Source organism: Pleurodeles waltl, chromosome 11, assembly GCF_031143425.1.
Source record: "Pleurodeles waltl isolate 20211129_DDA chromosome 11, aPleWal1.hap1.20221129, whole genome shotgun sequence".
Classification (NCBI taxonomy): Eukaryota; Metazoa; Chordata; class Amphibia; order Caudata; family Salamandridae; genus Pleurodeles; species Pleurodeles waltl.
The window spans coordinates 719,027,480-719,099,568 of record NC_090450.1 but is presented as its reverse complement, the minus strand read 5'-3'; positions in this window follow the sequence as shown (position 1 = coordinate 719,099,568).

Genomic DNA, 72,089 nt, shown 5'->3' with positions numbered 1-72,089 from the left:
TAGGGGTCTGAGTGTGAGTGTTTAGAGGGGGTGTGGGAGTGCGTGTATGTATGCAGGGGGTGTGAAGTATGTCGGGGGTATGTATTGTGTATGTATGTGTGCATGTGTGCATGTATGTGCGTGTGTATGTGTGTGAGTGGTGAGTGCGTGCATGGTTGGGGGAGGTGGAGGGTATTTCTGGGGGGGCCCATGGAGGTCGGGGTGGGGGAGGGGGCCCTACCACCTTTGGGGGGCAGTAGGTGGGTCGTGGTTATTGGGAGAGGACTCTGGGAAGGGGGAGGGGGAGGGGGGCAGATGAGACCCCTATCAGTGCCAGGGAATTCAGTACCTAACACCATGGTTTTCATGGTGGTTCAAAAACCACGAAAACCATGCAGGGTCATTATCCCGCAGGCCGACTAGTGACGCCGCCAGGCTGGAGACTGTTGTCTCCAGCCTGGCGGTCGGTACCGCCGGTGCTACCACCAACATAACACCGTCCACCAGGGTTGTAATGAGGGCCATAATGTTTTACTAATTAGAATCTTTACAAGAAAAATAGGGTATTATTGTCTCTATCCTACAAAATAAGAGGAAGATGGTGTAAGGAAATGCATCTTTTTGCATGTTCACCCCCACATTTGTGGACTGATGCTGCTGGTTTTTCGACTCTGACACTTAAAAACTGGACCTCAGTGCCAGTGTTTTGACCCCATACAAAGTACATATTGAATTGGATACACCCAATTACCAAGGCCTCACTTATAAGTCCCTATTATATGGTACCCAGGGTACCCTGGGCATGTAAAAGTGTCTACTCAAGGTTGCAGCACTGTTTGCTCCACCCTTCTTGTGACAAGGTACCAAATGGCTCCCAGGCTAACACTGCAGATTGGAAGGAAAGTGTTTTTCACTGCCAGTTCGACTTTGCCATTCAAACTAATGGCAAAGCCACCTTATCCCTTAACATTATATATGTCTCCCGTAAGGAAGGGGTAGGGAGTCCTATGGGAGGAAGCTGTATTTTGTTAAGTAAGATATATGTTTTTCGATATATCTTAACAGCAACACTTCCAATTTTTTTTTTTTGCTGTGGGTAACCTTGCTAGTACTACTGGCTAACAAAGGGTTACCGGATGGCATCCCAACCCAACTAACTTTTGATTGGGATCACCAAACTGAATCATGTAAGGTACCAAATTGATCATGGCATTAAATGCGACCTGTTGGCCAGGTCAAAATTAATGTCACTATTAAAAGTAGACAACTTTTAGAAAGTTGCCACTATGTGCTCTGCTCATCCAGTAGCCTAACAAAGGCACACGCACACAGACAACTTTCTCGCAGCCTGGGGAGACATTTGAATGACTCCCAGGCTCAGGAACAAAGGCAGTGCTGCAGCAGCGAGATGTCACCTCCCCTGCCAGAATGGTCATTCGGGGGATTAGACTAAGGGCGAGCTTCAAAGGGGAAGCCACCTTTGATGGGCCGCCTGAATCAACAACTATTAGCAGGATGCCTTTTGATCCTTTAGACAGCATGGAGACAGGGCTAGAGAGGGGAAACTCGCCCCAAACTTGTATTACTGTGAGTGTGTAGCCCTCAGGTAGCCACACCTCTACGGTGGACTACCAAGCTCCTGATGACCGATGAAGGGTTGTGTCATCTTGAAAGGGGCAAGAATGTAGCATTCTGGGATAACCACAGGCCACACATCACCGGAACTTCATCACTAGGTAGGAGGGGACACAGTAGCCCATTGGCTAGTGACAGCGTGGTCGTCTTAGGGCACTTTCCTGGGATAAATATGACAACCCTGGCATCCTGATCCTCAGATCATGCTGTAATCAGGGAGCAGACAGACTAAGGACTGCCCAGCTGCCCTTGGACCCACATAAAAAGAGACTGCAAGCTCAAAGGGACTGCACCTGCTGCACTATGAAGTAGCAAAGATTGGACTGTGCTTGTGGCTCCTGGCTCTGGGAAAAGTTAATTCTCAACATCAAACAACAGCAGTGATTCTAAGGATCTGTCAGCTGATCTCCTGGAACCAGCCCCAGGGACACAGGAGCGGAAGTTGCCCAAGTCACAAGTTTATAGCCATTGCAGAAGGTTTGCTGCTACCAGTCACCAGGCACCCAAAGGACAAATCCAAGATAGCCAAAACCTGCACCCATGTCTGCTGACCCAGGGAGTGCTATCCAGGACCAGACTTTTCATACCTCAGGGACACTGGCCTCCACAAATGGATTTTGCCATAACATCGGTGGTTGGCCGGCTACTGCAACATAGAGGATTTAAAGGGACCCTGGCCTCTCTGGCCAAGTTCACCCCACTTCACCTGTGGACAGAGGAATCACCACAAAGGCACTCCTGTCGACCAGACCACAACCATAGCATCCATTGAGCATCTTTCTGCCTGCATCCCTCAACATCAGGACTACACCAATGATGTCTATGGCGGTCATCCTATAAAGTTTGGATCCTGCCTTAAAAACACTCTGGTGGCCAGGTAACTGTCCACAGTAACCTTTCTGCCCCCTCTAGACCTCTGTCCTGCCAGATTTGGTAGTCCTACTCAGGCCAACCTTTTGAAAGTTTCCAAACTTTTGTTGGCCAACGCTTTTTTGTGTTGATATAAAAGTTATTTATTACTTCTAAAATCTGTATCTTCAGGACCCTCCCTGTTAGGGAGTGAAAGGAATTTTACATCACTAAAGAGGCCTGAAGGCCTAGAGTCCCAGCTTAGTCTCTTTGAGATAGAGGAGAGGAAACTGGCCCTAGAAGAAAAGAGATTGGCCCTGTAGGAGGGAAGGATCAAGCTAGGGATGAGACCCCAGGAGATTGGTGGTACCAACAGACTGACAGAGGTAACTGGAGAAGGTGCCTATGATCCCAGTTGTCCAAAGGGATTGTGCCTAAATACACTGAGGGAGCAACTTAGACAAATGGCTGGCGTCCTATGGGAGGGCTCTTAGAATGAGATGGGTGGGTCCACAGCATTGGGGCTCCTTATTTTGGGAGCTCATTTCAACTGTAGGGAGAGGTAGATTGCTGACACTAGAGGTGGCAGAATCTTCCACTCACATGAAAGGTGCACTCATTAAGCTCTTTGGTCTAAACCTTGAAGAGTACAAACAAAAGTTTAGAAGCACACAAAAGGGAGCAATATAATCATGGGATGATTTTGTAGATGCCTCTAAGAAGTCACTGAATGGGTGGACTATAGATAACAAGGTTGGTACCAATGAGGGCTTATACAATTTAGTGGTTAAAAAATACAGTTTGACAAGTTTTCCTCAGCTTAGTTACACCAGCATCTGGTAGACTCTAAGCTATCTAGCCCTGGAGAACTGGGGAACATAGCTGATTCGTGGGTATGCACAAGGGTATCCAAAAAGTCCTCAGGCGGTGAACACAAAAAGGGAGGACAGCCCCCCTTCAGACGAAAGATGGGGGAAGTTTAAACAGTCTGAGAAGCCCAGACAGTCTCCAAAAGAAGCCCAAGGATAGATCCCAGAGCCACATGCCAAACTAAGGGGAGGGGGCATCACAGAAACAATTTTGACCCTTCAAAGGCTGGGGTGTGCTTTGACTGTAGACAGCCAGGGGTGATGCAGCAGGCACCAAAACATCACCCACTGGTGATAAACCCCAAGGGGATTGACAGTCTAAGGATTGGGTGGAAGCTGTCCCTGGAGATTATAAGGGGGATACTGACGCCACATTACTTCCCCTGCATGATGAGGAACTTAAACCTTTGGCACACAGGCCTGCCAGTATGGTAAAGTACAGGCAGTGGCCCAAAATCAATGGGGTGGAAGTTCAGACCTTGTCATATACAGGTGCCAGCATACCCATGGTTGTAGCCAACTTGGTTTCGCCAAGCCAGATCTTACCAGATGAGGTGCATGAAACTGTCAACTCTGACAATGTTACAAAGTCACATGCCTTAGCTGTGGTAGACTTTGAGTGGAGAGGGTTTACTGGCCCTAAGAAAGTAGCTGTGGCCCTTCCCATCCCATTGGAGTGTCTTTTGGGCAATGACCTTGAAATATCTGCCTGGGCAGAGGTGGAGAGGAGGACTCATGCAGGAATGCTGGATCTCTCCGAGTGGGTTTGTGTTTCCACTAAAGCATAGAAGGCCTTAAGGGAATGAAAAGGGACTCTAGATGCTGAAACAGTGGGCCCAATCCCCACTGACAAGAGAAAGGGCAGGAAGCCTAAGATGGTAACCGCCATGGTCAGAATACATGAAAAAAGACCGCCAGCCTGTTGGCGGTCTTACCGCCGCTTCACCGCCGACCGCCAGGGTCAGAATGACCCCCTTAGTGTTGGGTTGCCTAGGGCCAAAGACTGGATGATAGCCTGTCGACAGGAGCAGATTTCCAGTTCATTCCATTTGCTCCGAAGCAAAAATCTACGCTCCTTTAGTAAAGCTGGGCACAGGCAAACCACATAATCAATGGTTTTGTCCTCGTTACTACAGCCTCTACATGTCACACCGTCCCCAGGGGATAGCTGCCATTGGGGCAGATGTTTTTAAAAAAAACAATCGCCCATCCTTACGGCCATAAAGGACTTTTTCAACCAAAACCCATAAGGGCAAGAGAAAAAACTAGAAGACGTACCTGGCTTAAAGGATTCAATTACTGCCCAGGCATGCTTCCGTTGAACGAGGAGGGAACAGTCTGAATGATACGAATACAGTTGAATAAGCCTTTTAACATCTAGTTTCAACAGAGAATAGGGGGGATTACTTGCCCAAAGATCACCAGTATCTGGTCACTGTTTACATTCAACCAAGAAATGAGAATAAGTACACTTTGATTTTGACTCACTAATTTCTTGCCACAAGACTGCCTCCAGGTGACCGTCCGTGGACTGATGCAATTTATGACAAAGCTTCAGAAAAGCACCAGTACCAGCTGCCACCAAATCTGGAAGCCCAAATTCCAACCGTACCTGCGTGGGTGAAGCCAGGCGCGGGACATGAAAGACTCTTTAGTAGATTTTATTGACCAGCCTATTTAATAGGCAAGAGCCTTTGCCCAACAAAATGTCTTGCCCATAGGCCAGAGATGGATACTCTTCGCTCTCATAACTTCCATTAGGGGAAGAAGGGTCGGCCCCTTTAAAACTTTAGATAATTTAGAGAAAGCCACCTGCAATGCCATAGCTTTGAGTTCAATTTACTTCTTATGTTTAATAAAACTGCCCCTGGAATTGAAATGTACCCCTAAATATTTATAAAACTGGTCAAAAACAAGTTTACAGCTTTTATAATACCAACTAAAGCCCAAGTGTTTTTTCCTCCCAAAGGAGACCACTTTTGTTTTAAGCAAATTAACTTCCAATCGATTCGCGGAAGTATAAGATGCAATTTGGTTAAGCAGCCGTTGGAGGCTAATCTTAGTGCAACTAAATAGTGCAAGATCATCGGCATAGAGCAGATGACTAAGCCTAAAGCCACCAATCTTGGGGGGATGAGAGTTAACGGCGTCAAGAGACGTTGACATGTCTGCAATGAACAGATTAAAAAGAAGGGGAGCAAGTACACAACCCTGTTTCACACCACAGGTGGTGGGAATTTTCCTACAGAGGGAGCATCCATCATCAAGCTTAATACGGATCCAGGTGTTTGTATGGAGTTCTATGATAGCACCCAGGAATACTGGAAGGATGCCCCAGTTTTGTAGTTTGGCCCACAGGTCACTCCGGGGATCTGATTGAATGCTGCCTTAAAATCCACAAAACAACAATTCAGCATCAGACCTGACACAATCGCCCTGTCGATAAGAATAGAAAGTGCTAATAAATTAGTTGAAGTGCCTGAGACAGCAGAAAACCCTGTTTGGACAATGGGAATTAAAGCCTTTGATTCAGCCCAAGCACAGAGATCTTGCAACAAAATACCTGCATAGAACTTAGCCTCATTGTCCAGCAGGGCTACCATCCTAAAATTGGCGGGTCTGACCTTGAACCACTTTTATATAGAGGATGAAGGATGGCACCACGCCAGGACTCAGGTATTGTTGAAGTCAAGAGGCACTGCTCGAACAAATGTGTAAAATGGTTAACCCAAAAGAGAGGATCCTGTTTGAATAGTGCCTGTGGAAGGCCGTTGGGACCGGGGGCTCCAAATTGCTTAGCCCTCGAGATGATATGGGGAAGACGTAATTGAAAGAACTTCCTCACTCCCTGCGAGGAAATTAAAGACCCTGTAAACAAGGGACATGTATTAAACAAAGCAAGAGTAGATCTATGGGACCCCCCCTCACCCAGCAGTTTCCCGTCCTTCTTGCTAGCGGATAAGTGGGTAGTCAAGTAAGACTTCCAAGCTCCTTCTGAAATATCGACAACGCCAGTGCCCCTTTGGTTGCTATTTAAATTGTTAATAAGGGACCAAAATTTCATGGAATTTGGATCTTTGCTTGCGCTTAAAAGTTTAGCCCAAAACTGACTAAGATAGGTCTTGTAGTCATCATAAACAGCCTTCCTATATCCTTTCCTCAGTTGTTTGTATTCAATGAATAAACACTCAGAATCGGGGCTTTTTCTAATTGCCCTTGCTAACCTATTACGCGCTTTCTTTAGATTCCTGGTTTCCCTAGAGACGACAAAGGGCCGAGATGGAGTGCAATTATGTGCAGATTGGTGGAACTTTTACCATAAAAGGCAAGAAAGTTTAACCCATAACTTAATTGGGGTCACACAGCCTGATACCTCCGAGTCAAAAAAAATTATACATTCAGTCAATATTATGTCGCCAATAGAAGCATTCCATTTTATGCGCTTTAGTGACTTGAAACAAACACCACCACCCACTGCCCGCATGACATTGTGTACAGGAAATCTAGAATTGATAGATACAATTTGTGGACAATGATCGCTCTCACTCCGGGAAGAAATCAGAAACCTTTCAATGAGAGGAAACAATTCAATATTGCAAATGGTATGGTCTAAATAGGAGCAGGATCGACCATCTGATCTTGTCCACCGGGGAGAGCATCGTCACGTAAACGGCCATTCAAGACTATAAAGCCCATGCTGTTAAGGTCCATTACTGTGTACTCTCCCAAAGGGCAATGCAGATAACCCTGGGGCCTTAATTGTTCGGGAATTAACTGATGGTTACCACAAGCAGGACCCTCAAGAGCCTCCACTGTATCCTGAAACAGGTTCGTGTTTAAGATAATTAGCACATGGGTATTCCCCAACTAAGTTGCCCACAATCTGCATCAGTCGAGACAGCCTGCCCCTTTTTTCCTTTGTTCTGGGAGCAATGTAAACATTAATTACTATGAGGGTCTGCTGAGCAGTCCCGTTAATTATGACAATCCCCTGGATCCAGTTATCATCCCAAACCAGTGGCAATATACTCCCATTTAATTTAACAGTTACATAGACGGCCAATCCTCCCTTGGTACGGCCATTCATGCTTGTTCTATGGGCGGGTTTCCATATTTCTAAATACCCTGGCAACGGACAGCTGTGCTCGGCCCAGGTTTCCTGAAGGGTGATTGCATCGTAAATGTTCAAACATTTTAAAAGGTCAGCTGAGACAAACTTATGCGCAACCCCATTGATGTTCCATGAACATAAGTACAGATATCTAAGTGTTTGAACAGAACCACCCACCCGTGGGGGTCAATAGGGACATCCATGCAAGAGGGTAGATGGCAGCCAATCCCAATTAGAGGACCCCTGGGAACCAGAGCCGGTACGAGAAGTGCCATTAAAAGTAGAGGTGCCACCTAGGGCACATTTCAAGATTGAAAAGGGATTCAATACTATGGGAGCCGTTGAAGTTTGGGATTCTGACAGTAACACAGGATAACCAGGCTCCTTATAGGGAGTCATTGTGATGCCCCATGAGAAAAATAAATCTCTCTTAGAGAGAATAGACTGAGCTATTGCGGCAGAAATTAAGAAAACCAAGGTGGAGTCCCTTGGATAGGGCCCCCTAGAGTCCAAGAATTCAATGAACACAATGCCCTTGGAACCAATGTAGCTAAGATCCGGGATGGCATTAAAGAGTCTTAAAATATTCCCCCTATTCGGTATGTCATGAGGGCCCCTGAAGTGATATTCTGGGGTAAACACAAGTTTAAGAGTTGAGTGTTCTGATGGAGTCGTGGAGGGACACAGGGGGAATGGAGGCTGAAACTGTTCCTCCACATTGAACGGGCCCGCAGGGCCCCCCAAGGCCAGAATATCGGCAGAGACAGACTGGAGACCTGGTGGCAAAATTACAGGAAGGCTGCTTGAATTATCAGGCAGCAATTTAAAGAAATTGGAAGAACCAAAGTCCAAAACATCACCATCAGTATTCCCATGAACAGTTTTTGATACAAACAGTGTGGCGGCAGGGCAAGCAGGCACTCCACTACCCCAATGTGGGGCTACCGAAACCAACACACTGCCTAAGTTGCCTTTCTCAGCTGAGATCAAATGGTCCTGCAGAGTAGTGCCAACCGAAGGGTCCTTAACAGGCTCAATCTGGAAGGGAAGGCTAATGGGTGAGGTCAACAAAGGACTGGATGGTGAAATCACCCTAGGGGCACCCTGCAACTGCAAGAGTTGCTGCGCCTCAGGACGAACCGACAGTTGAACATTTGTTGAAAATCCTTGCAAGGGTTGGCTCCGCCTATTGTTCCATTGTTTACAGAGTCTTTTTTTCCCTTTTGCTCAAGGGAAGTTGAGCCACGGGATCGGCTCCTGAGGGCGTTGGTTGAACTAAAGCAGGTTGTGCAGGAATGCAGGGAAAATGGGAAGAGACAGGCACCGTGGACTCAAGTTCATGTAAGGGAGAAGATGTGGAAGCACTGTTGGCCGCAATGACATGCTCCGGGACTCCAGTAGCAACTATCCGAGGAAGACTGATGGAGGTTACACTCTTGGCTGGAAGAAAATAATCATCCAATGTTTTTGGTGGAGTGGGCCCCCGAGCCAAATCAGAGAGGGAGCTTAGATTCAGCGGGGGCACCAGGGGCACAGGAGCAGAAGATAGCCTCTTGATTTCACATACAACCAAACTTAAAAAGGTGGGTAAAGATGAAAGGCTTTCAGTGATTGGAGAACAACAACATGTTGGTTGCACAAAATTGGAGCTTGTCTGTGCTCTAGCCATTAGCTGGTTGAAGTTTTAAATTTGTTGATCAATACCAGCTACATAAGAGGCCAGTGTGCTCAGCAGATCAACTTGGACGTCCAGTTTGTTGGAATGATAGTTCAAAGCCAGCACAGTGGATTGGAGAGTTTGCAAAAGCTGAGGCCAGGCAGAGCCAATTACTGTGATCATAGGAGAGGGCACAGGGTTGAATTCCCTGTCAGCACCGCTCAAGGAATCAGATTGAAGACAAGAAAGGTCAAGAAGCGATTGGTCATTGAGCTCGCCTTTAATGAACTCAGTTTGCGGCCTCAGAACAGCCCCACTGGAAGACCTTATTGGTAACATTGGATGAATGCTGCCAGTTGAACTCCGGGTCCATTGGGCTGCTGGAGGGCTAGATGGCAGGGGGATGCTGTGATCCTGCAGGGAGTCATGGCAGCCTACAGTCAGCCCTTCCTGCCCGGCCAACCGATGGGGAACTGCTGGAGAGGCCGCTAAAGAAGGCACCCACTCCCCTGCGTTTAAAGAATGGTCACTGGAGATAATAATTGGTGAAAGTTCGTGTTTTTGCAAAAATGCAGACGGCTGGTCCTCATGAGGCGGTGAGTGTCTCACTTCACTCTGAGATGCTAACTGGGGGGAAAGGGGTGAAACTGGATAGTGGACTTGTGCCGCTGTTGTGAAATAACCACAAGCAATGGGTCAAGGATCGGTAACTGCCGGCTCCATAGGAACACTCCGGCCTGACTCTGGCTTAATCTCCACCCCATTTGCCAAAAGTCCCAGTTCGCGGAGCTTCGAGGGGCCTGGATGTGGCGTATGGACAACAGAAAATTGAGACTTCAAAATTGCTGAACTAGGCGGATCAGTAGCCGGTGGAAGAAGTGCTGCTGTAATTGCAGTGGGTGAAGGGGGATAATACCACTGTTCAGAGGCTGATGGTAAATGCGAAGTGGCATTGCCCACATCGACACCACAGCGGCATTTCTTGCGCTTTTGAGGATTTGGGTGCTCCTTCCTTACTTTACCAGACCTTATAGTGGGACAGGCTCCAAGCACGTCCTTCAAATCTGGGGAAGCTGAGAGAAGGAAATATGTCGCTCAGCGTAGAGGAATAAATCCATAAAGAAGTGATTTGTGGCACTTGTTGTGAGATATCTGTGCTCCAATTGAAGACTTGCAGACTTGAAATAATGAAGGAATGAAGTAGACCCATATAGGTTAAAGGGCAGAAGGAAGCAGGAGGGCAGGAGGAGCAAGGCAACACGGTCCAGACAAGCCACTCTGGCTTAATGCCAGCCGCCTCTGTCAAAAACCGGTTACCTACAGCCTATGCTACAGTTTTGTGCACTCTCCGACACCTTCACTTAGCCCCTCTCGTGCGGGGGTCCTCGGTCTTCGTGCGGGGTTGTGCAGGGGTCCTTATTGCCTCGCAGCCATTCACAGCGGGGCACCGTTCGCAGAGGGGCACCGGCTTCAGTGGCTCCGGCTTCTCCGGCAGCACGCAGCGAGCTCCAAGCTCCACCTCCCACCTCCTAGCGCCTCGGATGATGCGAATGATGTGATGAGCGTCTCTCGCGTCTCCGCGTCTCTCACTGCATCTCTCACTGATCTGGAAAGTCTCTCAGAGACTCTGGGAGTGTAATGAGGTCTGCTAACCAAACTTCAGTGTCAGTGTTTTAACCCCATACATACTAAATGCTGAATTGGATACACCCAATTGGCAAGGCTAACGTATGTATAAGTCCCTAGTATATAGTACCCAGGGTACTTGGGACATGTAAGACAGAGGGTCTCATTAAGAACTTGGCAGAGGAGAATACTCCATCACAAACGTGATGGATATCCCGTTCACCATATTACAATCCCATTATATTCTATGGAGATTGTAATATGGTGGACGGGATATCTGTCACATTTGAAACAGTGTATTCCATCTGAGATCTAAATCAGGCCCAGAGTGTCCACTCAGGGCAAGCACTGTTTGCGTCACCCTTGGTGTTACAAGGTACAAAATGGCTCCCAGCCTGCCACTGGACTGGAAGGACAATGTGTTTCACTGCCAGTGCAACTTTGCCATTCAAACCAATGGCAATGCCACCTTATCCCTTAACATTATTTATAAGTCCCTAAGGAAGGCCTATGGAGTGCTATGGCAGGGAGCTGTATTTTGTTAAGTAAGACATGTGTTTTCTGACATGTCTTAACCGCAACACTTCCATATTGTCTTTTTGCTGTGGGTAAAGTTGGTAGCCCCATTGGCTAACACAGGGTTACCAAGTGGCGTCCCAACCCAGCCAACTTTTGAATGGGGCTACCAAACTGGGTCACGTAAGGTATCAAATTAATTGTGGCATTAAATGTGACCTGATGATCAGGTTGAAAATTAATGTCACTATTAAAGATAGGTAACTTTTAGAAAGTTGCCACTCGGTGCTTTTCTCGTCCAGTACCCTTACAAAGGCACAGACACACAGGCAGTTTACTGACCACCAGGGGAGATGTGTAAATGATTTCCAGGCTCAAGAACAAAGGCAGTGCCACAGCAAAAATGTGACACCTCCTCTGCCAGGATGGCCACTTGGGGGCTAGACCCAGAGACCAGCTACAAAGGAGAAGCCACCTTTGATATGTCTCCCTGCCCAACATCCATGAACAGGATGCCTTTTGTTGCTGTAGACAGAATGGAGACAGGGCCAAAGAGGGGAAACTCGCCCACAAACCGATTTTATTGTGGGCATGTAGCTCTCAGGTAGCCACACCTCTAGGATGGTCTTCCAAGCTCTTGACAACTGAGGAAAGGTCACATCATCTTGAAAGGGGCAAGAATGAGGCATTCTGGGATCATCAGATGCCATACATCACAGGAACTTGATCACTAAGCAGGGAGAGACTCAGCAACCAATTGGCTAGTGCCACAAAGTCACCCGAGAACACTTTCCTGGGATAGATATGGCACTCCTGGCACCATGACCTTCAGATCACGCTGGAATCAGAGAGAGTTCAGAAGAAGGACTGCCCAGCTTTCTCTGGACCTGCACAAAGAGAGGCTGCATGGTCAGAAGGACTGCACCTTCTGCACTCTGGTCTACCAAAGATTGAACTGTGCCTACAGCTCCTGGCTTGAGGGGGAAAAGTTGATTCCAGACATCCAACAACAGCAATCAGTCTTCTGATATCCTGGAACCAACTGCAGGGACACAAGAGATGAAGTTATCCAAGTTGCAAAATTGGCAGCCATTGCAGATGTTTTGCCTCTACCAGTTACCTGGCACCCAAAAGGACAAATCTGAGATAGCCAAAACATGCACCCCCTGTCTGGTGATCCCAGGAGTGCTATCCAGGACTGGACTTGTCATCCCAAGGGACACTAGCCCCCACCAACTGATTGTGCCCCAACTGCTGTGCAGACTTACCAGTAGCCCAGCATTGGCTGGCCAGCTATTATAACGTAGAGGATTTAAAGGAACCCCGAACTCTGAGGCCAAGTTCGCCCCACTTCACCCGCAGACTGAGGAATCACCACAAAGCCAGCCAACTTGACCGCACCACAACTGAAGCATCCTTTGAGCATCTTTCTGCCTGCATCCCTCAGAATCAAGACCACTCCTTTGATGTCTATGGCGGTCATCCTGTAAAGTTTGGATCTTGCCTTAAAAATGCTCTGGTGGCCAGGTAACAGTTCAAAGTATCCTTTATTGCCTCCTAGACTTCTGTCCTGCCAGACTAAGGGGCATAGTGCCACCTTAGCGTCATTATTTTGACGCTAAGGCGGCACTAACGTGGCTTTTTCCATGCACCATATTTACAAAGCGGCACAATGTATGCATTGCATCACTTTGTAAACCCTTACACCACACTATGCATGGGCCAGGCATAATATAGGCAAGGGGGCATTCTGGCGCTAGGAGACTCACAAAAATAACACAGTGAAATTTAATAGATTTCACAGAGCCATTTTTGGCATCATTTTTAACACCTGCTCAGAGCAGGTGTTAAAATGATCCTCCCATAGAAACCTATGGGCTTCCTTGCACTTTGCTACACTAGCGTCAAAATTGTTGACGCTAGTGTAGCAAACACCACAATAGCAAAAAAAATAGTTGACGCAATGGTGTGCTATATTATAAATACAAAGCAACCTTCATGTTGTTAGTTGTCACACTAACTTTACAAACTTTTCAAAAGTTTTCAAACTTTTTTGTTGGCAAGTGCTTGTTCACATTTGATATAAAAGCTATTTATTATTTGTAAAATCTGTGTCTCTGGAATCCTCTGGTGGATTTTGATCCTTAAGGTATCTAAAAAATCATAAAAAGTTAATCTATTTTTATAAATTGGTGTCTTGTTATGACTTTCTTATTTGGTTGTTTGGAGCTGTTAAATGCTTTGCACCTTGTCCCTTTGCCAAGCCTTTCTGCTCACAGCCACAGCTACCCAGGGTTGAGTTTAAGATTAAGTAAATGTACCTGACTGGAACCAGGAAGGAACTTGCGAGTGTACTACATGATAAGGTCTCCAGCCATATAATTTAGTACGCCCAAATCCTCTCACCTGGTAAATCTTCTTTACATTCCTTAATGAATATGGTGATTTGATTTTGTATCGGGTCCTCTTTTACAGTGCTAATGAATTTTTTAAAGACTTTATTAGAATATACACAAGTAATGTTATTGTAAAATTGAAACAAGTTCCTTAAAAAACTGTACTAATTAAAACCTTAAGAAACTGATAATAGTATTAGAACGTTGGTGTGAGTTTCTTAAAAAGCACTTGGGAGAGTTGGGGGGCTTGGCAGAGTTGCAACATATTCTGTGAGTGCGATAATGTTCTAGAGCTTCCTTACATTGTTAGCCAAAAAGATCTGTTTGACGAGAGATTGCCACTCACACATAACCAGGGGCAACAGCACAGAAGGAGCAATATTGATCTCCTTTTGTAGTCAAACAATCTGCATGTGGGATTTGTAAATTGATGGTTGATCCAGGATTACCTGAATTCTCCCACTCGGAAGAGCAAGAACTACATGCACAAAACTGATAATCTCACTTGCTTACATATTGAATCTGTTAAATAGCACTGGTTGGGCATACTTTTGTATAACTCCAGAAGGGAATTCAAGCGCTTAAGTTTTTGCCAGATCTAACATGGTGGCTGTAAGACTAAGAAATAAGGTTGCTGTTTTATAGCATATTTAAATGCTGATAGAGTGATATTATTTTCCCAGATTGCCTTGGTGTCCAGGTCACTGATTGCGCTTGAATGAGCAAAAAAAATGCCTTTACATTTTTTTTAATGTCCTCATATTAAGTCAATTCAAGCTAGAAAGACAGCAGATTTGAAGCTCAGAAGAAACCTCAACCAGGAAGGCATAGCTCCTATGTTCCTCAACTGATCTATCAGCCGTACCAGCTAAGGCAAACTCCACTGGCTCCCATCCAGGCAGATTTATAAGGACACATAATCATAGGACTATTTCTAAACAGTATTCACATTACCCCTAGTCCAAGCTGATTTGTTTTCCTCCCAGAGTGACCAGAACTTATTTATTTTACTCTGAATACCACTCTTTTCTAAGTGGTATAAGTTATTCACTGATCCAATCCACTCATGTATAGTTGGTATCTGGGGAAGAACCCACTTTATCCATGTTTCCCGTCATGCCAGTAGAATTAACATAAACAACATATGGTTTTGATGTCTGTTCAAATTCTGATCTTGTTCTTTCTCCTAAGTCACCCCGCTTATTACCAACGGAAGGCTTACCTTAACTTCTGAGTTAATCACACCCACGAGTACCTTATTCACATCCATCCAAAACTGCCCCAGCCTAGGGCACTTCCAAAACAAGTGGACATCATCTGCCCTATTGTTGTTACAGCGCAGACAACATTTCTTCACCTTCCCCAAGGCTGTAATCTTCGCTTGCGACCAGTATGCCCTATGTACTGTAAAAAAATGATTTTTTCTTTAAAGGGGCAGATTTTACTGTAACCCAGAGCGTAGCCATAGATACCTGCCAGAGATTTATGATACCCAATGACACCAAATCCTTATCCAACTTCTTTACTGCCAGAAGGAAAGATTCTTCTTCTGCTTCCATTAGCATCCAATACCATAAGGCAACCTCTTTACAATAAGTATAATCCTGACATACCTTTTTCTCCCATATATTTTCCTCTTTCTCTACCTTCGAAAGCATATTTACCCAACTTGCCAGCTGGTAATATTTAAATTTGGAAACAGTCCCCTTCGCTAGCTCCATAAAGCTGGACCAGAATATTAAAGAATAACCTTCTATAATTTTTCCCCATTTCAACACCCCACTTTCTCGTAATTGAATGGATAGCTTATCTTGCAAACACTCTGCGGTGCCCGGTGATTCCCATAGAGGTGCCAATGCGCTGTAATATGGTATCCGTAGAACTTGTCGTATTTGATACCACACCTTACAGGCTGCTCTAAGGGTTTTAAGTTGAACTTTCTTAAAGTATTTTGGATGGCCAAATTTAAATAAAAAAGTGATGATCCCCTGCTTCTGGGAGATGCTTAGTCATAGCCCTGAAATCGGAATAAAATTAATATTGCCGTTTAGTAAACTTCTTTTATATTTTAACTGGAAAGCTTGATATATTTATAGATGTCTGGTGCTACTATTCCACCTTGTTCTTTTTTTTCACATAATTTCCTCCAAGCAATACGAACTCCCTTAGATGCCCAAACAAAAGAGGTAAAATCTTCCTGTATACTTTGGAACCACATTGGTTTAAAGTCTAACAGGATTGTATTAAAAAGGAAGGTAAACTTAGGAAGTATAATCCTTTTCAAAATGTTCGTCTTCCTATAAGAGAGAGTGGAAGTACAGCCCGTGTTTGAAACAACTTCTTTGTCTCTGCTCAAATTCTATTAAAATTAACCCGGGCTACTTTATCCAGACTAGCTACAATCTGTAGCCGCCGGTATCTTATCTCCTGTTTGACTAATGGAGTATCAAAGGAGGTATTCCACTGCATAATCTCAGTCTTCTGTTAATTAAGCAAATAGCCCGACACACTGCCTAACTCCTCCAAAGATTGCATAATACTAGAAAGAGACCCCACCAGGTCACTGGTATTTAATATAAGGTCGTCTGCACATAATGCCACTTTTTTCTCCCAACCTCTTGATATAAAGGGCACTATTTTTGGATTAGCTCTGATCTTTATTGCCAAGGGCTCTTTTTATAGATCAAATAGAAGAGGAGAAAGTGGACATCCCTGGCGGGTCCTTCGTCCACTTCTAAAGTTTATGGACAGGCTATCATTGATCAATATCCTAGCCTCCGGATTCTCATATAGGGCCTGAATCACTCTAGAACAGACATTCCCAGAATTATAACCCTCCATAACCCTCTGTAGAAAGGACTGACTGACCCGATCAAATGATTTTGCAGCATCAATGGTAATAATCACTAAGGGGGAATCATCTTGTAATGCCAGGTCTGTTGCACCCACCAACCCATGTGTTAATTCAGAGAGTTGCCTACCCTTAATAAAACCTTTTTAATCCTCATGAACTAATTTGCCAATCACTCCTCCAAGCCTTTTTGATCAAATATGAGTATAAATGTTATAATCTGAGTTAAGTAGCTAGATAGGTCTATAGGACTCGCATTGTGATGGATTCTTATTTGGTTTTAAAATAAAACTAATAGTGGCTTCATTCCAAGTCCTTGGTATCGGTCGACCTTCACAAAATATCTTGTTAACTAATTCCAACATGACTGGGGCTAGTTCACTCATGAAAGAATTATATAATTCATTAGGTAGGCCATCCGGGCCAGGCGATTTCCCTCCTTTTAGAGACTTTATAGATTCTTGAATCTCCTCCATACTTATCCTTGCTTCCATCTTCTGTCTTAATGTTTCCTCTAACTTAGGGAAAGGACTATCCCCTAAGTACCCCCTCATCTATTCCTCCGTAAACTCGGACTGCTCCGTATAGAGTTTCCTAAAAAAGGAAACAAAAGCCTCTTCTATCTCTGCTTCTTCAGTAACTATACAGCCCATGTCTGCCTTCCTAATTCATGTGATATTTTTTCTTGTCTTCTCTACTTTTGTTTTCCAGGCCAAAAGCTTACTGCACCCTTCCCCCTATTCATAGTGCGCCACCCTACTACTTTTCCATCTTTGTCTACTTTTGGCTTCTAGAAACCCCTCTAATTCTGCCTTAGCCCTCTTTATCTGACTATCCAATGTAGATCCCTGAGACTCATCTTCGGCTGAAGCCGGTGAACTGAGCTGTAATTCCAAAAAACAGACTGCAGCTTCCTTACCTGATTTTTTTCTTCTTTACATCTATAAGCGGCTACACTAATTAGCTTCCCTCTTATGTAGGCATTATAGGTATCCAAAACTACCTGTGGCATGGCAGTTCCATGGCTTGTAATGAAAAAGTCTTTAGTATCTTGTTTCAGTCCATCCACAATCTGTTCATCAGTAAGCAAGGCTCTATTTACCATCCGCCTGTGGCAGGTAGCTGATTCTTCAAGATAAAAATATAGTTTCACAGCCGAGTGCTCGGATAGATGACTTGGAGCATGCCCAACGTATCTAACCTTCCCACACAAACGTCTGTCTATAAAAAAAAATCAATCCTGGATCTGTGACCATATTTCTTGTTATGAAAGGTAAATCTTGAGCCTCCACTAGCCTTCAGATGCCAAATATCTACCAAACCCAGATCTTCCATTGTTTGTTTCACCCAAGATCTAGTTTTGGGTGAATTCACCGTTCCTCTAGGAGTGGATTTGTCTGAGACAGGATCCAACAAGATATTAAAGTCACCTCCTAACACCACTGGATCCTTGGCAGTTAGTAATTGATTATATAGGTTTTGCAAGGATACCGGATCATCGGTGTAGGTAACATAATAGCCTGCTATTGTTAGCCAGATTCCACACACTTTAACCTCTTCAGTCAGCCATCGCCCGTTGGGGTCAACCACAACCTCACCCAGTATTGCTTTCATAGATTTTTTAACTACAATGGCAATACCCTTAACCACTGCAATTTGGGTGGTTCGCACACAATGTTCTACCCATCTGGCTTGCTTCAGGATATCCCACCACTCCTCCTTTAGTAGATGCATTTCCTGGAGAATAATTATCTCTTCATCTGCTTCTCTCAAGAATTCAAGAATCTTCCGTCTTCTTCCTTTTACCCTGAGGCCATTAACGTTCCAAGATAGGACCTTCAGATGAACACCGTTACTTCTAGACATCAAGGGAGAAAATTAGCCTATCATCTAAGCCTTCCGTGAACGTGATCTGTGCTTCCATATTGGATTCCATGAGGACTAATTTGTTTTTATTTTTTCCCATATGCTCCCACACCTTGTGTTTTAAACAATAACCTAAATGTTAGTGATGTCCCCCTTTGCTCTCTCCTCCCTGAGGAACCCTCCCTACTTTCATTAGGGGAAGAAAATATCCCCAATTGAGCTCTCCTGGGCTATTAGTTAATTCACTAAGCTTAGCCTGACACCTTCATCTGTTCCAAAAATACCCCACTTGTTTCGGTTCTCTCATATTATACATTTTATTTCGCCACATAATTCTCAGTACTGCTGGAAATCACATCTGGACAGTTGCTCCTAGGGATCTAAGTTCTTGAGTATACTTACCCAGCTCCCATTGCCTATCCTGCGTCGCCCTGGAGATATCCGATCTAATATGGAAGGACCAATCTCCCTTAAAAAACCCGTTAACTTTTGCTTCTGCCAGAATGTTTTCCTTAATAGTGTAGGATCTAAAGTTAACCAAAATTTTCCTGGGATTTTTCGTAGCTGGGTTTCTCTTGAAGGGATCTCTGTGCACTCTCTGAATGTTTCCTCAAAGTTAAAATGCCCTACTGTGGGGATGCACTCTCTGATTAACGATATCACATAAGCTTTTATATCACCTACTTTCATTTCCCCCAGGACATTTAGCAACCTTATGTTATTCCTTCTCATGTTGTTTTCCAGAGATTCTAGTTTGTCTTGCACCATCCTCTCACCCAACTTTAATTGCTGGATCTCTTGTCTGTTCAGAGATACCTGCCTATCCAACTCCGCAACCGCAGCTTCAATCGGGCCCATTTCTTCCATCAACACACCTATTTTACTTTCCATGGCTTCACACATCTCTTTGATTTTCCCTTGATTGTCCTCAGAAATTGAAATGTTTACTTTAATTTCTTCTGTCAATGTAATTAAGAGGGTGGGCACATCCGTCTGAGCTCCTGGGCTCAAAGACTGTGATGTCATAGACTTCACTGTTTGAATCAAAGAGGGGCTTTGGGGGCTACTCTTATGTTTGTCATGGTCTGCTATCTCCTGACAGCCTGCCTCAAATACCTCAGGCTTCTCCTGACATTTTTCTAGCATGTGTATCTTGCTGTCTGTGTCCCTTATAGATGAGAAAGGCCCAGCATTCCCTTCTAAAGTCCCGTCCCCTTTCAGCAGTACTTTAGAAAATGAGTTGTAGGAAAATACCCTCTTTTTGCCATGGTTACGCCCATTTTCTGCCTGATGTCAGTGTGCTTGACTCTGTTTAATGGGATCCTGCTAACCAGGACCCCGGTGATTATGCTCTTCCTCCTCTAAATATTGTCACTGTATACTGGTAATCCAGTATTTCACCCAAAATTGGCATACTGGTGACCCCTTATAAGTCCCTGGAATATGGTACCTAGGTACCCAGGGCACTGGGGTTCCAGGGGATCCCTATGGACTGCAGCAATTTTTTTGCCACCCATAGGAAGCCCATGCAAAGGCTCCTGCAGGACTGCCATTGCAGCCTGTGTGAAAAGGTGCATACACCCTTTCACTGCCATTTACACTCTACCAGGTCACTTATACGTCACCCCCATAGCAGGCCCTTCAGCCCTGAGGGCAGGGTGCAGAGTACCTGTGTGTGAGGGCACCCTGCACTAGCAGAGGTGTCCCCACGACCTCCAGGACCATTTTCCCGGACTTTGTGAGTGCGGGTGTAAGGAAATGCCTCCTTGGCATGGTTACCCCCTGACTTTTTGCCTTTGCTGATGCCAAGTTAAGATTTGAAAGTGTGCTGAGGCCTGCTAACCAGGCCCCAGCACCAGTGTTCTTTCCCTAACCTGTTACTTTGTTTCCATAATTGGCACACCCTGGCATCCAGGTAAGTCCCTTGTAACTGGTACCTCTGGTACCAAGGGCCCTGATGCCAGGGAAGGTCTCTAAGGGCTGCATCATGTCTTATGCCACTCTGGGGACACCTCACTCAGCACAGACACACTGCTTGCCAGCTTGTGTGTGCTATTGGGGATAAAAAGACTAAGTCGACATGGCACTCCCTTCAGGGTGCCATGCCAACCTCACGGTGCCTACAGGTATAGATAAGTCACCCCTCTAGCAGGCCTTACAGCCCTAAGGCAGGGTGCACTATACCATAGGTGAGGGCATAAGTGCATGAGCACTATTCCCCTACAGTCTCTAAGCAAAACCTTAGACATTGTAAGTGCAGGGTAGCCATAAGAGTATATGGTCTGGGAGTCTGTCATGCACGAACTCCACAGCACCATAATGGCTACACTGAAAACTGGGAAGTTTGGTATCAAACTTCTCAGCACAATAAATGCACACTGATGCCAGTGTACATTTTATTGTAACATACACCCCAGAGGGCACCTTAGAGGTGCCCCCTGAAACCTTAACCGACTACCAGTGTAGGCTGACTAGTTTTAGCAGCCTGCCACACAACAGACATGTTGCTGGCCACATGGGGAGAGTGCCTTTGTCACTCTGTGGCTAGTAACAAAGCCTGTACTGGGTGGAGGTGCTTCTCACCTCCCCCCGCAGGAACTGTAACACCTGGCGGTGAGCCTCAAAGGCTCACCCCCTTTGTTACAGCGCCCCAGGGCATTCCAGCTAGTGGAGTTGCCCGCCCCCTCCGGCCACGGCCCCACTTTTGGCGACAAGGCCAGAGGAGATAATGAGAAAAACAAGGAGGAGTCACTGGCCAGTCAGGACAGCCGCTATGGTGCCCTGAGCTGAGGTGACTCTGACTTTTAGAAATCCTCCATCTTGCAGATGGAGGATTCCCCCAATAGGGATAGGAATGTGTCCCCCTCCCCTAAGGGAGGAGGCACAAAGAGGGTGTAGCTACCCTCAGGGCTAGTAGCCATTGGCTACTAACCCCCAGACCTAAACACACCCCTAAATCGAGTATTTAGGGGCTCCCAGAACACAGCAAGATAGATTCCTGCAACCTAAGACGAAGAAGGACTGCTGAGCTGAAAAAACCCTGCAGAGAAGACGGAGACACCAACTGCTTTGGCCCCAGCTCTACCGGCCTATCTCCCCACTTCTAAAGGCACTGCTCCAGCGACGCGTGTAGGAGGCTGGACTGGCTTGTAGTGAGTACCAAGGGGTACTTGCACCTTGCACCAGGCCCAGTTATCCCTTATTAGTGTATAGGGTGTCTAGCAGCTTAGGCTGATAGATAATGGTAGCTTAGCAGAGCAGCTTAGGCTGAACTAGGAGACATGTGAAGCTACTACAGTACCACTTAGTGTCATATGCACAATATCATAAGAAAACACAATACACAGTTATACTAAAAATAAAGGTACTTTATTTTTATGACAATATGCCAAAGTATCTTAGAGTGTACCCTCAGTGTGAGGATAGGAAATATACACAAGATATATATACACAATAGCAAAAATATGCAGTATAGTCTTAGAAAACAGTGCAAACAATGTATAGTTACAATAGGATGCAATGGGGAAACATAGGGATAGGGGCAACACAAACCATATACTCCAAAAGTGGAATGCGAACCACGAATGGACCCCAAACCTATGTGACCTTGTAGAGGGTCGTTGGGACTATTAGAAAATAGTGAGAGTTAGAAAAATAACCCTCCCCAAGACCCTGAAAAGTGAGTGCAAAGTGCACTAAAGTTCCCCTAAGGACAAAAGAGTCGTGTTAGAGGAATAATGCAGGAAAGACACAAACCAGCAATGCAACAACTGTGGATTTCCAATCTAGGGTACCTGTGGAACAAGGGGACCAAGTCCAAAAGTCACAAGCAAGTCGGAGATGGGCAGATGCCCAGGAAATGCCAGCTGCGGGTGCAAAGAAGCTTCGACTGGACAGAAGAAGCTGAGGTTTCTGCAGGAACGAAAAGGGCTAGAGACTTCCCCTTTGGTGGACGGATCCCTCTCGCCTTGGAGAGTCGTGCAGAAGTGTTTTCCCGCCGGAAGGACGCAACAAGCCTTGCTACACGCAAATCGTGCGTTTGGCGTTTTTGGACGCTGCTGGGGCCCAGGAGGGACCAGGAGGTCGCAAATTGGACCTGCAGAGAGAGGGGACGTCGAGCAAGACAAAGAGCCCTCACTGAAGCAGGTAGCACCCGGAGAAGTGCCAGAAACAGGCACTACGAGGATGCGTGAAACGGTGCTCGCCGAAGTTGCACAAAGGAGTCCCACGTCGCCGGAGACCAACTTAGAAAGTCGTGCAATGCAGGTTAGAGTGCCGTGGACCCAGGCTTGGCTGTGCACGAAGGATTTCCGCCGGAAGTGCACAGGGGCCGGAGTAGCTGCAAAGTCGCGGTTCCCAGCAATGCAGCCCAGCGAGGTGAGGCAAGGACTTACCTCCACCAAACTTGGGCTGAAGAGTCACTGGACTGTGGGGGTCACTTGGACAGAGTCGCTGGATTCGAGGGACCTCGCTCGTCGTGCTGAGAGGAGACCCAAGGGACCGGTGATGCAGCTTTTTGGTGCCTGCGGTTGCAGGGGGAAGATTCCGTCGACCCACGGGAGATTTCTTCGGAGCTTCTGGTGCAGAGAGGAGGCAGGCTACCCCCACAGCATGCAAAAGCAGGAAAACAGTCGAGAAGGCGGCAGGATCAGCGTTACAGAGTTGCAGTAGTCGTCTTTGCTACTATGTTGCAGGTTTGCAGGCTTCCAGCGCGGTCAGCGGTCGTTTCCTTATCAGAAGGTGAAGAGAGAGATGCAGAGGAACTCGGCTGAGCTCATGCATTCGTTATCTAAAATTTCCCCAGAGACAGAGACCCTAAATAGCCAGAAAAGAGGGTTTGGCTACCTAGGAGAGAGGAAAGGCTACTAACACCTGAAGGAGCCTATCAGCAGGAGTCTCTGACGTCACCTGGTGGCACTGGCCACTCAGAGCAGTCCAGTGTGCCAGCAGCACCTCTGTTTCCAAGATGGCAGAGGTCTGGAGCACACTGGAGGAGCTCTGGACACCTCCCAGGGGAGGTGCAGGTCAGGGGAGTGGTCACTCCCCTTTCCTTTGTCCAGTTTCGCGCCAGAGCAGGGGCTAAGGGGTCCCTGAACCGGTGTAGACTGGCTTATGCAGAATTGGGCACCTCTGGGCCCAACAAAGCATTTCCAGAGGCTGGGGGAGGCTACTCCTCCCCTGCCTTCACACCATTTTCCAAAGGGAGAGGGTGTCACACCCTCTCTCAGAGGAAGTTCTTTGTTCTGCCATCCTGGGCCAGGCCTGGCTGGACCCCAGGAGGGCAGCTGCCTGTCTGAGGGGTTGGCAGCAGCAGCAGCTGCAGTGAAACCCCAGGAAGGGCAGTTTGGCAGTACCAGGGTCTGTGCTACAGACCACTGGGATCATGGGATTGTGCCAACTATGCCAGGATGGCATAGAGGGGGCAATTCCATGATCATAGACATGTTACATGGCCATATTCGGAGTTACCATTGTGAAGCTACATATAGGTAGTGACCTATATGTAGTGCACGCGTGTAATGGTGTCCCCGCACTCACAAAGTTCAGTGAATTGGCTCTGAACAATGTGGGGGCACCTTGGCTAGTGCCAGGGTGCCCACACACTAAGTAACTTTGCACCTAACCTTTACCAGGTAAAGGTTAGACATATAGGTGACTTATAAGTTACTTAAGTGCAGTGTAAAATGGCTGTGAAATAACGTGGACGTTATTTCACTCAGGCTGCAGTGGCAGGCCTGTGTAAGAATTGTCAGAGCTCCCTATGGGTGGCAAAAGAAATGCTGCAGCCCATAGGGATCTCCTGGAACCCCAATACCCTGGGTACCTCAGTACCATATACTAGGGAATTATAAGGGTGTTCCAGTAAGCCAATGTAAATTGGTAAAAATTGGTCACTAGCCTGTTAGTGACAATTTAAAAGTAATGAGAGAGCATAACCACTGAGGTTCTGGTTAGCAGAGCCTCAGTGAGACAGTTAGGCACCACACAGGGAACATACACATGCACACCTATGAGCACTGGGGCCCTGTGTGACAGGGTCCCAGTGACACATACATATAGGCCACAAACCTATGAGCACTGGGGTCCTGACCAGCAGGATCCCAGTGACACATAACAACCATACTGAAAACATGGTGTTTTCACTATGAGCACTGAGGCCTGGCTATCAGGATCTCAGTGAGACAGTGAAAACAGTGACAAACACCCTGACATACACTCACAAACAGGCCAAAAGTGGGGGTAACAAGGCTAGAAAGAGGCTACCTTCTCACACAACCCCCCCCCCAAACGAAGGACAATAAGGCTAACCTTGGCCAGCTGAGACTTTATTGTCTAAGTGGTGATAAGTAGAGAGTAGCTCTGCAATAGACTGGTTACTCCCTTTATCATCCACTATATGGTTACTTCCCTGTGGGGATGTAAACCACCCTGTTTGAAGTTTTTTAGCTAACCAACAATGTGAAGATGTATTTTCAGAGTTTCTATCAGTAAGTTTTAGTTTAGAGCAGTGGGAATTATCCACTGAACCTATTTGTAATGATGGAAATGCCAGACAGGGATGCTGTCTCAGTAAAGCCATAGCTGGGCAAAAACTTTGTCCATTTGGCTGGAAGAGAGAACAGGGATGCTTTTTCTCTTGAGTTGGAGCAGGGCAGGGATGCTGTCCTATGAGCTCCACACTAGGGCAGGGATGCTGTCCTAAGTGTTGTGAGGCAGTACAGGGTTTCTGCACTAAAGTTTCTCTGGGAGGGTTGGAGGGATGCTCCATGTTAACTAAAATGGTGCTCTTTTTGTCACCAATGTTAGTTATCCCACAGAGAGGTACTTCTACCTCAGGGAGTCCAGCTATGCCAGCTGATGATTCCCTTGGAACAGGTGCCACCCCAGGAGAGGTTTCTCCCACCACAGGAATGGTATCCTGAATGGTAGGGTGGTTAGGGGATACTGTGATACCCTTTTTACCTGTTGATGGAGAGGGATCCTGAGTTTTCAGGCCTTCTCTCCTTTGCTTTTTCATTTCAGTAGAAATGAGAGGGAACAATTCCTCAGGGATGCCCAGCATGGCTGCATGGGCATAAAACTCTACATCAGCCCAACCTGAGGCCTCTAGGTCATTACCTAAGAGACAGTCTACAGGTAAGCTAGGTGATACCACCACCTGCTTAGGGCCAGTAACTCCACCCCAACTAAACTGAATTATAGCTAAGGGAAGAAACTTAGTGGAGTTATGGACATCAATAATCTTATACTGTTGTCCAATGATGTGTTGTTCAGGAGGCACTAGGTTTTCAGTCACCAAAGTGAAACTGGCACCTGTGTCCCTGTAGGCCAAGGCCTCACCACCATTTATTGAAACTGTCTGCCTGTACTTATCCATTGTAAGGGGACAAGCAGCCAGTGTGGCAAGGCCAATGCCACTAGGTGTGACAGAAACTGTCTTGGGACTGATTACATCAGTTTCCACTATGGACCCATAAGTGAACCCAACTACACCCTTTGCTTGACTGTTGCCAGCAGTCCCACCACTAGTACCACTACTGCTAGGGGCACTAGAGCTTGATGTATTAGTGGTGGTAGGCTCAGGGGGTTTACCTGGACAGGACTTATCCCCTGGCCTATGGCCTCTGTTTTTACACACAAAGCACCAAGGCTTTTTAATGTGTGCAGGTTGGGAAGAAGAGGAAGAATTTGTTTTATCCCCACCCTCTGAAGAGTGTTTAAGATTTGAAGTGGGATCTTTGGTTTTACCCTTATCCCCATGCTTATCTTGAGATTTTTCACCATCTTTCTTCTTATTGCCATCTTTGTCACCCCCTGTATGAACTTTTCTGTTCACCCTTGTTCTGACCCATTTGTCTGCCTTCTTTCCCAATTCTTGGGGAGAGGTCAGATCAGAGTCTACCAGGTACTGGTGCAACAAATCAGACACACAATTATTAAGTATATGCTCTCTCAGGATTGTGTTATACAGGCTTTCATAATCAGTAACTTTACTGCCATGTAACCACCCCTCCAAGGCCTTCACTGAATGGTCAATAAAATCAACCCAGTCTTGTGAAGACTCCTTTTTGGTCTCTCTGAACTTTATCCTGTACTGTTCAGTGGTTAAGCCATAACCATCCAGGAGTGCATTCTTAAGAACTGTAAAATTATTGGCATCATTTTCTTTCACAGTAAGGAGCCTATCCCTACCTTTTCCACTAAATGATAGCCATAGGATAGCAGCCCACTGCCTTTGAGGGACATATTGTACAACACAGGCCCTCTCAAGTGCAGCAAACCACTTGTTAATGTCATCCCCCTCCTTGTAAGGGGGAACTATCTTGTGCAGATTCCTGGAATCATGCTCTTTTGCAGGATGACTATGGGGAATACTGCTGCTGCCACCATGGGTATCTAAACCCAACTTCTGTCTTTCCTTCTCTAATTCTAAAGACTGTCTATCCAAATCCAGCTGTTGCTTCTTGAGCTTCAGTCTGGTTTGTTCCACTCTCAATCTATTGAGCTCCCTTTCTAACAATCTGTCATCAGGGTGGGTGGGAGGGACATTTCTAGATACAGAGGTATGATGGGAATGAACAGAAGGAGACCTGTCCCTTACAGAGGGCACCCTAACAGCATGGCTAACAGTATAATGTGAGAGCACACCATCAGTATGGTGTGATTCAACCTCTGTACCAACTATGCTAGACTGTCTAGTAATGGGCAGGCTGAGAAGTTTCTTTCCTGAACCTTTTCCTGGGGGAGTCCCTGGATCAGATTGAGAACCATTAGCTACTTTTTCTACAGATTGGGCACTTATGGCCTTATCCTGTACTCTAAGCATGTTAATTAACAGTTCTAAGGAAGGATTCTTCCCTACACTCAAACCTCTCTCTATGCAGAGACTCCTTGCTCCTTTCCAGCTAAGGTGATCATATGCAAGTTTGGACAGTTCAACATTTTTTCCTGTGCCAGACATTTTTTAGAGAGAGTTAAAGTGATAGAAAAAGAGAAAAAAGTTTTCAGAACTTTTTGGAAAGACAGAAAAAACTTTTTAAACTTTTAAGAACTTTTTGAAAGTTTTAGAAGTACTTTTCAGCACTTAGAAAAGAGTGAAAAGAGGAAATGCAAAACTTTTTGGCTATGTGTATATACACTGACCTTGTTTTGTATATTTTTCTCTTATGAAAAGTACAATGACAAGAGTGGTAAGTAGTCTCAAGCACTTATCCCACCACTGCACAACCAATGTAGGAGGCTGGACTGGCTTGTAGTGAGTACCAAGGGGTACTTGCACCTTGCACCAGGCCCAGTTATCCCTTATTAGTGTATAGGGTGTCTAGCAGCTTAGGCTGATAGATAATGGTAGCTTAGCAGAGCAGCTTAGGCTGAACTAGGAGACGTGTGAAGCTACTACAGTACCACTTAGTGTCATATGCACAATATCATAAGAAAACACAATACACAGTTATACTAAAAATAAAGGTACTTTATTTTTATGACAATATGCCAAAGTATCTTAGAGTGTACCCTCAGTGTGAGGATAGGAAATATACACAAGATATATATACACAATAGCAAAAATATGCAGTATAGTCTTAGAAAACAGTGCAAACAATGTATAGTTACAATAGGATGCAATGGGGAAACATAGGGATAGGGGCAACACAAACCATATACTCCAAAAGTGGAATGCGAACCACGAAAGGACCCCAAACCTATGTGACCTTGTAGAGGGTCGCTGGGACTATTAGAAAATAGTGAGAGTTAGAAAAATAACCCTCCCCAAGACCCTGAAAAGTGAGTGCAAAGTGCACTAAAGTTCCCCTAAGGACAAAAGAGTCGTGTTAGAGGAATAATGCAGGAAAGACACAAACCAGCAATGCAACAACTGTGGATTTCCAATCTAGGGTACCTGTGGAACAAGGGGACCAAGTCCAAAAGTCACAAGCAAGTCGGAGATGGGCAGATGCCCAGGAAATGCCAGCTGCGGGTGCAAAGAAGCTTCGACTGGACAGAAGAAGCTGAGGTTTCTGCAGGAACGAAAAGGGCTAGAGACTTCCCCTTTGGTGGACGGATCCGACTCGCCTTGGAGAGTCGTGCAGAAGTGTTTTCTCGCCGGAAGGACGCCAACAAGCCTTGCTACACGCAAATCGTGCGTTTGGCGTTTTTGGACGCTGCTGGGGCCCAGGAGGGACCAGGAGGTCGCAAATTGGACCTGCAGAGAGAGGGGACGTCGAGCAAGACAAAAAGCCCTCACTAAAGCAGGTAGCACCCGGAGAAGTGCCAGAAACAGGCACTACAAGGATGCGTGAAACGGTGCTCGCCGAAGTTGCACAAAGGAGTCCCACGTCGCCGGAGACCAACTTAGAAAGTCGTGCAATGCAGGTTAGAGTGCCGTGGACCCAGGCTTGGCTGTGCACGAAGGATTTCCGCCGGAAGTTCACAGGGGCCGGAGTAGCTGCAAAGTCGCGGTTCCCAGCAATGCAGCCCAGCGAGGTGAGGCAAGGACTTACCTCCACCAAACTTGGGCTGAAGAGTCACTGGACTGTGGGGGTCACTTGGACAGAGTCGCTGGATTCGAGGGACCTCGCTCGTCGTGCTGAGAGGAGACCCCAGGGACCGGTGATGCAGCTTTTTGGTGCCTGCGGTTGCAGGGGGAAGATTCCGTCGACCCACGGGAGATTTCTTCGGAGCTTCTGGTGCAGAGAGGAGGCAGGCTACCCCCACAGCATGCAAAAGCAGGAAAACAGTCGAGAAGGCGGCAGGATCAGCGTTACAGAGTTGCAGTAGTCGTCTTTGCTACTATGTTGCAGGTTTGCAGGCTTCCAGCGCGGTCAGCGGTCGTTTCCTTATCAGAAGGTGAAGAGAGAGATGCAGAGGAACTCGGCTGAGCTCATGCATTCGTTATCTAAAATTTCCCCAGAGACAGAGACCCTAAATAGCCAGAAAAGAGGGTTTGGCTACCTAGGAGAGAGGAAAGGCTACTAACACCTGAAGGAGCCTATCAGCAGGAGTCTCTGACGTCACCTGGTGGCACTGGCCACTCAGAGCAGTCCAGTGTGCCAGCAGCACCTCTGTTTCCAAGATGGCAGAGGTCTGGAGCACACTGGAGGAGCTCTGGACACCTCCCAGGGGAGGTGCAGGTCAGGGGAGTGGTCACTCCCCTTTCCTTTGTCCAGTTTCACGCCAGAGCAGGGGCTAAGGGGTCCCTGAACCGGTGTAGACTGGCTTATGCAGAATTGGGCACCTCTGTGCCCAACAAAGCATTTCCAGAGGCTGGGGGAGGCTACTCCTCCCCTGCCTTCACACCATTTTCCAAAGGGAGAGGGTGTCACACCCTCTCTCAGAGGAAGTTCTTTGTTCTGCCATCCTGGGCCAGGCCTGGCTGGACCCCAGGAGGGCAGCTGCCTGTCTGAGGGGTTGGCAGCAGCAGCAGCTGCAGTGAAACCCCAGGAAGGGCAGTTTGGCAGTACCAGGGTCTGTGCTACAGACCACTGGGATCATGGGATTGTGCCAACTATGCCAGGATGGCATAGAGGGGGCAATTCCATGATCATAGACATGTTACATGGCCATATTCGGAGTTACCATTGTGAAGCTACATATAGGTAGTGACCTATATGTAGTGCACGCGTGTAATGGTGTCCCCGCACTCACAAAGTTCAGTGAATTGGCTCTGAACAATGTGGGGGCACCTTGGCTAGTGCCAGGGTGCCCACACACTAAGTAACTTTGCACCTAACCTTTACCAGGTAAAGGTTAGACATATAGGTGACTTATAAGTTACTTAAGTGCAGTGTAAAATGGCTGTGAAATAACGTGGACGTTATTTCACTCAGGCTGCAGTGGCAGGCCTGTGTAAGAATTGTCAGAGCTCCCTATGGGTGGCAAAAGAAATGCTGCAGCCCATAGGGATCTCCTGGAACCCCAATACCCTGGGTACCTCAGTACCATATACTAGGGAATTATAAGGGTGTTCCAGTAAGCCAATGTAAATTGGTAAAAATTGGTCACTAGCCTGTTAGTGACAATTTAAAAGTAATGAGAGAGCATAACCACTGAGGTTCTGGTTAGCAGAGCCTCAGTGAGACAGTTAGGCACCACACAGGGAACATACACATGCACACCTATGAGCACTGGGGCCCTGTGTGACAGGGTCCCAGTGACACATACATATAGGCCACAAACCTATGAGCACTGGGGTCCTGACCAGCAGGATCCCAGTGACACATAACAACCATACTGAAAACATGGTGTTTTCACTATGAGCACTGAGGCCTGGCTATCAGGATCTCAGTGATACAGTGAAAACAGTGACAAACACCCTGACATACACTCACAAACAGGCCAAAAGTGGGGGTAACAAGGCTAGAAAGAGGCTACCTTCTCACAACGCGTTCCACAGGGACCAACGACCTCTGAAGCCTCAGAGGACTGCCCTGCATCTAGAAGGACCAAGAACTCCCGAGGACAGCGGCTCTGTTCCACAAAGACTGCAACTTTGCAACAAAGAAACAACTTTGAAACAACACACGTTTCCCGCCGGAAGCTTGAGACTTTGCACTCTGCACCCGACGCCCCCGGTTCGACTTGTGGAGAACAAACACCACAGGGAGGACTCCCCGGCGACTATGAGACCGTGAGTAGCCAGACTTGACCCCCCTGAGCCCCACAGCGACGCCTGCAGAGGGAATCCCGATGCTCCCCCTGACCGTGACTGCCTGCTTCAAAGACCCAACACCTGGTAAAGACTCTTCATCCGCAGCCCCCAGGACCTGAAGGATCCGACCTCCAGTGCAGGAGCGACCCCCAGGTGGCCCTCTCCCTTGCCCAGGTGGTGGCTACCCCGAGGAGCCCCCCCCTTGCCTGCCTGCATCGCTGAAGAGACCCCTTGGTCTCCCATTGAAACCTATTGCGAACCCAACGCTTGTTTGCACACTGCACCCGGCCGCCCCCGTGCCGCTGAGGGTGTACTTTTTGTGCTGACTGGTGTCCCCCCCGGTGCCCTACAAAACTCCCCTGGTCTGCCCTCCGAAGACGCGGGTACTTACCTGCTGGCAGACTGGAACCGGGGCACCCCCTTCTCCATTGAAGCCTATGAGTTTTGGGCACCACTTTGATGTCTGCACCTGACCGGCCCTGAGCTGCTGGTGTGGTAACTTTGGGGTTGCGCTGAACCCCCAACGGTGGGCTACCTTGGACCCAACTTTGAACCCCGTAGCTGGCTTACTTACCTGCAAAACTAACAAACACTTACCTCCCCCAGGAACTGTTGAAAATTGCAGTGTCTAGTTTTAAAATAGCTAGATGTCATTTGTGTGAAAACTGTATATGCTATTTTGCTAATTCAAAGTTCCTAAAGTTCCTAAGTGAAGTACCTTTCATTTAAAGTATTACTTGTAAATCTTGAACCTGTGGTTCTTAAAATAAACTAAGAAAATATATTTTTCTATACAAAAACCTATATGCCTGGAATTGTCTCTGAGTGTGTGTTCCTCATTTATTGCCTGTGCGTGTACAACAAATGCTTAACACTACCCTCTGATAAGCCTACTGCTCGACCACACTACCACAAAATAGAGCATTAGAATTATCTCTTTTTGCCACTATCTTACCTCTAAGGGGAACCCCTGGACTCTGTGCATACTATTCCTTACTTTGAAATAGTGCATACAGAGCCAACTTCCTACAGCGGGGATGCCATTTTATGCATGTACTGGAGATAGGTCACTACCTACGTCCAGCCACATAATGGTAACTCCGAACATAGGCATGTTTGGTATCAAAAATGTTGGAATCATACCCCAAGGCTTTTGTAAACATTGGTTGTATGATTCCATGCACTCTGGGGGCTCCTTAGCGGACCCCCAGTATTGCCATTCCAGCTTCTGAGGTTTTCCAGGCAGCCCCAGCTGCTGCCACGTCTCAGAGAGGTCTCTCCTGTTGCTTGAGCAGCTCAAGCCCAGGAAGGCAGAACAAAGGATTTCCTTTGGGAGAGGGGTGTTCCACCCTCTCCCTTTGGAAAAAGGTGTTACAGGCTTGGGAAGTTTAGCCTCCCCAAGCCTCTGGAAATGCTTTGAAGGGAACAGATGGTGCCCTCCTTGCATAATCCAGTCTACACTGGTTCAGGGACCCCCAGTCCCTGCTCTGTGCAAAACTGGACAAAGGAAAGGGGAGTGACCACTCCACTATCCATCACCACTCCAGGGTACTCAGAGTTCCTCCAGAGGGTCCCTGTGTTTTGCCATCTTGGATTCCAAGTTGGCAGGGTACTCTGGGAGCATCTGAGTGGCCAGTGCCAGCAGGCGACGTCAAAGCCCTCCCCTGATAGGTGCTTACCTGTTTAGCTGACCAATCCCCCTTTCAGGGCTATTTAGGGTCTCTCTTTTGGATAGTTCTTCAGATTCGGATTGCAAGACTCCAGCAGTAATCCTCTGCATCCTTTACTTCATCTTCTTACCGAAGAAACTGCATCTGGAAACTCCAGGCACTCTACAAACTGCAACAAAGAAGCAACATTGTATTCTTAGCTCCTGCCAGCAACTGCAACTGTTTCCCGGTTGTGCATCCTCAGAGAACATCCTGTCTGCAGCCTGCACAAGAAGAACAAAGGAATCTCCCTTTGGAATGAAAGAGTCACTCCCCTGCTTCAGCAGGCGCCTCTCTGCAACTACGACCAGTTGTGTGGGACCCCTCTCCTGATGAGCTGCGTGGATCCTTTATCACGGGTAGTGGGCTAAAGTGGTTCCGATGGTCCTGACGTCCAACTGTCCAACTTTGGTGGAGGTAAGAGCTTGCCTCCCAGCAAAGACAGTACCCCGTGCATCACGTGTTTTGCAGTTGCCAAGGCTTGTTGGCATTCTTCCACGAAGTTCTGCATGCATAGTGCACCTCTGGCCCCCAGCACTCCTTCCTGCGATGCACAGCTTTCTTCATGGTTCTCCAGTGGTGTGGGTACCATTTGTGTAGTGCTGCGTGGGCCTCCTTTTGCACCTTCTCTGCCCCTGTGCTGTTGGACTCCTGTGCATGCTGACAGGTCTTCTGTGGGCTCTTTGGGTTGCTGAGAGCCCCCTCTCAGTCCCCCTCCTGGGTAGAGTCCAACAGGTCCCTCCTGGTCCCGGGCAGCGCCATTTACTGCTAAGCACGAGCTTTGCATGTGGCAAGGCTTGTTGGCAGAATCCAGCGATGTAAACCAGACTGCAATCATCCATCCGGCGTGGAAAATCATCTGCACCAACCAGTAACCTCCATCCATCTTCTTGGGTGCAGTACTGACTGTTGTTCTTCACCGGTGGTTCTTCTTTTGCACCTTCATCCAGGTTAGCAGGGGCTCCTGTTCTCCCTGGACTCTTCAGTGCTCCTAGGAATTGGTCCCCTTCTTCCACAGGTCTTCAGGTCCAGGAATCCATTGTTGGTGTCTTGCAGTCTCTTCTGGTTCTTGCATAACGTCTTTCTCGTGTTCTTGTGAGTTCTAGGAAAGTTACTGTGATTTACTCCTGATTTCCTGTGCTCTGGGGAGGGTTCTATTACTTACCTCTGGTGTTCTCTTACACTCCCAGCACCCCACTACACTCTACACTTGCCTAGGTGGTAAACCAACATTTGCATTCCACTTTCTTAGTATATGGTTTGTGTTCCCCCAGGCCCATTTCTAACTATTGTGATTTTCACTATTTGCACTGTTTTTACAGCTATTTCTGCATACTAGTGTATATAATTTGTGTATTACTTACATCCCAAGGGAGTATAGTCTCTGGTATTTTTGTCATTTATTTTTGTAATACAGTATTTTCTTTCATGTGTGTAAGTACTGTGTGACTACAGTGGTATTGCATGAGCTTTGCATGTCTCCTAGTTAAGCCTTGGCTGCTCATCCACACTACCCCTAGAGAGCCTGGCTTCTAGACACAGTCTACATTTCACTAATAAGGGATAACAGGACCTGGCATAAGGTGTAAGTATCTTAGGTGCCCATTACAAACCAGGCCAGCCTCCTACACGAGTGCAGTGATGAAACCACTTTTGGGCTATCTCAGGGGGTAATCCTTAACTGTGCTGGTGAAGATTCTTTACTGGTCTCATTTATATCAGCATCTAAGAAAACCTACTGATTTCCAGGACCAGAACTGTCAATGCCTGTCTTTTTATCACTGTTTTTCTCGTCTTCACCTTACTCCCTCCTTTTTTTTGGGGGGGGAGGTCCTTGATTTTTTCCAGACCCCCTTGACTCCATTGAGGCTCCCCCTTTACTGCTGCCACCGAGTATTTGTGGAAAACCACCTTACCTTTAATTAATCTCCGAGTATGAGTATAAGAAGATAAATTCGCGGGGGGGGGGGGTGAGGGGGGGTCAACTGCCGCCACTGCCCTTGCTTAGGTACGATTTGGCGTCATAAGCCAAAATTCCTCTAGCACTCCTCTCCCGGTGATTTTTTACCCCCAGGGCACTGCAACACTCCTCCAAGAACGGGAGAGAAACCTTTCGCAGCACCTCCAGTGCTGCTTTTTCTTTTAACATGGAGATTTGTGTTTACATTTTTATCTAGTATTGAAATTTAGAAAATTTTGTAAAGTGAACTATCTGATAATGTTACCATTTACAGGGAGTGTGAAAGAAAGGCTTCAGGATGTCTGTTTTATCTAACACAACAACATTTAAATACCTATAAATTAACTGTACACATACCTCAAAATATATCAGCAGTTACGAATAAACGGAGCACATTTCCGTTTGTAGTTCTGAAGTGTGATGGAAGCCAAGATTTTAATAGAATCAAAACAAAGGTTGACACTTTACCTAGTGGTGTGCAAATGATAAATATTTGCTAAAGCCTGATTTCTGAACTACATTATTTGAGCAATATCTGATTTTACAAGTAAAACTGCATGCCAGTGCTAATTTTGTGAGCATTTCAAAGGAAAATGAGCTGCCTGTAAATGACATGGAGCTTCCACACCACATTTTAGTAACAGATTTGCAACAGTGAACTCTAAAGTGAAACACGAGCTACAAACCACAGCATTACCACTCTCCTGCTAAATGTTCGTGGCTCATTTACTACACTTGTTCTTTGTGTGACGTGTGGATTTTTCACCATTTCTATTACTCCAGTTACTCTTCATTCTTTGCATGTCATAGCGCGAACTGGTGTCACTGAGGGCCTGATTACAACTTTGGAGGAGGTGGTAATCCGTCCCAAAAGTGACGGTAAAGTGACCGATATACCACCAGCCGTATTACGAGTCCATTATATCCTATGGAACTCGTAATATGGCTGGTGGAATATCCGTCACATTAGCGACGGATTAACACCTCCTCCAAAGTTGTAATCAGGCCCTGAGTGCCTTACAAATCTCCGTTTTAAGAAAATAGCATTTCCTTGAAAACGGGAGCTATGTTCCTTTACATTCAGGCTTTCGAGGAGTTCGTGGGTACCCGATAGTCGATCTTGGATAGAAAATAAGCCAGGATACTAAAAAAAAAGTGCAACACATTTGCAACTGGCAACATACTCCCTGAGTTTGTACTCGGCAATGTGTGTTCGGAAACTGGGGAGAGTGCACAGCCAGCACAGGATCTCCCTTTCTGAGGCTCCGCTGGGGCTGTGTGGGATCCCAGTGCTGCTCTAGGTGGTTAAAACAGTGGACGACCTAGTGATTGCCCCCCGACCTCTTGGGCACGCACGGTATCAAGAGCCACTGGAAAAGATCTTCCTCCCTGTAGGAAAGTAGCCTCTTTCTAGCCTTGTTACCCCCACTTTTGGCCTGTTTGTGAGTATATGTCAGGGTGTTTTCACTGTCTCACTGGAATCCTGCTAGCCAGGGCCCAGTGCTCATAGTGAAGACCCTATGTTGTAAGTGTGTTTGTTACGTGTCACTGGGATCCTGCTAGCCAGGACCCCAGTGCTCATAAGTTTGTGGCCTGTATGTGTTCCCTGTGTGATGCCTAACTGTCTCACTGAGGCTCTGCTAACCAGAACCTCAGTGGTTATGCTCTCTCTGCTTTCCAAATTTGTCACTAACAGGCTAGTGACAAAATTTACCAATTCACATTGGCATATTGGTACACCAATATAATTCCCTAGTATATGGTACTGAGGTACCCAGGGAATTGGGGTTCCAGGAGATCCCTATGGGCTGCAGCATTTCTTTTGCCACCCATAGGGAGCTCTGACTACTCTTACACAGGCCTGCCAGTGCAGCCTGAGTGAAATAACGTCCACGTTATTTCACAGCCATTTACCACTGCACTTAAGTAACTTATAAGTCACCTATATGTCTAACCTTCACCTGGTGAAGGTTGGGTGCAAAGTTACTTAGTGTGTGGGCACCCTGGCACTAGCCAAGGTGCCCCCACATTGTTCAGGACAAATTCCCCGGACTTTGTGAGTGCGGGGACACCATTACACGCGTGCACTATACATAGGTCACTACCTATGTATAGCGTCACAATGGTAACTCCGAACATAGCCATGTAACATGTCTAAGATCATGGAATTGTCACCCTAATACCATTCTGGTATTGGGGGGACAATTCCATGACCCCCGGGTCTCTAGCACAGTACCCGGGTACTGCCAAACTGCCTTTCCGGGGTCTCCACTGCAGCTGCTGCTGCTGCCAACCCCTCAGACAGGTTTCTGCCCTCCTGGGGTTCAGGCAACCCTGGCCCAGGAAGGCGGAACAAAGGATTTCCTCTGAGAGAGGGTGTTACAACCTCTCCCTTAGGAAATAGGTGTGAAGGCTGAGGAGGAGTAGCCTCCCCCAGCCTCTGGAAATGCTTTCATGGGCACAGATGGTGCTCATCTCTGCATAAGCCAGTCTACACCGGTTCAGAGATCTCCCAGCCCTGCTCTGGCGCAAAACTGGACAAAGGAAAGGGGAGTGACCACTCCCCTGACCTGCACCTCCCAGGGGAGGTGCCCAAAGCTCCTCCAGTGTGTCCCAGACCACTGCCGTCTTGGAAACAGAGGTGTTGGGGGCACACTGGACTGCTCTGAGTAGGCAGTGCCAGCAGGTGATGTCAGAGGCTCCTTCTGATAGGCTCTTACCTCCCTTGGTAGCCAAACCTCCTTTTCTGGCTATTTAGGGTCTCTGCTTTGGGGAATTCTTCAGATAACGAATGCAAGAGCTCACCAGAGTTCCTCTGCATCTCCCTCTTCACCTTCTACCAAAGGATCGACTGCTGACTGCTCAGGACGCCTGCAAAACCACAACAAAGTAGCCAGATGACTACTAGCAACATTGTAGCGCCTCATCCTGACGGCTTTCTCGACTGTTTCCAGGTGGTGCATGCTCTGGGGGTAGCCTGCCTTCACCCTGCACCAGAAGCTCTAAAGAAATCTCCTGTGGGTCGACGGAATCTTCCCCCTGTTAACGCAGGCACCAAGAGACTGCATCACTGGTCCTCTGGGTCCCCTCTCATCCTGACGAGCGTGATCCCTGGAACTCAGCAACTCCCCATTGCATCCTATTGTAACTATACATTGTTTGCACTGTTTTCTAAGAGTATACTGCATATTTTTGCTATTGTGTATATATATCTTGTGTATATTTGCTATCCTCTCACTGAGGGTACACTCTAAGATACTTTGGCATATTGTCATAAAAATAAAGTACCTTTATTTTTAGTATAACTGTGTATTGTGTTTTCTTATGATATTGTGCATATGACACTGAGTGGTACTGTAGTAGCTTCACACGTCTCCTAGTTCAGCCTAAGCTGCTCTGCTAAGCTACCATTATCTATCAGCCTAAGCTGCTAGACACCCTATACACTAATAAGGGATAACTGGGCCTGGTGCAAGGTGCAAGTACCCCTAGGTACTCACTACAAGCCAGTCCAGCCTCCGACAATAAGTCATCTTTGTGGCTCTGGACTGGGCACAGAAAGTCTGGTATCCCACGAACATCAGCATCAATCCTCGGATCAGGCTGCTTTTTGGGAGGATCTTTTGTTGTAGGGGAGGGTCCTCCGCCCGAACCTGTCAACTCTCCACCTTCTTGTGTGAAGATTGAGAGGTGACAGTTGACAGCTTTTAACCTTCCTCCTGAAGTCTCCAATGTTATTCTGGCAGCCAGGCATCCCTCCACCAAGACGATATTTGCCTGCTGATGGATAATATTTGTATAATACTGTACGGAAAAGTCTATTGACCCGCTTTCTCCTTCTTTTGCTGATGTTCTTTTTAGTCGTACCCTTCCCTAGCAGCGCTCTACTTTGGTTACTCTGAAGGGTCTTTCAGTCCTGTCTGCCTTCTTCCAGCTGCCTGACCAACCCTCTTTATTTAAATCTGCCATTGTAAATAGATCTCTGAGGGGTCTTGATTATATGCTTCCCCCTTCTCCTTTTATTATGCCTCAGTGGGACCTTAATTTGGTCCTCACATTCTTGATGTGTGCTCCTTCCCAACTTCTTCATAATTGTCCCCTTCGGCTGCTTACGATCAAAGTAGCATTTCTTGTGGCAATTACATCTGCAAGGAGGGTGAGTGAGCAGAATGCTTTGTCATCCAAGCCTCCTTTTGTGTCTGTTTTTCCAGACAAGCTGGTGCTTCACACTAAGGCCTCTTTCCTGTCCAAAGTGTTGACACCATTTCATGTGAGCCAATCTATCACTTGCCCACTTTCTACGCTTCACCACATCCCTCTAAAGAAAAGGTGCAACGCCACCCTCTGGATCCAAAAGCAGCAGTGTCATTCTACCTTGCCCGCACATGAACGTTCCGGTTGGATAACCAACCCTTTGTGGGGTATGTAGGGCAGTTCAAAAACAGACCATCTCTCGATGGATCATTTGCTGCATCAAAATGTGCTACTCACTGCAAAGAAGCAGCCTTCTGTGGCCTTACGGGCTTATTTCACCAGAGCAAAAGCTGTGACCACTGTGTTTGCACGTGGAGTCCCAGTCCTGGACATCTGCCAGCCAACAACATGGCTTCCCTGCACACACTTACCAAACACTACTGCCTGGACAGTCAGGACTACAGGGATGGACATTTCGCCTGTTCAGTCCAGCAGGACTTCCTAGTTTACATTTTTCTGTAGTCCCTCCACTGGGGATGGTATTGCTTGGGTATCTATTGAAAGGTAAGGAATCTGCGGCTAGAAGTCTATATCAGATGAACAATTTAATTACCTTCAGTATCGCCTTATCTGGTAGAGACAATGTCTAGCTGCAGATTCATTAGAGACCCACCCATCCTCCCTGCTCTGTGGACAGAATTTTATGGTGAGTTTGGACACACCAATGTCAGTGCACCTCATCGCCCCATGCTCCTGGCATGGAAAGTGGTGAAAAGTAATTGATGTCAGCGCTCTGAGGTGGTGCCTATATAAGTGATGTGAACGTCACTTCTGGTGCCCAGCGACACCAATTGGGGCCGATCAATGCCACCTTCCAGCGCACAAGGGTACTGCTCACAAAACAATCTTCCCGATCCAATCTGAAGCCTGGGAAATTCAAAGGTAAGGAATCTGAGGCTTGATATTGTCTCTTCCACACAAGGCGTTACAGAAGGTAAGTAACTTGTTCATTTGCAGGACGCTCTCTAAAAGTACCTAAATGGTTAAAACAACCACACCTATGGCATGACATTTTGCCATCCCTGTCGCTGGTTTTGATGTGTTCACTTCTCCTTCCTTTCAACCTTAGTTTGAATAATACTGCCATCAGCAATCTTGCTCCTAATTTCGTTCTGTATGCAATATCACTCAAACTCAAATCAGAGCATACCCCCTAACCGTGCTTGTTTTTTTTTTTTTTTGTGCCACGTAAGTATTGGAGCCCCTAAATACTTACTCATAATTGATGTTCTCAAAGTCACAATTGCAAAATACTTTTCTACAGATTTGTTTTCTTACTGGTTTGTTGATCACAATTTGTATAATTCAATAACATTTATATTCCTTCCATATGGTAACCCCAATTTTTTGTTTTAAGACATAGTCAAAACCATCAAGTTCTCAACTTGTTATAGGATTAAAAAAGGATACACTTTTAAATTATTTGAACTCCACAGCGCTCAAACAATGCTTTTGGAAGGCTCATTTTCTGGTAGCAGATCAGTGGTCTCTTTCGAGGACCTCTACGTAGACCATAAACACCCCTTACCAATACTCCTTTGGCAGTTCTCCAGCATGCTGCAGGAAAAAAATTATGGTAATGCAGCAGAAGCCTTAATAACACACGACTAAGGAAAAATGTATACCACAAATAAAATAATGTGGTCAACATTGTCTGGAAGAGCTCCATTCCTGCAAGCTTCCCAACATCATTATCATAAGCGAAATGCTGAATATCTTCAGTTCATTTTTAAGCACTATTCCAGTCACAAATTAGTGGCACATTTTTACCAGATGAAACTCCTTGTGCTTTGTATAAGTCACAAGAAAGTGGCCATTGAGTACGTGATGGAGGTTTCTAAAGGCACTGGAGCATGTTTGATCCACCACGTAGCTGTAAGTGTTCCATGATAATAACAATATGGCTTTAACATACATGACGTAGGTTTCAAGGACAGTGAAGCTTATCACAGCCACCGCATGACTATTTTGATAAGTGGTTGGCCTTGTGCTGCATGAGCGACCATTGGCGGAATGCCATATGCTTTTCACGTCTTGCTCCACCAACCAAAGCCAAAACTGCACCAGAATAATAGGACTCCATCATGAATCAGGTTGTTACAGCTTCCTCCTGACTGGTAATCTGCTGTTTTACTCTTGATATTACAGGGATCTGGAATTAGCCTTCTTCAATACTGGAACAACCTTTCTTCCTGGTCTACCCGATATCGCATCAAGTAGGCATAGTTGAAATTATAGTTTAAAGAGATAACTTCAACCAAAGAAGAACGCCAGCTCAGCTCCTCTCCCTTCCCTCTCAACCACACTCGCATCAAACTCTCTCATCCATTCCGTATTACACCCCCACCATTCAACACATCACACACAACCAATCCATGCATCACACACCATCAGTTCACTCCTCGCAACCACAGGTATACCTGCTGGCATCCATTCTATCCTAGAAAAGAAGGAAAAAGAAGGAATAACAGACAGCCACTGAAAAAAACAAATCCTCTCATTGAATCTACAGCAAGGGAAATATATCAGGGCAGACCATTCTTGGCCCCATCCGCATTGGCCGAGCTGTAAAATCTTTTTTAATGCTCACTTCCAGCTGTGTTGATCTGTAAGCTCCTCCCTCATTCTATACCCTAACCTACGATGCTATAAGGAGGCATGATATCGCTTAGAGAGCAACATTTTTTAATAGGCTGCATCTCTTGTTTCCTCAGTTATGCTGAGAGACTCAGGTCTAGGAATAGGTGAACTCTGACCAGAGAACAGGGGTATCAGACCTTCTAGCTGTTTTTCTCATAATTAAATGATTTATAGTTCCACTAAGAGCATTGCCAACTCAGGCTCACTTTCTGAAACGCCATTTGTAGGAAGCTTTGTGACATTTTATGTGCCTCAGTCTGGCTGCTGACAGGCCTTGGTACTTCATCCAGAAAAAAGTAGTGTATCAGGTCATAAATGTTCTCAGCCTCGTAAATAAAGGGGCACCCAATATGCTTTAAGCTTGTACTTTGGGCAGCATTTGTCTACCATCCCATCTCGTTTTCCAGATTAAAAATTGACTCTTTGCTACATTGTTGAAAACCTCTCAGTTGAGTTTTCACTTTGCCTTCAACCACTCCTGTTCCTTCCTATAGGCGCAACTAACTCGTCAAAATTGAAGGTGTTTTACATTGCTCTCATATTTCACCATCAGGGTTTTAATTTCCTCCAGGATCCTCTCTACTGTCTTTACCCGTGGAAGTTCAGAGCTTCAAGTACATCCTTTGAACTCAAGGTCTTAGGGTTGAAGACATCTCATTTCTCTGTTGTCCTCTCATGTTTGATATCCTTGAACACCATTTAACCTCCTCTGGGCAGCACCACTGAAGACGCAGGGAGTGAAACACCTCCTCCAGAAGGTGAAAGGGGGATCTGAACTAAGGCTGCCACTCATACCCGAACTACTTCACTGTCTACCATAATGCTGCAAGAAAACCCACCAATCATGTAACATACCTGTAACATATCTGTCTGTAATGGTACAGTCTAGCTAAAAACAATAGACAAGCCCCAGTATTTCATCTTGTACAAATGAAGGTATTATGTCCTAAATGTATTTTAGGATGGTTACCAGTCAAGATGCACCTCTGATGAGTCCCAGTAGGGTTTAAACGTATGTGGGATGCTTGTTATCCCAGACAGAGGGGACCTGGTCCAGGAGTTCATCCTGGGCTGTGTCTTACAGGGGTAGTCCCAAATCTGATGACATATTGCTGTTTCCTGTTTGAAATAGCACAAATAAGATCGAAAAAAACAACGGACTGGGATGCAGCCCACAGGGATTACGACAACTTTTTATCCTACCTACAAATCAAAGTGGCGATCCCTTTCTCCTCCACAGCAGGTCACTCCCCAACTCTTCACTTTGACCCACTTCATCTGGAATCAGGGAGATCCTCGGACCTGGCTCTTTGACACTGCTCTTTTGCCGTATCACTCACATACCCAGACACACTTATGTTCACAAGGTTTTATTTCGTCCAGTCCTTGCTTCTGGGGAGTGTAGGAGGCTGGCCTGGCTTGTAGTGGGTACCAGAGGTACTTACACCTTGTGCCAGGTCCAATTATACCTTATTAGTGTAGAAGAGGTGTTTCTAGCAGCTTAGGCTGATAGAAGATAGCTATGGCAAAGCAGCTTAGGCTGAACTAGGAGACATGCAAAGCTCCTACTATACCACTGGTGTCATTTGCACAATATCATAAGAAAACACAATACACAGAGTTACTAAAGGTACTTTATTTTTCTGACAATATGTCAAAAGTATCTCAGTGAGTACCCTCAGTATGAGGATAAGATATATACACAAGATATATGTACACAAACCAAATTTAGGTAAGTAATAGCAAGAAAAGTAATGCAAACAGTGTAGAATTACAATAGATTGCAATAGGAGCAACACAAACAATATACTCCAAAAGTGGAATGCGAACCACGAATGGACCCCAAACCTATGTGAGCTTGTAGAGGGTCGCTGGGACTATTAGAAAATAGTGAGAGTTAGAAAAATAACCCTCCCCAAGACCCTGAAAAGTGAGTGCAAAGTGCACTAAAGTTCCCCTAAGGACCAAGAAGTCGTGTTAGAGGAATAATGCAGGAAAGACACAAACCAGCAATGCAACAACTGTGGATTTCCAATCTAGTGTACCTGTGGAACAAGGGGACCAAGTCCAAAAGTCACAAGCAAGTCGGAGATGGGCAAATGCCCAGGAAATGCCAGCTGCGGGTGCAAAGAAGCTTCTACTGGACAGAAGAAGCTGAGGTTTCTGCAGGAACGAAAAGGGCTAGAGACTTCCCCTTTGGTGGACGGATCCCTCTTACCGTGGAGAGTTGTGCAGAAGTGTTTTCCCGCCGAAAGAATGCCAACAAGCCTTGCTAGCTGCAAATCGTGCGGTTAGCGTTTTTGGACGCTGCTGAGGCCCAGGAGGGACCAGGAGGTCGCAAATTGGACCAGCAGAGAGAGGGGACGTCGAGCAAGACAAAGAGCCCTCTCTGAAGCCGGTAGCACCCGGAGAAGTGCCAGAAACAGGCACTACAAGGATGCGTGAAACGGTGCTCGCCGAAGTTGCACAAAGGAGTCCCACGTCGCCGGAGACCAACTTAGAAAGTCGTGCAATGCAGGTTAGAGTGCCGTGGACCCAGGCTTGGCTGTGCACAAAGGATTTCCGCCGGAAGTGCACAGGGGCCGGAGTAGCTGCAAAAGTCGCAGTTCCCAGCAATGCAGCCCAGCGAGGTGAGGCAAGGACTTACCTCCACCAAACTTGGACTGAAGAGTCACTGGACTGTGGGGGTCACTTGGACAGAGTCGCTGGATTTGAGGGACCTCGCTCGTTGTGCTGAGAGGAGACCCAAGGGACCGGTAATGCAGCTTTTTGGTGCCTGCGGTTGCAGGGGGAAGATTCCGTCGACCCACGGGAGATTTCTTCGGAGCTTCTGGTGCAGAGAGGAGGCAGACTACCCCCACAACATGCATAAGCAGGAAAACAGTTGAGAAGGTGGCAGGATCAGCGTTACAGAGTTGCAGTAGTCGTCTTTGCTACTATGTTGCAGGTTTGCAGGCTTCCAGCGCGGTCAGCAGTCAATTCCTTGGCAGGAGGTGAAGAGAGAGATGCAGAGGAACTCGGATGAGCTCTTGCATTCGTTATCTGAAGTTTCCCCAGAGACAGAGACCCTAAATAGCCAGAACAGAGGGTTTGGCTACCTAGGAGAGAGGATAGGCTACTAACACCTGAAGGAGCCTATCAGCAGGAGTCTCTGACGTCACCTGGTGGCACTGGCCACTCAGAGCAGTCCAGTGTGCCAGCAGCACCTCTGTTTCCAAGATGGCAGAGGTCTGGAGCACACTGGAGGAGCTCTGGACACCTCTCAGGGGAGGTGCAGGTCAGGGGAGTGGTCACTCCCCTTTCCTTTGTCCAGTTTCGCGCCAGAGCAGGGCTAAGGGGTCCCCTGAACCGGTGTAGACTGGCTTATGCAGAATTGGGCACCTCTGTGCCCAACAAAGCATTTCCAGAGGCTGGGGGAGGCTACTCCTCCCCTGCCTTCACACCATTTTCCAAAGGGAGAGGGTGTCACACCCTCTCTCAGAGGAAGTTCTTTGTTCTGCCATCCTGGGCCAGGCCTGGCTGGACCCCAGGAGGGCAGATGCCTGTCTGAGGGGTTGGCAGCAGCAGCAGCTGCAGTGAAACCCCAGGAAGGGCAGTTTGGCAGTACCAGGGTCTTTGCTACACACCACTGGGATCATGGGATTGTGCCAACTATGCCAGGATGGCATAGAGGGGGCAATTCCATGATCATAGACATGTTACATGGCCATATTCGGAGTTACCATTGTGAAGCTACATATAGGTAGTGACCTATATGTAGTGCACGCGTGTAATGGTGTCCCCGCACTCACAAAGTTCAGGGAATTGGCTCTGAACAATGTGGGGGCACCTTGGCTAGTGCCAGGGTGCCCTCACACTAAGTAACTTTGCACCTAACCTTTACCAGGTAAAGGTTAGACATATAGGTGACTTATAAGTTACTTAAGTGCAGTGTAAAATGGCTGTGAAATAACATGGACGTTATTTCACTCAGGCTGCAGTGGCAGGCCTGTGTAAGAATTGTCAGAGCTCCCTATGGGTGGCAAAAGAAATGCTGCAGCCCATAGGGATCTCCTGGAACCCCAATACCCTGGGTACCTCAGTACCATATACTAGGGAATTATAAGGGTGTTCCAGTAAGCCAATGTAAATTGGTAAAAATGGTCACTAGCCTGTTAGTGACAATTTGGAAAGAAATGAGAGAGCATAACCACTGAGGTTCTGGTTAGCAGAGCCTCAGTGAGACAGTTAGGCACCACACAGGGAACACATACATATAGGCCACAACTTATGAGCACTGGGGTCCTGACTAGCAGGGTCCCAGTGACACATAACAAACATACTGAAAACATAGGGTTTTCACTATGAGCACTGGGCCCTGGCTAGCAGGATCCTAGTGAGACAGTGAAAACACCCTGACATACACTCACAAACAGGCCAAAAGTGGGGGTAACAAGGCTAGAAAGAGGCTACTTTCTCACACTTATGCTGGTCATCCTGATCTTCTTTTTTTTCAAATTAGTCTTTTTATTTGATTTTCAACAGGTGCATACAAGATCCAGAAAAAATATACAGGACAATAATTCACAACAGCACTGGAATAATAAAGAGGAACAGCAATCTCCCCCCCAAACCACCCACATACACATAAACACATCATCTTGTATGTCAACACTTGGGCCCTCATTACAACCCTGGTGGTCGGTGTTAAAGTGGCAGTAACACCGTCAACAGCCCGGCGGTTAAAAAAATGGGATCACGACCACGGCGGAAACCGCCAACATAGAAAGACACTTTAATACTCCGACCGCCACGGCGGTAGCAACAAACACCGCGGCAGTCATGCCAACAGACAGGCGGAAGACAATGTACCGCCCACCCTATTATGAGAGGCCAATCAGCCAGATTTTCCGGGGCGGTACCAATGACATCAAAACCATGGTGGAAACAGTACATCGAAGGGGAACCACTCACCTTACGACACTCCACGAAGAACCAGGACACCATGGAGCCCAAATTGCAGATCCTCCCCATGTTGGTGTATCTTTTCATACACCACGAAGTAGAAAGAAGGTGGCGGCTGCAACAACGGTGAGTACTGCACCTAGCACACAGGGGAGGAGGGCAGGGAAAAGAGAGTGACACACACACACGCGGCACGCAACACTCCCACCCTCCATCCTCACCCACAACAACATACACACTAACATATCCAACAACATTACTGATACACCCCGTCACCCCCTGGAAGAACGCAAGGACAAAAGGAAATCAGTCTAACCAGTGTTATATTAGAAAATTCAGATATAGCAGTAGAATTGTAAATAAACAGTATATACAAACTTTTACATTAACTACACAAGGCCGTACACTGTCCCTTGTAAATGTCCGTGGACCAGTGGTCCCAAAAATCATGGGCGAAACCCACACATGACACCTGCCTCAAAACGGAGAGAACACTGCAGGGGCATCAGGTTGAAAAAACACAGGCAACTCAGGGGGAAGGGGAGGGGGGGCACCTCAGCCGGAAGATGGTACGACTCCACTGCTCCTCGAGGGGGCTCCATGCCCCCTGCCTGGTCCTGGGGAGTGCAAAGCCACAGTCTCTCAGGTGGGTGGTTTGCCCACTGCTTGGTCCTGGGGAGTGAAAAGCCACAGTCTCTCAAGTGGGTATTTGCCCACTGCTTGGCCCTGGGGAGTGCAAAGCCACAGTCTCTCAGGTGGGTGGTTTGCCCACTGCTTGGTCCTGGGAAGTGCAAAGCCACAGTCTCTCAGGTGGGTGGTTTGCCCACTGCTTGGTCCTGGGGAGTGAAAAGCCACAGTCTCTCAAGTGGGTATTTGCCCACTGCTTGGTCCTGGGGAGTGCAATGCCACAGTCTCTCATGTGGGTGGTTTCTCCACTGCTTGGTCCTGGGGAGTGCAAAGCCACAGTCTCTCAGGTGGGTGGTTTGCCCACTGCTTGGTCCTGGGGAGTGAAAAGCCACAGTCTCTCAAGTGGGTATTTGCCCACTGCTTGGTCCTGAAGAGTGCAATGCCACAGTCTCTCAGGTGGGTGGTTTGTCCACTGCTTGGTCCTGGGGAGTGCAAAGCCACAGTCTCTCAAGCGGGCATTTGCCCACTGCTTGGTCCTGGGGAGTGAAAAGCCACAGTCTCTCAAGTGGATGGCGTCTTCCACTGGTTCTGCAGGGGGCTTTGTGCCCAGCGTGCTTCATCCTGCCAAGGATAGGGGGAGTGGATGCCTTTCTCCACTGTTCCTGGAGGCTTTTTGCCCAGAGTGCTTCATCCTGCCAAGGATAGGGGGAGTGGATGCATTTCTCCACTAGTTCTGGAGGGAGCTTTGTGCCCAGAGTGCTTCATCCTGCCAAGGATAAGGGGAGTGGATGCCTTTCTCCACTGGTTCTGGAGGGGACTTTGGCGGTGATTCTAACCGCGGCGGGCGGCGGTCGCCGCCCGCCATGCGGTTACCGCCAAATGACCGCACCGCGGTCACAAGACCGCGGCGGCCATTCTGGCTTTCCCGCTGTGCTGGCGGGCGACCGCCAAAAGGCCGCCAGCCAGCACAGCGGGAAAGACCCAGCAACGATGAAGCCGGCTCCGAATGGAGCCGGCGGAGTTGCTGGAGTGCGACGGGTGCAGTAGCACCCGTCGCGAATTTCAGTGTCTGCTAGGCAGACACTGAAATTCTTTTTGGGGCCCTCTTACGGGGGCCCCTGCAGTGCCCATGCCATTGGCATGGGCACTGCAGGGGCCCCCAGGGGCCCCGCGGCACCCCCTACCGCCATCCTGTTCCTGGCGGGAGACCCGCCAGGAACAGGATGGCGCTCCGCCGCCATGGAGGATTCTGTAGGGCAGCGGAAAACCGGCGGGAGACGGCCGGTTTTCCTAGTCTGACCGCGGCCGAACCGCCGCGGTCAGAATGCCCTGCGGGGCACCGCCGGTCTGTCGGCGGTGCTCCCGCCGACCCTGGCCCCCTTTGTGCCCAGAGTGCTTCATCCTGCCAAGGATAGGGGGAGTGGGTGCCTTTCTCCACTGGTTCTGGAGGGGGCTTTGTGCCCAGAGTTCTTCATCCTGCCAAGGATAGGGGGAGTGGATGCCTATCTCCACTGGTTCTGGAGGGGGCTTTGTGCCCAGTGATGCTGTACCTGGGGTGTGGCAGTGAACATCCTCTCACTTGGTTGTCTGAGCCATGAGATGTACATGGAACAGGTAGCATGATACTCCATGGAGGCAGAGGCCTACTCCATCCTGCGGTGACTCATGCTGCAAACTGCTGGTAGTGCCAGTGCTGGTGGTGGTGCCTCAAGTGGCGTGTCCAGGGTCCACGACGTCACCTGCAGCCTTGGACGGCTGCCCACTGGGGATGCTGCTGTAGTCCGATATTGTGGCACCGGCTGGGCACGTGGTGGTGCAGATGGCGGTGCAGGTGTCGGTGGCTGCGGCGGAGATGCTGCTGGTGCTGCCCGTGGTGCAGGTGTCGGTAGTGGTGGATGGAGACACCAGACCGTCTCTGGCAGCCTCCGATGGCTGATCCTTGGGGAGGATGCTGCAGACTGATGTTGTGGCAGCGGCGGTGCAGGTGGCAGTGCAGGTGGTGGTCATTGCGGCGGTTGTGACCGTGGTACAGGTCGCTGGCATCTCTGAGGAAATGGTGGACACCAGCACCTCACCAGGAGGCATTGTGCCCTGAGGTGACTTGCCCTTTGTTTTTTGTCCCTTCCCCACCTTGGCAGTCACTGCTGGGACCTTGACACTGTCCTCTTTGTGTTTGGATGAGGCCTTGCTGGGTGGGTGGTGCGACTTTGCCCTGCTGGATGCCGGCCCCTTCTTGACCTTGGCAGGTGTCGGAATCGGGTGGTCCTTCACATCTGTAGGTGACACACTGGCAGCTCTGACGGGTGCCCCCTTTGATCCACCTGGACTTGCAGGGACCACAGCAGTCGCAGGTTTGGTGGCTGAGGTGCTGGGCTGGGATTTAGACATCCTGGCCCTACGGGAAGGACCGGGGGGGGAGGAGTAGGGAAGAAGTCAAAGTTAGCTAGGAAACGTTTTTTAGACACTCTGGGAGGGGAAGATGGAGGGGGTGTGGGAGTGGAGGAAGAGGTAGTGGTTGTAGGAGGTGTACGTCTGCTGAGTTTGGGTGAAGGTGCATGGGCTGGAGGCTGTTGTGAGGTGGATGGCTGTTGAGTGGGTGTGTGCCTGTGTTTGTGTACTTTGGGAGGAGGGCTCACAGACACACTGGGAGAGGACACAGGGGATGTGTGAATGGTTGTGGGGGTGGTGATTGCTCGTGAGCGGTGTGTTGTGATGGGTGTGCTGGTGATGGAGGCAGTGGCTGATGATGTAGTGCATGCAGTTGTGAGTGGAGATGAGACTGGGAGGGAGGTGGAAGACGTGGAGGAGGGGGACACAGTGGAGGAAGTGGATGTTGGTATGTGTGCATGTGTATGGTGCTTGTGTGAGTACCTGTGTGATGATGTGTGGTGCTTATGTTTTCCTGAGCCACTTTTGTGTGTTGATGTGTGTGCATGCTGGTCTGAAGGTGTGCTTGGGATAGGCTGAGGTAGAGGAGATTGGGTCTGGGTATTGGAAGTTGGAGGGGGGAGGCTGGACACAGGGACAATGGCTGCCATCAGTGCTGAGGCCAGAGCCTGAAATGCTCTCTGTTGGGCCGCCACGCCAGAATGAATGCCCTCCAGGTATGCATTTGTTTGCTGCAAATGTCTCTCGACACCCTGGATGGCATACAGAATGGTTGACTGCCCAACAGTGAGGGATCTCAGGAGGTCAATAGACTCCTCACTGAGGGCAGCATGGCTGACTGGGGCAGGGCCTGAGGTGCCTGGGGCGAAGGAGATGCCCACCCTCCTGGGTGAGCGGGCACTGGAAACACGCTGAGGAGCTGCTGGGAGGGTGGTGCTGGTAAGGGGGGTGGCGGCTGTACCTGTTGTTGGGGTGGGCATAGAGGTGTCCCCCACTGCCAGGGAGCTTCCATCAGAGGAGGAGTCGCAGTCGCTGGTATCCCCTCCTGTCCCCGTCATGGAGCTCCCCTCTCCCTCCGTCCCATTGGTGCCTTCACCCTCCGTGGATTCACCCTCATGGGCCATGTGGAATGCAGCTCCCTCGAATGCCGGTGCCTCAGCTCCTCCGCCAGATGATGCTAATGAACACAAGGACAGGGTGACAAAACAAGAAGGGGGTTGAAAGACAGACGACATACATGGTCAATGCCAGCAACACCACTACCATTGGCGGACACAACACACACTGAGCTGCCCTATGCACTAGGCCTTGCCCAACCACTCACTATGGTAGTCACCAGTCCATGGGGTACAATGCCTAACGCCAGCATCTGCTCACCTGACACCCACAGGACCCTGCACACTAGTAGCTTCCCAATTGTACCATTGGGGTAAAGGTGCTTCAGAGCCTGCAAACAAGGGACATACCCTGGCATGATCGCCCTGGCCTAGGGGCACCCACAGCCCACACCCCCCACCCAGCTAGTTCCTAAACCACGCAGAGTCAGCTTTCTGATACTGTACTCACCCTCTTGTGGCTGCTGTGATGCCCTCAAGCGCCCATCCAGCTTCGGATAGGCCACCGCCAGAATGCAGAACATCAGGGGGGTCATGGTGCGACGGGCACCCCTTCCACATTGGGAGGCCAGCCCCAGCTGGGCCTCCGCCGTTTTCTTGCTCCAGCGGCACAGGTCCTCCCATCTTTTGCAGCAGTGGGTGCTCCGCCTGAGATAGACCCCAGGGTCCGCACCTCCTTGGCGATGGCACACCAAATACCCTTCTTCTGGTGGGCGCTGACCTTAGAGGGTAAAAACTTTATTTACTCACCCGTCCAGACCATCATACTCATTGCCCACCAGTTCCCACCCATGCCCTGATGCACATACACTGATAACCTTACATGCAGCACTCAGGGAACCACCCCAACATGTGGCTTACATCCACACCACTCCAAACAGACATTGCCCACGCATCATGCTCACAGTGTACTCACCTGTTTGTCTGGAGGACCGTAGAGTAGCGTGTAATGGGGGAGGGCTCCATCCACCAGTTTGTCCAACTCCTCCGCTGTGAAGGCAGGGGCCCTTTCCCCAGACACTGTAGCCATTGTCGCTTCCAGACTCAGGTCACAGCAGCACTTGCAGTGTAGGTCCTCTTCTGTTGATGTTCAGGTATCAAGTGAGTGAAGAGAGAGAAAATGGCGGTGACGTCCGCAGCGGTGTGGCCCAATGATAACCAATGCGGAGTTGCGCGGCGGTCTTCGACCGCCTACCGCGATGCTGCACAACGCCAGCGCAGTTACCTCATTTCCCCTTGCCCCTCCTCACAAGTCAGGAAGCCGCCATTTCAGGGGAGCACATGGCCTAGCACCCAACTGCATTACAGCACATATTGGCACATATATGGACTCAGGATTTCACACACGGACTCTGTAACATTAATTCTGACACAGTTGTGCTATCTATGTGGTAAATGACTTTCTGCTCACCGTTCTCCTCCATAGGCTACACCCGCTGAGGCAGCATATGAGATGGCGGCATCCTCCGGTATACAGACCCCTCGTGGACCTGTTGACAATGGAAGACAGACACATCATAATCACATACAAACTTGATCGTGCCACAACCCAAGAACTGTGTGCCCAATTGAAGCCAGACCTGATGTCAGCTATCCGCCATCCCACAGGTATACCCCCTCTTGTCCAGGTCATGTCAGTGCTCCATTTCCTGGCAAGTGGCTCCTTCCAAACTACAGTGGCCATGGCATCTGGGAGGTCTCAGCCAATGTTCTCAAACGTGTTGAGCAGGGTGTTGCTGCCCTGCTGAAACACATGCGCAGCTACATCGTGTTCCTCCAGGTGGAGGATTTGGCCACAGTGAAAGCTGACTTCTATGCCCTGGGACATATCCCCAACATCATTGGTGCCATTGATGGGACCCATATGGCATTTGTCGCCCCCACAGAAATGAACAAGTGTACAGAAACAGAAAAAGCTACCATTCAATGAATGTGCAAATGGTGTGTTTGGCGGACTAGTACATCTCCCATGTGAATGCCATGTGAATGCCAAGTATCCTGGCTCTGTGCATGACGCCTATATCTTGAGGAATTGCAGCATCCCTTATGTGATGGGCCAACTCCAGAGGCACTGGGTGTGGCTAATAGGTGAGCCCAAGGTCCCAACACAGTATGGGTAGGTGTCTTGGTATGGGGTAGTCCCTAAGGGTGAGTGTGTGTCTAACAGATATCCCTCGAAATTTGCAGGTGACTCAGGTTACCCCAACCTCTCATGGCTACTGACTCCAGTGAGGAATGCCAGGACAAGGGCAGAGGAACTTTACAATGAGGATCATGTGCGAACTAGGCTTATTATTGAGAGGACTTTCGGTCTCCTGAAGGCCAGATTCCATTGCATCCATCTGACAGGTGGCTCCCTGTACTACTCACCCAAGAAGGTGTGCCAGATCATTGTGGCTTGCTGTATGTTGCACAACCTGGCATTGAGATGCCAGGTGCCTTTTCTGCTGGAGGATGAGCCTGGTGATGGTCTTGTGGCGGCGGTGGAGCCTATGGACAGTGAGGAAGAGGAGGCAGAGGAAGAAGATATTGAAAACAGAAAACACACATAATCCTGCAGTACTTCCAGTGACACACAGGTAAGGGACTGTAACTTCTCTTCACATATCAGTTAACTTTAGGACATTGTACATGGCAGCCTCTTATACTCACCCCATTCTGGCTTCTGCTATGTGTACTGCTGCCCAACAACTGTCATACAATGGTATGAGTAAATGGACATATACCTTGCAATTCTTTGCTCAAGTTGTAGTAATACATTTTTGAATCATCAGACTGACTCCGGATTGGTATTTGTTTAAAGGGTGTTTATTTAAGTGCTAATGGGTATAGGGGTATGTGCAATGGGCTGGGGTGTTGGTAGAGGAATGTCCAGTTAGAGTCCAGTCTCTTGGTGTCACAGGTGCATTGTCCAATAGGGCATAGGAAGGGGAGCAATGGCAGTTCAAGGTGGACAGGGTAAAAGAGTGGGACAGAGTGACAATCAGGAGAGTCTTATTTCCTGGCGGGGGTCTTGGCAATGTTCTTTGTCTTCCGCCTGGATCGTAAGGACCGTTTGCGGGCCGGTTCTCCTTCTGTAGGGGGTGGGGTGCTGGTGGCCTGTTGGTCCTGTGGCGGGGCATCCTGTCCACTAGCGCCGGTGGAGGTGGAAGGCTGTTTATCGGTTTGGCTAGTGTCAAGGGCCCTTTGCTGAGCCACTGCCTCCCTCATGGTCTTGCCCATATCAGCCAGCACCCCTGCTATGGTGACCAGGATGGTGTAGATTTTGGTGAGGTCATCCCTGACCCCCATGTAGTGCCTCTCCTGGAGCCGCTGGGTCTCCTGAAACTTGGCCAGTGCCATGCCCATGGTATGCTCCCGTGTTGTGGAGAGTGGGTTCCCTGTGCCCGTCCTCCCCCTGTCACACAGCAGTCCTCCCAGCTTCCCTCTTGTCCTGTGCCTCTGTCCCCTCTTGTCCTGTGCCTCTGTCCCCTGAACCGTGTGCCCACTGCCACTGACCACAGGTCCCTGCTCATCCTGTGTTAGTGGAGTTGCCTGGGGTCCCTGTAGTGGTGGACACACTGCTGATTGACGTGTCCTGGGGACAGTGGCATGGGCCCGTTGGGTGGGTGCTGTGCTGGTGTTTCCTGAGGGGGGAGGCTCTGTGGTGGGTTCGGGCTGTGGCAGTGGAACCGACTGTCCAGATGGGCCAGGCTGGCCATCCTGATCCAGGCATGCAGAGCTGCTGTCATCACTGTGGGCCTCTTCTGTGGGGGGACTGGATGCAGCTGGCACCTCCTGTCCGGTGACGTTGGGTGTGGGTCCTGTTGGGATGCAAATGCAGTGTTATTGTATCTGCGTGTGCCATCTTGTGCATAGATATGTTTCCCTCTATGGTTGTTATTAGCAAGGCACCTTTGGGTTGTGTGAGATGTTATTGGTATGGCTAAGTGATTGTCACTAGTGTGCATGCTGTGCTGATGGGTGTCCATGCAGGTTTGTGATGGGGTCCATGCATAGGTGTTGCATGCAGGGCTTGGTATTGGGATGGGTGGGTTCTGATGGTGGGGTATATGTGAGGTGGTGGGGTGATGGGTGTGAGGGTAGGGGTGGCGTTATGTGATGGCATGCAGGTAGGGTGGGAGATATAGTAGTAAAGATTTGCCTTACCAGAGTCCAGTCCTCCTGCTACTCCTGCGAGGCACTCAGGATGCATGATCGCCAAGACTTGCTCCTCTCATGTTGTTAGTTGTGGGGGAGGAGGCGGGGTCCACTGCCAGTCCTCTGTATTGCAATCTGGTGTCTTGATACCACGGAATGCACCTTCCCCCGTAGGTCATTCCACCTCTTCCTGATGTCATCCCTGGTTCTTGGATGCTGTCCCACGGCGTTGACCCTGTCCACGATTGTCTGCCATAGCTCCATCTTCCTTGCAATGGATGTCTGCTGCACCTGTGATCCGAATAGCTGTGGCTCTACTCGTATGATTTCCTCCACCATAACCCTTAGCTCCTCCTCTGAAAACCTGGGGTGTCTTTGGGGTGCCATGGATGTGGTGTGAGTGATATGTGTGAGGATGTGTGAGGTGATGTGTGGGGTGATGTGTTGGGGTGTATGCTGTGATGTGCGTGGATGGTGTATAGGTGATGGTGTTCTGTGCCTCTGAGTGAGTGTGTGCTCTTTGCTTGTCTCTCTGTGCTTGCTATCTTTTTTTTCCGTGGTAAGGGGTTGTGGGCAATGTGGGTGTGTGTTTTATAGTGGTCTGAGTGTGAGGGTGTGGTGTGTGTATGTGTGCCAGGTGTGTGTATTTTGAATTGTCCAACGTGGTGTAGTTTTGTAAGTGTGTGTGTTTTTTTAGCGCGGGGGTATATACCGCCATTGGGTTACCGTGGTTGAAAGACCGCCACGTTGATTTGTGGGTCGTTATTCTGTGGGCATATTCCTGTTGGCGTGACGGTGTGGGTTTTGCTATCTCCAGTTTATCACTGACCTTTGGTGTGGCAGACTTGTGTGGGTGTCTGTGTTGTGGCGGTATTCTCAGTGTGGGTCATAATACCTGTAGCAGAATACTGCAGCGGTCACGGTATGTTGGCGGCCATCGGCACGGCGGTAAGCAGAATTTACCGCCAAGGTTGTAATGAGGGCCTTGGTCTCTTTCCCATCTCGGAGGCATCTCCATCCTTCCAACCTGTAATAATCAATACTTTGCAGTCCACATCACATCTGGTGGAGCCATAGTCCACAGTTTTCTCCACACATAATGAGTGATATGCCATCCAGGTGCCCCAGACCATCCCAAACGTTAGTGGGCAGTCTCTGTTTGCATATGTTACCTTTTCTGCCATCATAAATCCAGCTCCATGTGTCCACCAAGGGGGGTAGTTCTGATCTCGAAAGACAAGCCTCATCCCTCTTAGCCACCACCAGCCCCAGATTGCAGAATATAAGCCTGGCCCGGGGAAAGTCAACATCATTGAGGATACCCAATAGAATAAACTTGGGGTCAAGTCGGATATGTACCCCCCCACCCCCCAAAATCCCCAACAATCATTGTCCAGTAGGCCTGCATAAGAGGGCATCCCCAGATGGTATGTAGAAAGGTATTCATTTGCTCTTTGCATCGAAGTCAGTTTGGATGCTGCGCCTCCCCATGGTGTGTAGACACTGTCTATCATAGTAGACCCTATGGAGGATCTTGAACTGGATTAGTCGCAGCCGTGACCTATTGGCTACTTCTCTTGGGAACATCAGTGCAGCTTCCCAATCTACATCCACTAGTTCTCCTAGATCAGTCTCCCAAGGACTGCACAGTCTGCCCAGTTTGTCCGGCACATTGTTGTTAATGGTCCTATTTACTGTACACATGACTTTAGTATGTAATCGATCTGTCAACAGTCTACCCTTCCGCGGGGCGTATTCTGATTTTACTTTCCCCGGGAGGCCCTCTGCCCTCCATGCATGGCTCATTCGAGCATAATGGAAGAACTGCGTCTTGCTGAGTCCATAGGCAGCCTGAAGTGACTCGAAAGGCCTGAGATCTCCCCACTCTACCACAACTCCGATGCTGGAGATTCCAATACTGTCCCAAGCCTCAAAGCAGGTTTCGGGTAGCCAATTCCCCTCCCACAGAGGGGTCATCCTGGTGGGCCTACACGTCCATCACGCAATCTTGGTAACCTTAGCCCATGCCCGAGAGCCACCCGGGTAGCTGGTAAGAGGCTTTCCTCCATCCACCTCCATACAGGTAGTGGAGACATGATTTCCCCTCCCACTGCAATCTCTACAAACAAAAGTGGGGTGGTCACTTGGGGCACACATCCACTAGTTGATAATGATCAGGTGTGTCGCCTAGTAATACATCTCTACATCTGGTATGGACAGGCCCCCATTATACTGATTAGGTTGCAGTGATTTAAGTGCAATTCAGGGGTGTTTCTTCTCCCACAAAAAGAGCCCCACTTTGCGCGCCAGGGTTTGGACGTATTCTGGGAGAATCCGGTAGTATGTATTCTGTAATATATACGGAAACTTCAACAGAGGGATCATCTTAAACATACCCACACATCCATCAAAGTAACTGGAAGCCCCCCCCCCACCGTTCCATATCAGCTCAGGTTTCGGCCGTGGTAAAGGTCTGCCTTATGTGTCATGAATATACCAAGATATTTAAATCCCTCCCTTGAATATTTCAGTTGGCTAGGGAGGGAATGGAGGACTGCCCCCTCCTGTGGAGCATACCATACTGATTTATCCCAGTTATTCTAGTAACCAGAGTAGCTCCCATATTCTGAGAATATATGAAAAAGTCTCGTAAGAGAGTCTAGGGGTCTTGTCACGTAAAGAAGTATATCATCGATGTGCAAGGACATGCGTTCCTCTTCCATCTCTTCCTCTCTCAGCCTGAACCCACATAACTCAGGGTGAACACGGATCCTGCATGCCAGGGATTCTACTGTAAGGGTGAACAACAGAGGGGACAGGGGACATCCCTGTCTAGTGCCCCTTTCAATAGGGAATTCAGATGAAAGGGCTCCTGTAGGAAGCTGGCTCTGTATATATTATATCAAAATGGGATATAGGGGGTCATTACAACCCTGGCGGACGGTGTTAAAGCGGCGGTAATACCGCAAACAGGCCGGGGAAAAAAAAGGGAATTATGACCGTGGCGGAAACCGCCAACATAGACAGCCACTTTAACACTCCGGCCGCCACGCTGGTACAAACAAACAGCGCAGCGGTCACCGCCAACAGACAGGCGGGAGACAAAGTACCGCCCACAGAATTACAACAGGCCAATCCGCCACCTTTTCCAGGGCGGATTCACCGTGGATAAAAACACGGCAGAAACAGCCATTTTAATGGGAAAACGCTCACCTTAACACACTCCACGAGGAAGGAGGGCACCATGGAGCCGTAACTCCAAATACTCCCTGCGATAGTGTTCCTGCTCCTCCACGAACATCAGCAACGCCGGCGCCGAAGACAACGGTGAGTACTGCACCTACGACATAGGGGAGGGGGGAGGCAAAAGTCAGGGACACACACACGCAACACCCCCACCACCACCCCGACCCTCGCACACTACAACACACACACCAATGCATTTCCAAACATCACAGTAACAACCCCCAACCCCCCCGGAAGAATGCAAAGACAAAAGGAAATGAGTGCAACCATTGTAATGTATCAAAATACAGTAAGCTAATATATACAGAAATATATACACATTCCAAAAATATACATCACGATTAGTAGTGCAGGTATGCACCATTCAATGTCCGTGGACCACTGGGCCCAAAATGCATGGGCGAGGCCCACACACAATACCTGTCCAGAAACGGAGAGAACACTGCAGGGGCATCAGATAGAAATACAATAGGCACCTCAGGGGGAAGGGAAGGGGGGGCACCTCAGCCGGATGACAGCACCACGCCAGATCCACGACGGGTCTCCATGTCCATTGATGTATCCTGGGGAGTGCAAAGCCACAGTCTCACAAGTCTTTGCAGTGGGTGGGTCGCCCACTGTACCATCCTGGGGAGTGCAAAGCCACAGTCTCACAAGTCTTTGCAGTGGGTGGTTTGCCCACTGTACCATCCTGGGGAGTGCAAAGCCACAGTCTCTCAAGTCTTTGCAGTGGGTGGGTTGCCCACTGCAACATCCTGGGGAGTGCAAAGCCACAGTCTCTCAAGTCTTTGCAGTGGGTGGTTTGCCCACTGTACCATCCTGGGGAGTGCAAAGCCACAGTCTTCATCCTGTGAAGGACTGAGGTAGTGGATGCTGTTCTCCACTGGTTCTGGAGGGGGACTGGTGCCCAGAGTGCATCACTCTCCCCGTGACGGTCTCAGTTCCGTCACTGCCCCTGCAGCACATGGGCTAGCGATGCTTGAGTTGGCGGTGCTTGCCCTGTTCAGCGGTGCTTGCCATGGCGGTCTTTGCCCTGTTCAGCGGTGCTTGACTTTGCAGTTTCTGACCTGTTCAGCGGTGCTTGCCGTGGCGGTCTTTGCCCTGTTCAGCGGTGCTTGCCATGGCGGTCTTTGCCCTGTTCAGCGGTGCTTGACTTTGCAGTTTCTGACCTGTTCAGCGGTGCTTGCCATGGCGGTCTTTGCCCTGTTCAGCGGTGCTTGACTTTGCAGTTTCTGACCTGTTCAGCAGTGTGTGACATGGCGGTCTTTGCCCTGTTCAGCAGTGCTTGACTTTGCAGTTTCTGACCTGTTCAGCGGTGCTTGCCATGGCGGTCTTTGCCCTGTTTAGCGGTGCTTGCCATGGCGGTCTTTGCCCTGTTCAGCGGTGCTTGACTTTGCAGTTTCTGACCTGTTCAGCGGTGCTTGCCATGGCGGTCTTTGCCCTGTTCAGCGGTGCTTGACTTTGCTGTCTCTGACCTGTGCAGCGGTGTGTGCCATGGCGGTCCCTCATTGCCCAGTGGGGCTGTGGCTGCCGGGGCCCTCCTGGGCACTGACTCTGGCGGTGGTCTCCTGACCACTGACGATTGTGCTGCCCTCCTGGGCACTGACTCTGGCGGTGGTCTCCTGACCACTGACGATGGGGCTGGCGGTGGCGTCCTGGGCAGCGGGGATGATGGCGGCCTTCTCTGCCGCGCTGCTCTTCCCAGACCTTGGTGCTTTCTTCTGCCCCTTCCCCACCTTGGGAGGAGTCACAGCTGACTCAACACTCCCCCCGGGACCCTTGTGAGCGGCTTTGCTGGCAGGAGTCTTCACCCTCTCCCGTCAGGCACTGTCCAACTTCTGGTGCTTCACAGGGGGGGGACTGGCTGTGCTTTGGCTCTGTGTCACACTGGCTGCCCTGGTGCCCGGTGCACTCCACATACCTCTAACAGGCACCACTGGTACCAGACATTTTTTAGCTGAGGTGCTAGTACGGGACCTATGAATTGGAGGGGGGGGTGGTGGGAAAGAGGTCAACGTTGCTCAGGAAAGGTTTCTGACGAACACTGGGACGGGTAGCTGGAGGGGGTCTGGGAGTGGAGGAAGAGGAGGTGGTTGTAGGAGGTGTAACGTTTGATGATGTGGGTGCAGGTGCATGTTCTGGAGACTGTCGTGAGGTGGATGGATGTTGGGTGTGTGTGCCCGCGTTTGTGTACTTTGGGAGAGGACACAGGGGACGTGTAAATGGTAGTGGGGTGGTGAGTGCAGGTGAGCGGGGTGTAGTGCTGGGTGTTCTGGTGCGAGTCCTAGTGGCTGTAGTGGTAATGCATGCAGGTGAGAGTGTAGACGACACTGGGAGGGAGGAGGGAGACGACAAGGAGGGGGACACAGTGGAGGCAGTGGATGTTGCTGTGTATGTATGTGGGTGATGCTTGTGTGAGTGCCTGTGGGATGTGTGGTGCCTATGTTTGCCTGAGATGCCCTTGTGTGTTGACGTGTGTGCAGGCCGGTCTGATGGTGTGCTTGGGATAGGCTGAGATACAGGGGATTGGGTCTGGGTGGAGGAAGTTGGAGGGGGGAGGCTAGACACAGGGACAATGGCTGCCATCAGTGCTGAGGCCAGAGATTGCAGGGTTCGATGATGGGCAGCCTGACCAGAATGAATGCCTTCCAGGAATGCATTAGTGTGTTGCAACTCCCTTTCTACACCCTGGATGGCATTCACAATGGTAGACTGCTCAACAGTGAGTGACCTGAGGAGGTCAATGGCCTCCTCACTGAGGGCAGCAGAGGTGACAGGGGCAGGTGCTGAGGTGCCTGGGGCGAAGGTGATGCCCACCCTCCTGAGTGAGCGGGCACGGGGCGAAGGCTGAGGGGCTGCTGGGAGGGCAGTGCTGGTATGGGGGTGGCGGCTGTACCTGTAGAAGTGGGGGGCACAGATGGTGCCGCCACCACAAGGGAGCTCCCATCGGAAGACGAGTCCGTGTCGCTGTTTGCTGATCTGGTGACCGCCGTGAAGCTCCCCTCGCTCTCCGTCCCACTGGTGTATTCGGAGTCCGTGGTTTGGCCCTCCATGGCCATGTGGGATGCAGCCCCCTCGTGCTCCGGTGCAACTGTACCTCCGCCTGATGATGCTGATGCACAAAAGAACAGGGAGAGCACAAAAAGTGGGGGAAAACAGAAGAAAGACAGGTTGAGTGCATGGCTTACCGCTACCGTTGGCGGACAATACGGACACAGCAGCCCCCTGCGCTACGCCGCACTCTTGGGCTCTACAGATGCAGTTCCTGGGATATGGCCTACATGGCTATGGTGGACATCAGCACCCATAGATGACACAGGGGCATGTATACCTGTACTTGGCACTCTACAGAGGTGGGGTGGAGTGGCACATGGCCTGCATTACGGAGGGGCCTAGCCTACTGAACTCGCCCTGGCCTAGGGGAACCCACAGCCCTCCTCCCCCACCCAGACAACTCCACTGCGCGCAAAGTCAGCAGAATGAGAGTGTACTCACCCCCTTGTGTCTGCTGTGATGCCCTCATGCGCCCATCCAACTCAGGGTAGGCCACCGCCAGGATCCGGAACATCAGGGGGGTCATGGTGCGACGGGCACCCCTCCCACGTTGGGAGGCCATCCCCAGCTGAGCCTCCGCCGTCTTCTTGCTCCAGCGGCGAATGTCCTCCCATCTTTTATGGCAGTGGGTGCTCCGTCTCTGGTGGACCCCCAGGGTCCGGACGTCCTTGGCGATGGCACGCCAAATATCCTTCTTCTGTAGGGCGCTGACCTACATGACATGTACAGGGGAAGAAGAGAAGTCATTACCAACTGCACCGTCGAAGTGAGTGGCCCACATCCCTGCCCTTGCCATGTGGCACATGCATTCACACTCCTTCATGCTCGCAGAACTCTGCCCCCTTCCTTCTTACATCCAGCCCTCTCCAACCAGGCATAGCCCACACAACTTTCACCCTATGTACTCACCTGTTGGTCTGGAGGACCGTAGAGTAGCGTGTACTGGGAGAGGACCCCGTCCACGAGCTTCTCCAACTCCTGTGCAGTGAAGGCAGGGGCCCTTTCCCCAGACGCACGTGCCATTGTCTCTTCCAGACCGAGGTCACAGCAGCACTTGCAGTGTAGGTCCTCTCCTGTCGAAGATCAGGTATTGAGTGATTGAACTGATAGAAAATGGCGGTGACGACCGCGGCGGTGACGTCCGCGGCGGTGTGTATCATCACTGTTAACCAATGCAGCATTGCGCCGCGGTCTATGACCGCCTACCGCGACGGTGTACAACGCCAGTGCAGTTACCTCACATCCCATTGTCCCACTTTAGAGGTCAGGCATCCGCCATTTCAGGGGCCCACATGGCTTCATTTTCAACTGCGTCACACATACCTAGGCCTGGACTCAACACACATACAGACAACTTTTGGGATTTTGTTTCGTGTTCTGTGTAGCTGTGGGTACATACCTCTGAATTGCTTGACTCTGTGGTCGCTGTTGTCCTTCCTAGGCACCGTCAGCTGGGACATGTGAGGAGATGGCGGAATCCTCCGGTGTACCGACCGCTGGTGGACCTGTTGACAATGGAGTAGCGACATTTAATCATCACCTACAGGTTTGACCGTGCCACAATCCAGGAACTGTGTACCCAGTTGGAGCCAGACCTTATGTCACCAATCCGCCATCCCACAGAAATCCCCCCTCAAGTGCAGGTGCTATCAGTGCTCCATTTCCTAGCAAGTGGGTCATTTCAAACAACAGTGGCCATGGCATCAGGGATGTCCCAGCCTATGTTTTCCAACGTGGTGTCCAGAGTGTTGTCTGCCCTGCTGAAACACACGAGGAGCTACATCGTTTTCCCTCAGGTGGAGGATTTGGCTACAGTTAAAGGTGACTTCTATGCCCTGGGACATATCCCTAACATCATAGGTGCCATTGATGGGACCTATGTAGCTCTGGTCCCCCTCCACAGGAGTGAACAGGTGTACAGGAACGGGAAGAGTTATCATTCGATGACTGTACAGATGGTATGTTTGACAGACCAGTACATCTCGCAGGTAAATGCTATGTTCCCTGGCTCAGTGCATGACGCCTACATCCTGCGGAATAGCAGCATCCCTTATGTGATGGGTCAACTCCAGAGGCACTGGGTGTGGCTATTAGGGGACTCTGGTTACCCCAACCTGTCATGGCTACTGACCCCAGTGAGGAATCCCAGGACCAGGGCAGAGGAACGCTACAATGAGGCCCATGGGCGGACTAGGAGGGTGATCTAACGCACCTTCGGCCTCCTGAAGGCCAGGTTCAGGTGCCTCCATATGACAGGTGGTTCCCTATTCTACTCACCAAGGAAGGTGTGCCAGATCATCATCGCCTGCTCTATGCTTCACAATCTTGCTTTGCGAGGCCAGGTGCCTTTTCTGCAGGAGGATGGTCCAGATGACGGTGTTGTGGCAGCTGTGGAGCCTGTGGACAGTGATGAGGAGGAAGCAGAGGAAGAAGACATTGACAACAGGGACTCAGTCATACAGCAATATTTCCACACACAGGTGAGAACACTTTCTTTACTAATACATTTACTTTCACACTTCTACCTCTATCCTGTCTGTCAATTACAAGCAGTATTTGGTAACTGAGTTGTACATTTCCATTACGGTTTCACAGGTGTGGTTACCAACGTGTGTCATCTGCTTGCATCCTTCATGGACTTGTGATGTGTGACATAGGTATGTTGACATTACATTTGAAAAAGCATTTTGTCACTGTCATAGCTAATACACATTTTCAAAATCACAGACTGACTCCAGATTGTTTTGTGCTTCAAGGGTGTTTATTGACGTGCTAATTATTGGAGGGGGGTGGTAAAATGGTGAAGGGTGATGGTGGAGGAATGTCCATGGCAGAGTCCAGTCTATTAGTCTCACAGGTGCATTGCCCATATGGGCATAGGAAGTGGAGCTGGGGCAGTTGCAATATGGACAGGGTTACAAAGTGGGACAGTGGGATGATAATCAGGGTGGTCTCATTTCTTGGCGGGGGTCTTGCCATTGTGCTCCGTCCTGTTCCTGGATCTCAGGGACCGCTTGCGGGGTGGTTCTCCGTCTGCAGGGGGTGGGGTGCTGGTTTGGTGTTCCTGTGGCGGACATCCTGTCCACTAGCGCCGGCGGAGGTGGTGGGCAGTTCATCGTCCATGCTAGTGTCAGGGGCCCCTTGGAGTGCCACGGTGTCCCTCATGGTGTTCTGTATGTCCTTCAGCACCCCTACGATGGTGCCCAGGGCGGAGCTGAAGATTCTGAGTTCCTCCCTGAACCCCAAATACTGTTCCTCCTGCAGGCGCTGGGTCTCCTGAAACTTGGCCAGGACCGTCGCCATCGTCTCCCAGGAGTGGTGGTATGCTCCCATGGTGGAGGAGAGGGCCTCGTGGAGAGTGGGTTCCCTTGGCCTGTCCGCCCCCTGTCGCACAGCAGCCCTCCCAGTTCCCCTTTGTTCCTGGGCCTCCGTCCCCTGGACCGTGTGCCCACTACCACTGCCCCCAGGTCCCTGTTGTTGTTGGGGTGGTGGGTTATCCTGGGTTCCCTGTAGTGGTGGACACACAGCTGATTGACGTGTCCTGGGGACGGAGGTATGGGCCCGCTGGGTGGGTGTTGTACTGGTGTTTCCAGAGGGTGGAAGGTCAGTGTTGGGCTGTGCCTGTGCGAGGGGAACCGACTGTCCCGAGGCCCACAATGGTCCGGGCTGGTCATCTGGATCCAGTTGGCCAGAGCTGCTGTCATCACTGTGGGCCTCTTCTGTGGGTGGGGTAGAGATGTCTAGACCCTCCTGTCTGGTGACGTTAGGTAGTGGTCCTGCAGGGGTATAAAAGCATGATTATTGCATCTGTGTGTGTCATGGTGTGCAATGGGTGGGTGAGCGTGTACCCCAGTGGTAGCATTCCAGTGTGTGGGCTTGTGTGATGATGGTTAGGGGTTGATATGGGTATGTGCAGTGGGCATGCTTTAGTGATGGGTGTCCATGCTTTGTTGGGTCATGCAGGGCTTGGTGTTGGGATGTGTGGTTTGTGCTAATAGTACATTAGTGAGGAGTTGGAGTGATAGGGGAGGGGGTGAGGGTGGGGGGGTGTGATAGCATGCAGGTAGGGTGGGGGATATGATAGTTAAGATTTTATTTACCAGTGTCCATTCCTCCACCGACTCCTCTGAGGCCCTCAGGATGCATAATGGTCAAGACCTGCTCCTCCCATGTTGTTAGTTGTGGGGGAGGAGGTGGGGGTCCGCCGCCAGTCCGCTGAACCACGATGTTGTGCCTGGAGACCACGGAACGCACCTTCCCCCATAGGTCGTTCCACCTCTTCCTGATGTCCTCCCGATTTCTTGGGTGCTGTCCCACTGCGTTGACCCTGTCCACGATTTTTCGCCATAGCTCCATCTTCCTAGCTATAGAGGTGTGCTGCACCTGTGATCCAAATAGCTGTGGCTCTACCCATACGATTTCCTCCACCATGACCCTGAGCTCCTCCTCCGAAAACCTGGGGTGTCTTTGGCGTGCCATGGGGTGGTGTAGGTGATCTGTGGGGTGGTGTATGTGGTGATGAGTGTGGTGATGTGTAGTGGTGTGGGGTGTTTTGTGCGTGGATGTTGTGTGGGTGATAGTGTTGTGTGCCTCTGTGTGGTGGGGTTGTCTATTGCTGTGCTCTCTCTGTCGCCTTTGTCTCTAATTTTTGGTCATAGGGGTTTGTGGGTGATGTGGGTGTGTGTTTTATATTGTGTTGGGTGTGTGGGAGTGGTGTTTGTATGTGTATCAGGTGTGTGTATTTCGAATTGTCCAATGTGGCGGTGTTTTGGAGATGTGTGTGTATTTTGAGCGCAGCGGTGTGTACCGCCAATGGAATACCGCGGTTGAAAGACCGCCGCGTGGATTCGTGGGTTGTAATAGCATGGGCGTGTTTCTGTTGGCGTGACGGTGGAGGTTTTGTTTTCACCAGTTTATCACTGCCTTTGGTGTGGCGGACTTGTGTGGGTGTCTGAATTTTGGCGGATTCCGAAATGTGTGTCATAATAGCTGTGGCGGATTTCCGCGGCCGCGGCGGTGTATCGGCGGTCTTCTGCACGGCGGTAGGCGGCTTTTACCGCCAATGTTGTAATGACACCCATAGTGTGCACAGAGTTCAGGGGTTCCCCAGAGGCTTGACAAAAGCAAAAATAGATAATACTAATGCTCTGTTTGTGGTAGGGTGGTAGAGCAGTTAGGCTTATCAGAGGGCAGTGTTAAGCATTTGTTGCACACACACAAGCAATAGAAGAAACACACACTTAGGGGGTCATTCCGACCCTGGCGGTCCATGACCGCCAGGGCCGGGGACCGCGGAAGCACCACCAACAGGCTGGCGGTGCTTCCTGGGCCATTCTGACGTTGGCGATAAAGCCGCGGTCGGAAAAAGGGAACCGGCGGTCTCCCGCCGGTTTTCCCGCCTGTTTTCCCCTGGCCCAGGGAATCCATGGGGATTCCGACCCCCTTCCCGCCAGGTTTTTACCGCCAGGAACAGGATGGCGGGAACGGGTGTCGTGGGGCCCCTGGGGGCCCCATAATGATTTTCAGTGTCTGCTTTGCAGACACTGAAAATCGCGACAGGTGCCACTGCACCCGTTGCACCCCAGCAACTCCGCCGGCTCCATTCGGAGCCGTCTTCATCGTTGCTGGGTCTTTCCCGCTGGGCCGGCGGGCGGCCTTTTGGTGGTCGCCCGCCGGCCCAGCGTGAAAGCCAGAATGGCCGCCGCGGTCTTTTGACCGCGGTGCGGTCATTCGGCGGTTCCCGCCTGTGAGAAGGTAGCCTCTTTCTAGCCTTGTTACCCCCACTTTTGGCCTGTTTGTGAGTGTATGTCAGGGTGTTTGTCACTGTTTTCACTGTCTCACTGGGATCCTGATAGCCAGGCCTCAGTGCTCATAGTGAAAACACTATGTTTTCAGTATGTTTGTTATGTGTCACTGGGATCCTGCTGGTCAGGACCCCAGTGCTCATAGGTTTGTGGCCTATATGTATGTGTCACTGGGACCCTGTCACACAGGGCCCCAGTGCTCATAGGTGTGCATGTATGTGTTCCCTGTGTGGTGCCTAACTGTCTCACTGAGGCTCTGCTAACCAGAACCTCAGTGGTTATGCTCTCTCATTACTTTTAAATTGTCACTAACAGGCTAGTGACCAATTTTACCAATACACATTGGCTTACTGGAACACCCTTATAATTCCCTAGTATATGGTACTAAGGTACCCAGGGTATTGGGGTTCCAGGAGATCCCTATGGGCTGCAGCATTTCTTGTGCCACCCATAGGGAGCTCTGACAATTCTTACACAGGCCTGCCACTGCAGCATCAGTGAAATAACGTCCACGTTATTTCACAGCCATTTTACACTGCACTTAAGTAACTTATAAGTCACCTATATGTCTAACCTTTACCTGGTAAAGGTTAGGTGCAAAGTTACTTAGTGTGAGGGCACCCTGGCACTAGCCAAGGTGCCCCCACATTGTTCAGAGCCAATTCCCTGAACTTTGTGAGTGCGGGGACACCATTACACGCGTGCACTACATATAGGTCACTACCTATATGTAGCTTCACCATGGTAACTCCGAATATGGCCATGTAACATGTCTATGATCATGGAATTGCCCCCTCTATGCCATCCTGGCATAGTTGGCACAATCCCATGATCCCAGTGGTCTGTAGCACAGACCCTGGTACTGCCAAACTGCCCTTCCTGGGGTTTCACTGCAGCTGCTGCTGCTGCCAACCCCTCAGACAGGCATCTGCCCTCCTGGGGTCCAGCCAGGCCTGGCCCAGGATGGCAGAACAAAGGACTTCCTCTGAGAGAGGGTGTGACACCCTCTCCCTTTGGAAAATGGTGTGAAGGCAGGGGAGGAGTAGCCTCCCCCAGCCTCTGGAAATGCTTTCTTGGGCACAGATGTGCCCAATTCTGCATAAGCCAGTCTACACCGGTTCAGGGACCCCTTAGCCCCTGCTCTGGCGCGAAACTGGACAAAGGAAAGGGGAGTGACCACTCCCCTGACCTGCACCTCCCCTGGGAGGTGTCCAGAGCTCCTCCAGTGTGCTCCAGACCTCTGCCATCTTGGAAACAGAGGTGCTGCTGGCACACTGGACTGCTCTGAGTGGCCAGTGCCACCAGGTGACGTCAGAGACTCCTGCTGATAGGCTCCTTCAGGTGTTAGTAGCCTATCCTCTCTCCTAAGTAGCCAAACCCTCTTTTCTGGCTATTTAGGGTCTCTGTCTCTGGGGAAACTTTAGATAACGAATGCAAGAGCTCATCCGAGTTCCTCTGCATCTCTCTCTTCACCTTCTGATAAGGAAACGACTGCTGACCGCGCTGGAAGCCTGCAAACCTGCAACATAGTAGCAAAGACGACTACTGCAACTCTGTAACGCTGATCCTGCCGCCTTCTCGACTGTTTTCCTGCTTGTGCATGCTGTGGGGGTAGCCTGCCTCCTCTCTGCACCAGAAGCTCTGAAGAAATCTCCCGTGGGTCGACGGAATCTTCCCCCTGCAACCGCAGGCACCAAAAAGCTGCATTACCGGTCCCTTGGGTCTCCTCTCAGCACGACGAGCGAGGTCCCTCGAATCCAGCGACGCTGTCCAAGTGACCCCCACAGTCCAGTGACTCTTCAGCCCAAGTTTGGTGGAGGTAAGTCCTTGCCTCACCTCGCTGGGCTGCATTGCTGGGAACCGCGACTTTGCAGCTACTCCGGCCCCTGTGCACTTCCGGCGGAAATCCTTCGTGCACAGCCAAGCCTGGGTCCACGGCACTCTAACCTGCATTGCACGACTTTCTAAGTTGGTCTCCGGCGACGTGGGACTCCTTTGTGCAACTTCGGCAAGCACCGTTTCACGCATCCTCGTAGTGCCTGTTTCTGGCACTTCTCCGGGTGCTACCTGCTTCAGTGAGAGCTCTTTGTCTTGCTCGACGTCCCCTCTCTCTTCAGGTCCAATTTGCGACCTCCTGGTCCCTCCTGGGCCCCAGCAGCTTCCAAAAAGGCCAAACGCACGATTTGCGTGTAGCAAGGTTTGTTGGCGTTTTTTCGGCGGGAAAGTACTTCTGCACAACTCTCCAAGGCGAGAGTGATCCGTCCACCAAAGGGGAAGTCTCTAGCCCTTTTCGTTCCTGCAGAAACCTCAGCTTCTTCTGTCCAGTCGAAGCTTCTTTGCACCCGCAGCTGGCATTTCCTGGGCATCTGCCCATCTCCGACTTGCTTGTGACTTTTGGACTTGGTCCCCTTGTTCCACAGGTACCCTAGATTGGAAATCCACAGTTGTTGCATTGCTGGTTTGTGTCTTTCCTGCATTATTCCTCTAACACGACTCTTTTGTCCTTAGGGGAACTTTAGTGCACTTTGCACTCACTTTTCAGGGTCTTGGGGAGGGTTATTTTTCTAACTCTCACTATTTTCTAATAGTCCCAGCGACCCTCTACAAGGTCACATAGGTTTGGGGTCCATTCGTGGTTCGCATTCCACTTTTGGAGTATATGGTTTGTGTTGCCCCTATCCCTATGTTTCCCCATTGCATCCTATTGTAACTATACATTGTTTGCACTGTTTTCTAAGACTATACTGCATATTTTTGCTATTGTGTATATATATCTTGTGTATATTTCCTATCCTCTCACTGAGGGTACACTCTAAGATACTTTGGCATATTGTCATAAAAATAAAGTACCTTTATTTTTAGTATAACTGTATTGTGTTTTCTTATGATATTGTGCATATGACACTAAGTGGTACTGTAGTAGCTTCACACGTCTCCTAGTTCAGCCTAAGCTGCTCTGCTAAGCTACCATTATCTATCAGCCTAAGCTGCTAGACACCCTATACACTAATAAGGGATAACTGGGCCTGGTGCAAGGTGCAAGTACCCCTTGGTACTCACTACAAGCCAGTCCAGCCTCCTACATTGGTTGTGCAGTGGTGGGATAAGTGCTTGAGACTACTTACCACTCTTGTCATTGTACTTTTCATAAGAGAAAAATATACAAAACAAGGTCAGTGTATATACACATAGCCAAAAAGTTTTGCATTTCCTCTTTTCACTCTTTTCTAAGTGCTGAAAAGTACTCCTAAACTTTCAAAAAGTTCTTAAAAGTTTAAAAAGTTTTTTTTCTGTCTTTCCAAAAAGTTCTGAAAACTTTTTTCTCTTTTTCTATCACTTTAACTCTCTCTAAAAAATGTCTGGCACAGGCCAAAGTGTTGATCTGTCCAAACTTGCATATGACAACCTTAGCTGGAAAAGAGCAAGGAGTCTCTGTATAGAGAGAGGTTTGAGTGTAGGGAAGAATCCTTCCTTGGAACTGTTACTTAACATGCTTAGAGAACAGGATAAGGCCATAGGTGCCTCATCTGTTGAAAAAGTACCTAATAGTTCTCAATCTGATTCAGGGACTCCCCCAGGAAAAGATTCAGGAAAGAAACTTCCTAGCCTGCCCATTACTAGACAATCTAGCATAGATGGTAATGATGATGAGCCACACCAAATAAATAGTGTTGTCTCACATCATGGCAAAAGCATTTATTCTCACCATACTGGTAGTAATGTTTCTGTAAACCAAGCTGTTAGGGTGGCTTCTGTAAGGGACAGGTCTCCTTCTGTTCATTCCCATCATAGCTCTGTTTCTAGAAATGTCCCTCCCACCAACCCTGATGACAGAATGTTAGAGAGGGAACTCAATAAGTTGAGGGTGGAACAAACCAGACTGAAGCTTAAAAAGCAACAGCTGGATTTGGATAGACAGTCCTTTGAATTAGAGAAGGAAAGACAGAAGTTGGGTTTAGATACCCATGGTGGCAGCAGCAGTATTCCCCATAGTCATCCTGCAAAAGAGCATGATTCCAGGAATCTGCACAAGATAGTTCCCCCTTATAAGGAGGGGGATGACAATAACAAGTGGTTTGCTGCACTTGAGAGGGCCTGTGTTGTACAGGATGTCCCTCAAAGGCAGTGGGCTGCTATCCTATGGCTATCATTTAGTGGAAAAGGTAGGGATAGGCTCCTTACTGTGAAAGAAAATGATGCCAATAATTTTACAGTTCTTAAGAATGCACTCCTGGATGGTTATGGCTTAACCACTGAACAGTACAGGATAAAGTTCAGAGAGACCAAAAAGGAGTCTTCACAAGACTGGGTTGATTTCATTGACCATTCAGTGAAGGCCTTGGAGGGGTGGTTACATGGCAGTAAAGTTACTGATTATGAAAGCCTGTATAACACAATCCTGAGAGAGCATATACTTAATAATTGTGTGTCTGATTTGTTGCACCAGTACCTGGTAGACTCTGATCTGACCTCTCCCCAAGAATTGGGAAAGAAGGCAGACAAATGGGTCAGAACAAGGGTGAACAGAAAAGTTCATACAGGGGGTGACAAAGATGGCAATAAGAAGAAAGATAGTGAAAAATCTCAAGATAAGCATGGGGATAAGGGTAAAACCAAAGATCCCACTTCAAATCTTAAACACTCTTCAGAGGGTGGGGATAAAACAAATTCTTCCTCTTCTTCCCAACCTGCACACATTAAAAAGCCTTGGTGCTTTGTGTGTAAAAATAGAGGCCATAGGCCAGGGGATAAGTCCTGTCCAGGTAAACCCCCTGAGCCTACCACCACTAATACATCAAGCTCTAGTGCCCCTAGCAGTAGTGGTACTAGTGGTGGGACTGCTGGCAACAGTCAAGCAAAGGGTGTAGTTGGGTTCACTTATGGGTCCATAGTGGAAACTGATGTCATCAGTCCCAAGACAGTTTCTGTCACACCTAGTGGCACTGGCCTTGCCACACTGGCTGCTTGTCCCTTTACAATGGATAAGTACAGGCAGACAGTTTCAATAAATGGTGTTGAGGCCTTGGCCTACAGGGACACAGGTGCCAGTTTCACTTTGGTGACTGAAAACCTAGTGCACCCTGATCAACACATCATTGGACAACAGTATAAAATTATTGATGTCCATAACTCCACTAAGTTTCTTCCCTTAGCTATAATTCAGTTTAGTTGGGGTGGAGTTACTGGCCCTAAGCAGGTGGTGGTAT